We start from the raw sequence: 51,921 nt of genomic DNA on the forward strand, positions 1-51,921 counted from the left end.
ACGGGTGGCTCAGCCGGCGCTGGGCAGACTGGCGACTCTGATGGCGCTGGGCAGACGGACAGCTCAGGCGGCGCTGGACAGACTGCAGACTCCGGCTATGCCGGAGAGGAGGAAGGCTCTGGCAGCGCTGGACAGAGGAGCTCTGGCACCTCTGGACTGAGGGGCTCTGGACTGAGGGGCTCCGGCGCCTCTGGACTGAGGGGCGCCGGCGCCTCTGGACTGAGGGGCTCCGGCGCCTCTGGACTGAGGGGCTCCGGCGCCTCTGGACTGAGGGGCTCCGGCGCCTCTGGACTGAGGGGCTCCGGCGCCTCTGGACTGAGGGGCTCCGGCGCCTCTGGACTGAGGGGCTCCGGCGCCTCTGGACTGAGGGGCTCCGGCGCCTCTGGACTGAGGGGCGGAAACTCTGGTAGCGCCGGACAGGCGGGAGCACCTGTGTTGATGGGACGGAGAGACAGCCTGGTGCGGGGTGCCGGCACTGGTGGTACCGGGCTGGGGACACGCACCTCAGGGCGAATGCCTTGCATACTACGCCAAATCAACTGCTCTCTTTCTTCACACTCCCCCAATTCTATTAACACCTCGAGTGTCTCCTCATCTCCCATCCCATCTCTCCTTCATTCTGTCCAATAACTCCTCGACCCTCTCAGACTCAGCCCTCAGCTTCGCCGATAGCTCCGATAACATCCATGGCTCCTTACGGTAAACAGGGGGAGTTGGCTCAGGTCTGGCTCCTGACTCTGCCACACTCTCCCTGTGTCCCCCCCCCAATACATTTTTGGGGCTGCCTCTCGGGCTTCCAGCCGCTCTGCCGTGCTAGCTCCTCATAATGCCGCCTCTCTGCTTTCGCTGCCTCCAGCTCGGCTTTGGGGCGGCAATATTCCCCTGGCTCTGCCCAGGGTCCTTTCCCGTCAAGGATATCCTCCCAAGTCCATTTCTCCAAATAGTGCAGCCTCTCCCACTGCTGCTGCCTATGTTGCTTCTCCTGCTGCTGCTTTTGCTGCTTTTGCTGTTGCTCCTGCTGCACCTGTCGCTTCTCCTGCTGCTGCTGTTGCTGCTGCCTCTGTTTACCACGCCGCTTGGTCCTTGGTTGGTGGGTGATTCTGTAACGGTTTTCTTCTGGTGAAAGAGAGGCGGACCAAAATGCAGCATGGTTAGTTTTGTACATCTTTAATAAAGATAAAAAATACAACAATCTACAAAACAAGAAACGTGAAAAAACCAAAACAGTCCTATCTGGTGCCACAAACACAAAGACAGGAACAATCACCCACAAGAGACCTAAAGAATATGGCTGCCTAAATATGGTTCCCAATCAGAGACAACGATAAACACCTGCCTCTGATTGAGAACCACTCTAGGCAACCATAGACTTACCTAGAGTACTACTCTAACCACAATCCCATTACTACAAACAACCCCAGACAAAACAAACCACATAAATCTCCATGTCACACCCTGGCCTAACCAAAATAATACAGAAAACACAGAATACTAAGGCCAGGGCGTGACAAGAACAGAGTAGACAAGACCAAATCAGACTGGGGGAGACAGAACATCATCAATGATGATACCAATACCTTCAAAACATGCTTCATTCAGCTTGAAATACTGACAAAAGTACTGATTGATTTGTAATAGACTGTTATAGTCCCAATTAAAAAAGTAAACATTGGCCGTTGATTACATCACTTTTTTTTCTAACCCCACTTACATACTCCTTATTTGTATTTATTTCATTGTCCCATCCACCCTCCTCTTCGGAGGACAAAAGTAACTTTGTTTTACTTTTTTACAGATTTTGTTACATGTAGATTATTCATACATTTTACACACATGGTACTTTTATAAACAGTATTACATGATAGGAATACAGTTTGATATACACATGCAGTAAAAACAGGACGAATATACGGTCCCCCCCCACGGGATCTTTAGTGACCACAGAGTTGGGTCACCCGTTTAAAGTCCCATCTTCAATTTCATTGAGGAACATTCCATTCTTAGTTAGTACTTCAACATGATCAAAATGAAATAAATATTGTAAAAGTGTATGGTATGAATTACAAGGATCTGTCTTTTAACTTATGGCCTTGTTCATTTCAGCAGCATATTTCTCTTTGACTTTTGTTTGTCTTTCCCCTGGTGGCATTCATACGTCTTTGTGCCCACAACTTGAAACAGAACACCCCTGAATGGGAGACTTTTTACTCTCCCAACTGCGTTCTTTTTTTTTGAAGTTCAATAATATTCTATATTACTGAGGCTTGTAGAGAAACTAACAATGTTCGGAATCCTGCATGGAATCCCAAAAAAGAAAAGATAACTCATATTTTTGTCCTTTCTCAATGTCATGAATTCTAGTGACATTATTGATCCCGAATGTATTTAGTTATTTTACTTCAAATTTGCCATTTAGAAAATGAGGCGTTTCTCCAGAAACCAGAATACACATAATCACACTCCCTCATCTGATTAGTCAAGTAGACGGGCTTCTGACTTTGTGGCTCTGGTAACTAGTGATGACCGGAAAAACAGGAGAGAATAATGACTGACCTTTTTTAAGTTTTGGCTCCTTTCTGTGGAAAAAGAGCACATTTCAGGACACAGTGTGCTGGGTAATTCAAACAGTCTGAGGGAAAACATTTAGAACACCTATTGCAGCTTTCCCTGCAATTACTCTGTCATTATTTTGTAATGTAAGTGCTCATTAAGTATATGGGGTTTTATTTTACTCTGGCTGACTTTGTGCAAAGCATGACTGAGAACCTCTTAAAGTACCTAGAGGATTTTATTGGCGCCTGTTTTCACAGTCAGATGTACTTGCACACACCGACGCTTACAATTCCCTTGTTTCTCTGCCATAAACATGCATAATATGCAACAAATCATTGTTTCAGACATTGCACAGAAATAGGACTTTAAAGGTTGTCTACAATGAGTATGTTTACATGCACACTAATAATTCAATATTAATTTGATTATGGCAGAAGGCCAAGTATTGCTTTACTCATGTAAACACCTTAAGATGTGGATGTTGATTAAGGCAACCCTCCGCACCTCTCTGATTCCACATTGTGGAAGCTTGGCGAATTACAACAACAGTTAGGCTATTTTCAAACAACTTTCACCCGCCCCTCCTCCGCCCCCTTTCTCAACAAGCCAAAAGTCCCCCTTTGCACACTCTCTCTTTCGTTTTAAAACGTGTGGATTTGTTTACATAGGCATAACTAGCTAGCCATTTTGTGAGTGAGAACAGGTGCGTGGGCAGACTTGAAAAGTTATGTTGTTCAAAACTTCCTTCTCTAACCTATTGACTTAATAGAGTGGGGACTTGGTGCCATGTACATTCTGCCTGGCTGGTCTGTCCTTGTGGAAGTTGTAATCTAGTGCAGCCAGCAATGATTTGGCTTCATGGACTGGTGGGGAAAAGGAAAATGCTTGCTTGCCTACATCAGAATACGGTTCTGGTAAGACTCCATATGTGATTCGTTGCAGGAAACATGTTCCACAAGGCATTTCCAGGAGGGGCATTTGAATTTTTTGGGGCAGAAATGCCCTTTCCTGTAATAATGAATACAAATGAGCTAAAGACGTTGTCAGCTATATGATATGGTCATTATTTGAACTGGCTAACTTAAAAAGCTAGAAATGAACCAAAACATTGTTTAGAAAGTTGCTTTTAGTAGCCTGGTTTGCTAGATTGAGATACAGTGGGGCAAAAAAGTATTTAGTCAGCCACCAATTGTGCAAGTTCTCCCAATTAAAAAGATTAGAGAGGCCTGTGATGTTCATCATAGGTACACTTCAACTATGACAGACAAAATGAGAAAAAAAATCCAGAAAATCACATTGTAGGATTTTTAATGAATTTATTTGCAAATTATGGTGGAAAATAAGTATTTGGTCACCTACAAACAAGCAAGATTTCTGGCTCTCACAGACCTGTAACCTCTTCTTTAAGAGGCTCCTCTGTCCTCCATTCGTTACCTGTATTGGTACCTGTTTGAACTTGTATAAAAGACACCTGTCCACAACCTCAAACAGTCACACTCACAAAGGAGTGGCTTCGTAAGAAGCATTTCAAGGTCCTGGAGTGGCCTAGCCAGTCCCCAGATCTCAACCCCATAGAAAATCTTTGGAGGGAGATGAAAGTCCGTAATGCCCAGCAACAGCCCCAAAACATCACTGCTCTAGAGGAGATCTGCATGGAGGAATGGGCCAAAATACCAGCAACAGTGTGTGAAAACCTTGTGAAGACTTACAGAAAACGTTTGACCTCTGTCATTGCCAACAAAGGGTATATAACAAAGTATTGAGATAAACTTTTGTTATTGACCAAATACTTATTTTCCACCATAATTTGCAAATAAATTCATTAGAAATCCTACAATGTGATTTTCTGGATTTCTTTCCTAATTTTGTCTGTCATAGTTAAAGTGTACCTATGATGAAAATTACAGGCCTCTCTCATCTTTTTAAGTGGGAGAACTTGCACAATTGGTGGCTGACTAAATACTTTTTTGCCCCACTGTATACTAAATTCATTTTTTAACAGATGTGATTATTGGTGTTAAAATACACCAGTTATGCTATTTTGGATCACCAGGCTGCTGATGTCATGCATGTGAGTCCTTAAAGAGATGGGTGGGGATAAGGCTTAAGAGGGTGTGAATGATGCTGAAAGGGTGTAGACAAAGAATAGCTCACCAGTAGGTGTACCAAAACATTCAAGTGTCATTTTTTCAAAAGTGGGGTTACAAGTTTATCAACTTTCAAAGCAGAATCACTTTCCCATTGTTCCTCAACTGTAGTGTATGATATACCATTTTCTAGCTCTGAGTCTCTACTTTTATCTAATGTAAAAAACACAATTTCAAATGTTGCTACATAAGACCGAATCGAGCAGGTCGAATCAGCTGTTGATCTGTAAAAAAGTTTAAATAATAATTGAACACAGACAAGTCATAATGAATGCATCATGAAATCAACAAATGTGTAATCCTCCTTTGGATATGTACATGTCAAACATAACCCTAATACCAGGATTCCCAACCCTCTCCTCTGTGACCAATAAACCTGATGAGCCTAACCCTAACCCTTTTTTTATCCATTCCTTAGTGAAGTTGTCCCCTAGGCAGTCATTTTCGAAATGTCCCAGAGTCCATGTGCGTTCATTCACCACATGCTGAATAAAACCTCTCCACAGGTCCTGAAACATACAATTGCAATGCATGCATTCTTTTTAACAATAATCAGTGTTATTCCCCATTTAACGTATTGCAGATATGATTTCACAAACTCAGGGACAAGTACTTGCTCACAGCAAAGCACAATACAGTAAGTACAATATCACTCAACCATAATACATAAATGAGAGTAATAATTAAGACAAGAAAAATATGACTTACAATAAACTCCTCATATGTGTCTGCCCTTTTACAGAACAAACAAAAGTGATTGACAACCTCCTTCAACCACATGATGAGTTCTGCGTGGCCTTTAATCTGTGCTGTTTAGATATGATAACAATTCTAACACTGGAGCAACATCTTCACACCATGCCACATATCGAGAGAGTGCTTTATTCCGCTGTGTTTATATTTTCCTTTTGGCTGGGGCTGAAAAAATATGAGATGTATATATTTCTAAGCGATTCAATCTTGCAAAATAATGGTCATAACCAAACTTACTCCTTAAAGCAGAAATCTGAGAATGTTCATCTGTGCAGATCTATTTTAGCGGGATCTCTGTAATCAGTTGATCCATGGTCCTAATCCAGGGTGACAGTTTCTCTGGGTCTCCCTCTTGTCAATGTTTACTACGGAGAGGATTTCTCTGGAATCATTCTCCAATATAGTGTAGGTGCAATACTGTGCAGAGTATCCTGGCGAGTCCATGCGGCCAAATCCTCAAAAGGTTCTAAGTGTATACCATTGAGAGCATATTGACTGGCTGCATCACTGCTTGGTATGGCAACAGCGCCACCCTCGATCACATGGAGTTACAGAGGGTTGTGCGGACAGCCCAGTTTATCACTGACTTCAACCACCCAAGCCATAAACAATTTTATCTGCTGCTACACAGAAAGAGGAACCAGTGCATCAAGCCTGACCCCAACAGGCTCTTGAACAGCTTCTATCCCCAAGCAATGCAACTGATAAATAGCTAACAAAATAGTCACACAGACTATCTTTATTGAATTTTACTCCATAATTTGCTAACTCACACATGATATGCACATACATTTATACTGACTTTACACACCCGCTCACATACAGTACAAGCTGCTGCTACTCTATTTATCTAATATTATTTCCCCCTTAACCCTATACATATCTACCTCTATCACTCCAGTATCCCTGCACATAGTTATTGTCACGGTTGTTAGAATGGACGGACCAAGGCGCAGCGTGATTAGAGTTCCACATCTTTATTTACAGTGAAACTTCCAACAAAACAATAAACAATCAACAAAACGTGACCTACGTGGTGCTACATGCACATACACAAAACAATATCCCACAAATGCAGGTGGGTACAGGGGGCACCTTAAGTATGATCCCCAATTAGAGACAACGATAATCTGCTGCCTCTAATTGGGAACCATACTCAAACCCAAACATAGAAATAATCGACTAGAACACCCCCTAGTCACGCCCTGACCTACAACACCATAGAGAACCCAGCGGGCTCTATATGGTCAGAGCGTGACAGTAATATGGTATTGGAAACTACTTTATAAAAACATTTCCTGTTCCTGCTTACTTACTTACTTTATTGTGTCTTTCCTATTCTTATTTCTCGTGTTGCAGTAAAGAGCCAACCTCGATACTAAAGAGATCCTGAGGGAAATTGACGAGTACCAACAGCTTTACGCTATGGAGGAACAACATACTATATCATGGAAAGATCCCACTACCTCACAAAATAACTTTAACCCGACAAAAAATAGAAAAACAGATTCATCTACAGACACAGACAATTTACTTACTGTTGAAGTAGAGGCTAGTGCTCTGGCTGTAACACTGGAAAGGTTGTGTGAGGAGGTAGTAGGGCTGAGGGAGATTTTTGAGTTTAGCCAGAGAGAAATTCTCACACTCCAAGGAGAAAACAAGGCACTCACAGCCAAGCTAAAAATCCACAATTCCAACATGGATTGTCTACTCAGGGAAAACAGGGTGATGAAGGAGTCGCTAGGAGACTTATACACACACACCTGATATCGCTCTCTTCTCTCACTCTCACTCTTTTCTCTTCTCTTCTCTCCCTAATGTCGAGAACCATTTTATAATTTAATATGTTTGTTTGTCTATCTTTTTTATGTATTTGTCTACAAGTTTTTACAATAAGCAAGGGGACGATATCAGAATAGGGGCATTGGGGAATAATAACATATTGTACGGAATACATTTGTACTGTAGTGAAGCCGTCTCTAGAGTAATGCAAGGTCTCTTTCTTGATCTTTCTTGGTCAATTGCTGTGGAAATGCTGGGATGTGTTTTTCAATGATGTTAGGTAGCCTAGGTTTCAGTTTTGGGTTGTGGGTGTTTGTCTTCCGTGACAGTGTTTGTCGCCACCCGGGACTGTTTCGGTCATTTCACGTTTATTGTTTTGTATTTCCTAGTGTTCAGTTTATGTTTTAAAATAAACATTATGGACACTTACCACGCTGCGTTTTGGTCCTCCGATCCTTCTCGCTTCTCCTCCTCAGAAGAGGAGGGCGAGGTACGTTACAATAACACAGACAACCCACCTTGGACAATGTGACAAGTGGTCCCTCAACAAACAATCCTCATGCCTCATTGTTTGTTCTTGTTTCCTAATCAACAGTCTTGATCTTCCTCTTCTGCCATGGTGGATGAGCGACCTTTTCTTGTAAATACAGGGTAATTTCTCTTTCCAACCAGAAAATGGCAGCTGCAGACACATGTGTGGTCAGTGGGTTTCCAGTCCGCCCATTTTACTGGCTAGCTAAGTTGATTAGTAAAATGCTAACATCTATAATAAAATACTATAACCCACAGACCTGACTGTAGTAATGGTAAAATAGACTGGGCTTTGGTCTATCTGCACATCTAAAATCCTGCTAGCACAGATTGGAATATGTTCCGAGATTCATCCGATGGCATTGAAGAGTATACCAGATCAGTAACTGGCTTCATCAATAAGTGCATCGATGACATCGTCCCCACAGTGACCGTACGTACATGAATGACTACCGACCCGTAGCACTCGCATCTGTAACCATGAAGTGCTTTGAAAGGCTGGTCATGGCTCACATTAACATTATCATCTCAGAAACTCTAGATCCACTACATTTCGCAGACCGCCCCAACAGATCCACAGATGACGCAATCTCTATTGCACTCCACACTGCCTTTTCCAACCTGTACAAAAGGAACACCTACAGTGCATTCTGAAAGTATTCAGACCCTTTCACTTTTTCCACATTTTGTTACGTTACAGCCTTATTCTACAATGGATTTTTTTTTTTGATCGACACACAATACCCCATAATGACAAAGCTACATCAGGTTTTGACATTTTGGCAAATTTCACAAAAAAAAAAAAGAAATATAACATTTACATACAGTAAGTATTCAGACCCTTTACAGACCCTTTGGCAGAAATTACAGCATTGAGTCTTCTTGGGTATGACGCAACAAGCTTGGCACACATGTATTTGGGGAGTTTCCATTCTTCTCTGCAGATCCTCTCAAGCTCTGTCAGGTTGGATGGGGAGCGTCGCTGCACAGCTATTTTCAGGTCTCTCCAGAGATGTTCGATCGGGTTTAAGTCTGGGCTTTGGCTGGGCCTCTCAAGGACATTCTAAACTTGTCCCAAAGCCACTCCTGCGTTGTCTTTGCTGTGTGCTTAGGGTCATTGTCCTGTTGGAAGATTAACCTTAGCCCCAGTCTGAGGTCCTGAGCGCTCTGGAGCAGGTTTTCATTAAGGATCTCTCTGTACTTTGCTCCGTTCATCTTTCCCTCGATCCTGACTAGTCTCTGAGTCCCTGCCTCTGAAAAACATCCCCACAGCATGATGCTGGCACCACCATGCTTCACCGTCGGGATGATGCCAGGTTTCCTCCAGACTTCACACTTGGCATTCAGGCCAAAGAGTTCAATCTTGGTTTCATCAGACCAGAGAACCTTATTTGTAATGGTCTGAGATTCCTTTAGATGCGTTTTGGCAAACTCCAAGTGGGCTGTCGTGCATTTTACTGAGGAGTGTCTTCCATAAAGGCCTGATTGGTGGAGTGCTGCAGAGATGGTTGTCCTTCTGGAAAGTTCTCCCATCTCAGAGGAACTCTGGAGTTTTATCAGAGCTTTGTCACCTCCCCGACCAAGGCCCTTCTCCCCCAATTGCTCAGTTTGGCCGGGTGGCCAGCTCTAGGAAGAGTCTTGATGGTTCCAAACTTCTCCCATTTAAAAATGATGGAGGTCACTGTGTTCTTGGGGAACTTCAATGCTGCAGACATTTTTTGGTACACTTCCCCAGATCTGTGCCTCAACACAAACGTTTCTCGGATCTCTATGGAGAATTCCTCATGGCTTGGTTTTTGCTCTGACATGCACTGTCAAAAATAAGATTTGCAGACTTCTGAGGCTCAGAAATTCAATGTTGAGCTTGGTAATAGTTTGCAGTTGACGTGGACAGCACACCAATGGACATTCAAATGGAGCTGATAGAACTGCAATGTAACAGCACCCTGAAGGTTTAGTAGGATTCAGTCGGGGCAGACCACTTTCCCACTTTCATCCCAGAAACGATGCCACGGCTCCGCCTACAGGCCGCCCGTATGCTGTGCATGTTTGGTAGCACACCTTTGTGAGCAGCTGTTCTCCGTGATGAAGACAAACAAAAAAATCTCACAGATCACATCTCATTGATTAACACCGCTCCATTCTGAGAGTTGCAGCAGCCAACCTAAAGATTGATAAACTTGCATCAAAGAAAATAATCCAGGTGTCTTGCTCAAGCAGTAGTAAATAGGTAGCTTCAATAGGCCTACAAACCTCCTGGGGGACCCTTAAATAGGTTGGACAATTATTTGTATCTATAATTTATGATTGTTTTATGTTTGAATATTACAACCTACCTATGTGTTGTTATTTGAAGTTTTGATACACTTTAAAGAGGCATTTTTTAAAAATTAAATAATTTACATTTTAGGTCGTAGCAGAATACATGTTTTTTAAACAACCCCAAAATATATATATGCCATGTCTGGCCTGCAAATCCATTTTTTTTATACGACCCCTGCAGTGATTGAGTTTGACACCCTTGCATTACAATATCCGACCCCACACATGGAAATATACTGTAGCTCAAGGGTACAACATCTCAGCCCTCACTTCTCTAGAGTGAGAATCCATGTTTAATGCTTACCTCATGTTTTACTTTTTCAATCACACATCTTGACTGATTTTCCAGTTGAGGAGACATTAGGTAGGTTCCCTCAACAAACATTTGCACATTTTCTGTGCAGGTCATCATATTTTTACAATGAACAATCCTATAATCTGAGCAGACCTGCACGTAAAACGTGTATTTGGAACGCACCCTAAAGGCTAAATGAACTGTTCGCCACCACTAACATCATGTATGAATGACACCACCTTTCGGGAGACAATGTTCACAGGAAGATGCTTCCAATTTTTATAAAGACCTCAATTTTTCCAAAGGAGACAATTGTCTGTGAGGGGAGTAGTTGTATAAACAACTGCATAGACACGGCTACAGCCATGTAGGTTAGATTGAATCCAGTCCTTAGTTTAATATCCCATCTCGAATACCTTGGGCATGCATGCAACCAAAGAAGAACAATGTCAGCATCGGTTCAAACTCCAGAGGTCTCTAGGGGACTGTATAAAAACTTATCTGACCATCTATCATATGCCTTGTCGACAAAGTGACATTTCTTAATGGGACCAAACACTAATAAAACACAGTTATGCTTGCGCAACCTCCATACACCCTTTCCCAAGAGGATTGGGAAGAAAAACTCACACAACAAGCAAGCAAAACCAAGTATGAGTAAGTGGGGAAAGTAAGACCCCTCATTGAGAAAAGACGAGGAACGGAATGTCGATACTTTCAGGAGAATATCACCTTTGCCTCCTAACCTCTCAGACCTTTGTGAGAGTACTATTAATAACAGACTTTCAGTCTATTCTACTGAGGGGATTGTTATAGTGTGTGACCCCCTTTTGGCACCTGTTGTTAGAATGGAGTATGCATGTGTGTGTGTGCATTCCCAATGGTCAACTGAGAAATAGCCCTGTCGAAAGTCTGGTGCTATAAGGGCCAGGGGAGAGGACTAATATTCATGAACTTCATTCTGTGCGTCCATATGTGACCTGCATAGCCAAGAGAAAAATAAAGCTGTTCGTAATGCAGTTGGAAGAGACACACAAAGGAAGTGTTGTTGATGATGGCACTGCTACAAATTAACACAGCATCGAAAAGAAAAGCTCTCCCCTACTACATGGCTTTACCCTCCCCTGCACTAATAACAACCCGAAGAAGTCATACTCATGATTCCATATTTCCAGTTTAAAGGGATACAGAGACATAAACATGGTGTCCACGATTTCATCTGATTCCAGGGAAGTAGATACAGGGTCGCATTGCCAAAATCCTGACCTATTCCTTTAACATACTGTATGAAAAAAGAGGAAACAAGATTGTCAGTCATTGGACAACCTGCGCAACAGGGAAACAGTGAATGGAGCAGATTGTAGTTGAAACAAAATATTTGTTTTACCCTTATTAAAAAGGACATGCTGCATAGATTTTGTGACATTAGATTGCCTTGTTGCTTATTAACTTGAGGAACTGCACTTAAAGCTGCAAAATGTAACTTTTTGAGCGACCTGACCAAGTTCACATAAAAATGTGTGTTATAGATCTGTCACTCATTGAAAGCAAGTCTAAGAAGCGGTAGATCTGTTCTATGTGCACTATTTCTATGCTTCCTGCTCCTATGTTTCATTTTTGCCGTGTACTACTTTCAGTTGTGTACAACAGCTTAAACAGATGAAAATACAATATTTTTTGTTATAGAAATTATATTTCACACTGGTTTAAATGGTACAATGATTCTCTACACTATACTTGACAGCAGCATACCACCCACTGCTGGCTTGTTTCTGATGCTAAGCAGGGTTGTCCCAGGATGGGAGACCAACTGGTGTTGGAGGGCCAGTAGGATGCACCCTTTCCTCTGGGCTAAATTCCCCAAGGCAGTGGTTCTCAAACTTTTTATAGTCCCGTATCCCTTCAAACATTCAACCTCCAGCTATGTACCCCCTCTAGTACCAGGGTCAGCGCACTCTCAAATGTTGTTTTTTGCCATCATTGTAAGCCTGCCACACACACAGTATATAATACATTTATTAAACATAAGAATGAGTGTAAGTTTCCGTCACAGCCCAGCTCATGGGAAGTGACAAAGAGCTCTTATTAGGACCAGGACACAAACAATAATATAATAATAATCAATAATTTAGCTTTTTATTAAACCATCTTGCATTTAACACCTTATTTGTTAATTGAAAATTGTGAATAACTCACCACAGGTAATGAAAAGGGTGTGCTTGAAAGAATGGCATAACTCTGCAATGTTGGGTTGTATTGGAGAGAGTCTCAGTCATTAATTATTTTCCACACACGGTCTGTGCCTGTATTTAGTTTTCATGCTAGTGAGGATCCACTCTCACATAGGTACATGGTTGCAAAGGGCATCAGTGTCTTAACAGCACAATTTGCCAAGGCAGTATACTCTGAGCGCAGCCCAATCCATAAATCTGCCAGTGGCTTCTGATTAAATTACATTTTCACAGAACTTGTTGCAATTTCGATGAGGCTCTCTTGTTCAGATATCAGTAAGTGGACTGGAGGCAGGGCATGAAAGGGATAACGAATCCAGTTGTTTGTCTCATCCATTTCGGGAAAGTACCTGGGTAATTGCGCACCCAACTCACTCAGGTGCTTCACTATATCACATTTGACATTGTCCGTAAGCTTGACTTCATTTGCACACAAAAAAATCATACAACAATGTAAAGACCTGTGTGTTGTCCTTGTTAATTCAGACAGAGAAGAGCTCCAACTTCTTAATCATAGCCTCAATTTTGTCCTGCACATCCTCTCCCCTGTAACTATTCCCCAGGTTGTTGCTGTACATGAGAACGTGTTCTCAGTCAACTTACCCCATAAAATATGGGTTCATAAATAATAAATAAAACTCGCTTGTTTGGTCATAAACTGAAATTAGGCTAACTTTTAGAATTTTGGAAACCAGGAAATAGCTGAGCGATTTTTGCGTATTGCACCTTTAAATCACAGGGCAAAATTGGCAAGGAAATTGATAAGGTGTCTATCGCAGTTATCAACATACATCCTGTCCTCCAATGGCTTCCTGGAGTTTGGAATAGCTGATTTATTGATGGTAATTGCACTTACCATTGAGGAAGAGATTGTTGCCAAATCCTGTTCTCTGCTTCTAAAGCATTCCAACAGTCAAAGCCATAGGTCAAACCACATATCACCTCTAATTTATAGACTGTCATTACCACGTCAGTCATTACATCACAAAAACACTGCTGAACATATTCCGACATCATCTTGGAACAGCTGTCACATGGGGATTTCCTTTGCTATTGATCAAGACAACCTAGTCTCCTTCCAGGAAAGCCAGGGCAAAATATAATTCCAGTTCCAAGTCAACCCTAAATATTACTCAAGGTCCCTGACTGTGTCATTGCGGTGACTTCATGTGAATATCTTTGGCCCGTAGCATGCAGAATGAGGTTTACGACACCAACAGGGATTTCAACAGAGCCATGTGTTTTTTGTCCTCATGTGGAACTGAGAAGGCCCCAGGCTCTGCCTCAACTTTTGCTTTTCAAAAGCATTTTGAAAGAAGACCTACACCCGCTCAGCAGCCGATTGTCCTCGTTTTGCCCTTTTGTTACAGAATTTCCAAGAAATTGAGTTATGTTTTTAGAGGAACTATTTTGCCGGATTCTTTTATGGGAATTATCCCAACTGATTGTATCATCATTGAGGTTGTGTCAGTTCCAAAATGATAAAGGGTTATCCATGTTTGAAGGTACAGTGGTTTCTCCTTTAAAAGTTGCGGGCTTACACTGCAGGACTTAGAGGTATCCAGCGTCACGGCTTCATTGCTCCAGACCACTGCAAGGGGGAGTTAGAGCACTCATTATGCATTTGGGTCCCAAGGTTTTCATATGACCAATCATATTGAGTGATTCCAATGACGAATTTGACGCAAGCCATCTGCCGTTGGTGACTTTCTTCAGCAAAGATGGCTGACAAAACATTATGGTGGAAGAAAATGTAAGTTTTAATATAACAAGTCAAATGTTTTTACAATTGACCCGAACATGTTAATGCAGAGACTGTGCATATTGTCAAATCAAAATCAAATCAAATCAAATTTTATTTGTCACATACACATGGTTAGCAGATGTTAATGCGAGTGTAGCGAAATGCTTGTGCTTCTAGTTCCGACAATGCAGTAATAACGAACAAGTAATCTAACTAACAATTCCAAAAAAACTACTGTCTTATACACAGTGTAAGGGGATAAAGAATATGTACATAAGGATATATGAATGAGTGATGGTACAGAGCAGCATAGGCAAGATACAGTAGATGATATCGAGTACAGTATATACATATGAGATAAGTATGTAAACCAAGTGGCATAGTTAAAGTGGCTAGTGATACATGTATTACATAAGGATGCAGTCGATGATATAGAGTACAGTATCAACGTATGCATATGAGATGAACAATGTAGGGTAAGTAACATTATATAAGGTAGCATTGTTTAAAGTGGCTAGTGATATATTTACATCATTTCCCATCAATTCCCATGATTAAAGTGGCTGGAGTAGAGTCAGTGTCATTGACAGTGTGTTGGCAGTAGCCACTCCATGTTAGTGGTGGCTGTTTAACAGTCTGATGGCCTTGAGATAGAAGCTGTTTTTCAGTCTCTCGGTCCCAGCTTTGATGCACCTGTACTGACCTCGCCTTCTGGATGACAGCGGGGTGAACAGGCAGTGGCTCGGGTGGTTGATGTCCTTGATGATCTTTATGGCCTTCCTGTAGCATCGGGTGGTGTAGGTGTCCTGGAGGGCAGGTAGTTTGCCCCCGGTGATGCGTTGTGCAGACCTCACTACCCTCTGGAGAGCCTTACGGTTGAGGGCGGTGCAGTTGCCATACCAGGCGGTGATACAGCCCGCCAGGATGCTCTCGATTGTGCATCTGTAGAAGTTTGTGAGTGCTTTTGGTGACAAGCCGAATTTCTTCAGCCTCCTGAGGTTGAAGAGGCGCTGCTGCGCCTTCCTCACGATGCTGTCTGTGTGAGTGGACCAATTCAGTTTGTCTGTGATGTGTATGCCGAGGAACTTAAAACTTGCTACCCTCTCCACTACTGTTCCATCGATGTGGATGGGGGTTTCCCTCTGCTGTTTCCTGAAGTCCACAATCATCTCCTTAGTTTTGTTGACGTTGAGTGTGAGGTTATTTTCCTGACACCACACTCCGAGGGCCCTCACCTCCTCCCTGTAGGCCGTCTCGTCGTTGTTGGTAATCAAGCCTACCACTGTTGTGTCGTCCGCAAACTTGATGATTGAGTTGGAGGCGTGCGTGGCCACGCAGTCGTGGGTGAACAGGGAGTACAGGAGAGGGCTCAGAACGCACCCTTGTGGGGCCCCAGTGTTGAGGATCAGCGGGGAGGAGATGTTGTTGCCTACCCTCACCACCTGGGGGCGGCCCGTCAGGAAGTCCAGTACCCAGTTGCACAGGGCGGGGTCGAGACCCAGGGTCTCGAGCTTGATGACGAGCTTGGAGGGTACTATGGTGTTGAATGCCGAGCTGTAGTCGATGAACAGCATTCTCACATAGGTATTCCTCTTGTCCAGATGGGTTAGGGCAGTGTGCAGTGTGGTTGAGATTGCATCGTCTGTGGACCTATTTGGGCGGTAAGCAAATTGGAGTGGGTCAAGGGTGTCAGGTAGGGTGGAGGTGATATGGTCCTTGACTAGTCTCTCAAAGCACTTCATGATGACGGATGTGAGTGCTACGGGCGGTAGTCGTTTAGCTCAGTTACCTTAGCTTTCTTGGGAACAGGAACAATGGTGGCCCTCTTGAAGCATGTGGGAACAGCAGACTGGTATAGGGATTGATTGAATATGTCCGTAAACACACCGGCCAGCTGGTCTGCGCATGCTCTGAGGGCGCGGCTGGGGATGCCGTCTGGGCCTGCAGCCTTGCGAGGGTTAACACGTTTAAATGTCTTACTCACTTCGGCTGCAGTGAAGTTACTTTCCGAAAATAGCTATTTAGCAAGTTAGCGGACTAGCTAACATTAGCCAACATTATTACATGAGTATGAAATTGTAATTTGTGTTTGTTTTAGGGACTCCTGAGAAAACCAGCAAAGCTAGGCGGTCGTCTTGTGAAACAGTGGATGTAAATAATATAGCTAGCTAAATATAGCATTTACTGCAATGTACAATTGTGTTAGCTTGCCTTGCCTACATTTGCTATGCAGCTGAAGTAACATAGCTAGCAAACTATTTATTTGCTTATTGTATAATGGAGGATAAAAATAACTGTATGCCTATGGATATGTAGCTAGTTTCAGTATGTAGCCGATCTGTGCATGGACCCTAAAATGTTTGGTGTTACATACGCCTCTTGGAGGAGGGAACACAACACCCTGTGGAGTGAAAGAGGTATGTGATTCTAGGTGCAGGTAAGGATGACAGAGGCAGAGAATATTACCGTTAACTGGGAATTTATTTCCTTAACACGGTAATGTAACGTGCGTCAACACCTGCATTGCTTGCTGTTTGGGGTTTTAGGCTGGGTTTCTGTACAGCACTTTGAGATATCAGCTGATGTACGAAGGGCTACATAAATACATTTGATTTGATTATGATTAATGTGGGGAAAAGGGGCTGGATGGAACCAAAGCAAAGAAAGTAAAAGTTAGAGTCCCCTCTCCTACCTTACCCACGACTTACCTAAACTTAACGCCACCTGAAGCACTAACCAAAATACAGGGGGTGGGCCGCCCAGGTCTTACCTAGTGTGCATAGACAGAGTACATACTAAGGGTATATGTATGCCCACAGGCCTCTTGCCTAAGCACTCCCAAGGTGCCTTCCCCTTCCCCCCTGGGAAGAACTGAAACAGTATAATACAAACTTAAAGTGCACAATTTCAATAATCAAAAACACAATTCTATTGGCACACACATACCTCAGAAGTAGCGGCTACAAAATACTTTACAACACCACTGTCTCTGAGCAACAACCAACACAGGACATCCAAGAAGCTCTCTCTTCCTGACAAAGGAACACTGTCTTTTCAAGCTGCAGAAGGAGTCGGTAATTGCAGACAGCTGTATCTCCTGACGAGAGGGCGGGATCAGAGCTCCAATCTGCAATGGGGCCGACCAATCAGCTACTTGGGGGAATCCAGGAAGCCATTTCCTGAAATATACATATACACAAACCCGCGACACAGAAACTGGGGAACTTAACATTTGGTATAAATATTAGTTCAGAACCTATGAAGCTCACCTATCACAGTTGTTGTATCGACTTCAAGTCTAAATGGCATTAATCTCTTGAAGCTAGGGGGCACTATTTTTATGTTTGGAAAAATAACGTTCCCAAAGTAAACAGCCTATTTCTCAGGACCAGATGCTAGAATATGCATATAATTGACTGATTAGGATAGAAAACACTCTAAAGTTTTCAAAACTGTCAAAATATTGTCTGTGAGTATAACAGAACTGATATTGCAGGCAAAACCCTGAGAAAAATCAAACCAGGAAGTGGCTTCTATTTTTCAAACTCCATGTTCCATAGCCTCCCTTTGCTCCATTTAAAGGGATATCAACCAGATTCCTTTTCCTATCGATTCCTCAAGGTGTCAACAGTCTTCAGACATAGTTTCAGGCTTTTATTTTGAAAGATGAGCCAGAAAGATAACATCGCGTCAGGTGGTCATATGAGTTTTGCTCGCGCAACAGAGTTTGGAAGGCTATTGTTTTTCCCTCTCCTACTGATAAAGACATTTGCGGTTGATATATTATCGATTATATGTTTTAAAAACAACCTGAGGATTGATTATAAAAAACGTTTGACATGTTTCTGTGGACATTACGGATATTATTTGGAATTTTCGTCTGCGTTGTCGTGACCGCTCTTTCCTGTGGATTTCTGAACATAACGCGCCTATGGATTGAGTACAATATAATAACTTTATTGTGCCATGCATGCAAGTCCTATAAAAAAAAATGGTATATATTTTTTTAAATATAACCTTTATTTAACCAGGTAGGCCAGATGAGAATAAGTTCTCATTTACAACTGCGACCTGGCCAAGATAAAGCAAATCAGTGGGACACAAACAACAACACAGAGTTACACATGGAATAAACAAACATACAATCAATAACACAATAGAAAAGTCTATATACAGTGTGTGCAAATGAGATAAGATAAGGGAGGTAAGGCAATAAATAGGCCATAGTGGCAAAATAATGACAATTTAGCAATTAAAGACTGGAGTAATAGATGTGCAGAAGATGAATGTGCAAGTAGAGATACTAGGGTTCAAAGGAGAGAGAAAAAAATAACAGTATGGGGATGAGGTAGTCGGTTGGGCTATTTACAGATGGGCTATGTACAGGTGCAGTGATCTGTGAGATGCTCTGACAGCTGGTGCTTAAAGTTAGAGAGGGGGATATGAGTTTCCAGCTTCAGTGATTTTTGCAATTCCTTCCAGTCATTGGCAGCAGAGAACTGGAAGGAAAGGTGGCCAATGGAGGAATTGACTTTGGGGGTGACCAGTGAAATATACCTGCTGGAGCACGAGCTACGGATGGGTGCTGCTATGGTGACCAGTGAGCTGAGATAAGGCGGGTCTTTACCTAGCAAAGACTTATAGATGACCTGGAGCCAGTGGGTTTGGCGACGAATATGAAGTGAGAGCCAGCCAACGAGAGCATACAGGTCGCAGTGGTAGGTAGTTTATGGGGCTTTGGTGACAAAACAGATGGCACTGTGATAGACTGCATCCAATTTGCTGAGTAGAGTGTTGGAGGATATTTTGTAAATGACATCGCCCAAGTCAAGGATCAGCAGGATAGTCAGTTTTGCAAGGTTATGGTTGGCAGCATGAGTGAAGGATGCTTTGTTGCAAAATAGGAAGCCGATTCTAGATTTAATTTTGGATTGGAGATGCTTAATGTGAGTCTGGATGGAGAGTTTACAATCTAACGAGAGACCTAGGTATTTGTCAGAACCGTCCAGAGTAGTAATGCTGGATGGGCGGGCAGGTGCGGGTAGCGATCGGTTGAAAAGCATGCATTTAGTTTTACTTGCATTTAAGAGCAGTTGGTGGCCACAGAAGGAGAGTTGTACGGCATTGAAGCTCGTCTGGAGGTTAGTTAACACAGTGTCCAAAGAAGGGCCAGAAGTATACAGAATGGTGTCGTCTGCGTAGAGGTGGATCAGAGAATCATCAGCAGCAAGAGCGACATCATTGATGTATACAGAGAAGCGAGTCGGCCTGAGAATTGTTCCCTGTGGCACCCCCATAGAGACTGCCAGAGGTCCGGACAACAGGCCCTCCGATTTGACACACTGAATTCGATCAGAGAAGTATTTGGTGAACCAGGCGAGGCAATCATTTGAGAAAACAAGGCTGTTGAGTCTGCCAATAAGAATGTGGTGAGTCGAAAGCCTTGGCCAGGTCGATGAAGACAGCTGCACAGTATTGTCTCTTATCGATGGAGGTTATGATATTGTTTAGGACCTTGAGCGTGGCTGAGGTGCACCCATGACCAGCTCGGAAACCAGATTGCATAGTGGAAAAGGTACGGTGGGATTCGAAATGGTGGGTGATCTGTTTGTTAACTTGGCTTTCGAAGACCTTAGAAAGGCAGGGTAGGATAGATATAGGTCTGTAACAGTTTGGGTCTAGAGTGTCTCCCCATTTGAAGAGGGGGATGACTGTGGCAACTTCAATCTTTGGGGATCTCAAACGATACAAAAGAGAGGTTGAACAGGCTAGTAATAGGGATTGCAACAATTGCGGCAGATAATTTTAGAAAGAGAGGGTCCAGATTGTCTAGCCCGGCTGATTTATAGGGGTCCAGATTTTGCAGCACTTTCAGAACATCGTCTATCGGCTGATACATGTACTGTAGTTATTACCACGCAAGAGATCCCCCACATTGTAGCCTGTACATTGAATATATTCACTGATCATGTACTCTTCCTTGGCAAATAAAGGTGCGGTTCAGGTATGAATCACTGTGAGACATTTTTCAGTCATATCCAATACCAGGTGTATCAAACTCCATCCTTTGACTGATGCGGTGTCTGCATGTATGTATTACAATTATACACTTCAACAGTGTTTACCACTCCTGCTCCTGGGACATCAATGATTACACATTGTAACTATGCAATAGACTAGAAACAAGATTTAAGTCAAGGCTGATTTGTAATTCATATATACAGAAAAAACAGTACACTACACTTCCTATTTATATCTAACTCCCTTCATCTGCATTAATCTGGGGACACAGGATAGGTGTAGAATTTCAATGAGATACAGGAATTTCAACCAGTGGAGAATGTGAAACGCGTTATTGAAAGTTCATTATCCAGGTGTTATAAATACATAATACATGCATTATAAATCTTATAATTGTAATATTATATTATAAATGCAAGTTCAATATGTACTTCAATGCACATATGGTATGCATTATAAAAAAAGGTGGAACAAAGAGGAGGTGGGGAGAGAGGTGTAGAAGACAGAAAAGCAAAGAGTTAAAACAGAGGAGCAGGGAAGACAGCATATGATTCATGAATTATAATATTCTCTCAGTTCATTACAATTACATAGTGTCTCTAGCAGTGTCTCCTAACCAGCCTTGGGCTCCCAGTCGGCCCGAAGGTTATCTTAAGAGCGGGTGAGGTGGCGATGACGGGACTGGCTTCCTCTCTCACATCAAAACATACCTGCCGACGAGAGACAGATGGATAGAGAGAGCGCATGATTAAGCTTTGCTTTTTTTATTCTAACACAGTCAGTCATCATAATCATCAGGAGGTGAAATGCAAAACAGACCTTGGATTATTAACTCTGGGACTACTACATCTCTATCTGTATTTCAATGTCACGCATCTCTTAATAATACTTCCTGTTGACCCGAGAAAGTGACCTCTCACCTATGATCATGCTGTGCCCTCTGTGTCAGCCAGTTCAGATGCACGAGGGGTTCACCAACACAGCTGATATAACTGTGTTTGTGTGTAATCTCACCTGGTGTCGACACTAAGTGGCTACAGAGTACTTTATGCTGAAAAACAGAAACATGAGGACAAACAATAGAAGATAATGTCATTATTATACTTTTACATTACCACATCACAAATGAATACATAAATACCACTTGAAGCTGGTGGTGAGGTGTCAGGTTCGCCTCCGTACTTAAAGGGTGATTATTCCAACTCTCTGTGAAATGCTGCAGATCTGCCCGGTACGAGGTAGGATCATATATCCCACACAGAAGAGGTGGATAGAATTCGACAGGTCAAGGTAGCCTTCTTCCTCCAAACTGTGCAGCAAATTGAAAGTACTGACATGTCACAGCACTCCAAACATCTATCCATAAGCGTTCCACTCTAACAGAGAGAAAGAAAAGGTTTTGTGACGGACACACACACACACACACACACACCTAATCTCTGTGGTCCTGTGGTCGTCCTCCATGAATAGTGAACACTGAGGTTGGTCCGAGGTTATAGAAATGCAAGTTGTGTGTGCCTCTGTGAGTGGTTACTGACTACATGTGACACAGACACCTATCCGAGTGTACCTGAAACATTTAAATATAGAGGGCTGTGTGTCTCACCACTTGGTTATTGGTTATTGAAATCATGACTTGGCAGCAACAGGGGCTTGATAGTCCAGTGAAACTGGCTGAGTGTTTATGTGGTGTAAATCTGAAAATTAGCAGCTGACATCTTTTTTATTAATTAATGCATGTGAGACTGGTTCCATGTACAACAAGACAGGCAGAGAGGAAGAGAGAAAAAGAACACAGAACAGTTAAGTTACCTCTGGTTATGGACACTTTTGCCAGCAATAAAGCTTCCACGGCCTGTTCCTTGGACAGTGAAAGTAAATCTGGCAATACCTACATTTTCGACCCCTTGGAACAGCTCGCACTCTGAAAGTAAAGAAAATAGCTTATTTTTTTGTGATATGAATAAAATAACTGAGATATGACCGTTGAATCTAAAGCAATATATGTCATTTTCAGGATATGTCAGTACAGCACCAGACTGGTATTGTGGTTGTTCATTAGGTGATGTGAAATATGCTAAATGCATACAAAACAATATACTTACCTTCCTTGAAAATCCATCTATACCGCCAAAGATGACAATGTTGTAGCTTGAAAAAAAAACATTGGAATTAAAAGAGAAATGTTTAACCTATTAACCTGTTTCATTATATGTATTACCACATTTATGTATTTATGTAGTACCATACATCATTTAAAATTTGTCTACGAATAAGTAATGATACCTGCACCATCTACATGCTGCAATGACTCCCTAACTCTTTGCCATTGTACATTGCTCTGAGACTTCCTTTGACCATTCTAAAGCCTGCATGGGGCATCCTTGCCGTAATGGCCCTGACTTTCTGGTCAAACTCTTCATCTGACATATCAGAATAGCATTCCCTGACAGACATATTGTGTTCTTTCATCCTGTAAAAAAAAAGCTAACTGTTACACTGTCATGAAATATTATTATATATCGACTATGAAACAAATAGGACATGGTCTGCTTATGAGTTGCCATGAAAGAAAGTTAGATGAATTCAACTGAAAATGGCGAGAACAGGCGTTCGTAGCAAAATGTTTTTGGTTAGCCTGAGAATAATAATTGCATGATTTATCATTCTATGGTATGTATCGACATAATATGATATAATATTATGAACCGACACTGAATTGTATGAGCTAACTACTAGCTATGTAGAAGTTGGACAGAAGAATGCCCAGTGCTGCTTACCTGAGATGCCGTCATCACACAGTCCTTCGTAGGTGTCCGCTATGACTTCCATTGTGTCGGGAAAAAAGTCTGAACACTCATAAAATGGCCAAAATGGAGGGTGGTTGATAGCGAAAACAAAGTTTTGTTTTCAAATATATTTTTTGTTCTCAAAATATCTTTGGTGTAATAAAATGCATTAAGCTTTGCGCTCTAATACAAAAATATTTGATTGCAAATGACTTTGAAGCCTCGTTTTTGCTTTCAGAACAATTATTGTTGATTGAAAAAAGGTTTTACTCTTGACAAAAAGACACAAATGTACCTCCATAGCATATAGCAATTTGCCTGTGAATAAACAGACCTTAATACAAACTTGCTATGCAGAATTCGTGACGCACAACTGAAGATGCTGCCATATCCTGCATGCACGCCCACAAGCGAGCCACTTAGGCAGAGAATAACACGTGGAAGAGGGTGAGGAACGAGATGGGAGTAACAACAATTTGTTGCAAGTTGGGGAGGGGGGCTAATAGCTGAACATTAGACTATTCAACCTTTACTGAAGAATAGTCTAATAGCCGAGCTAGGTGTGAACCCCCCCCTCCCTATCACAGACCAGAGCATTGATTATGCTTTTGGGGCCCAATGCACTACTGTGTATCTAACTGACAATGAATGGGCAATATAAACCAAATAATAAACTGATAATTGTGCATGACTTCAAATGAAACAAGCAGGGAGAAGGTTTCGAACCCTCAACCTTCTGGCCCGAAGTCCAGCACTGCACCAAAAGCATGCTCAAGCCTCAGAGTCGATAGAGTGCGCCTCGCAGTAGCTTGCTACTCAATGTAATAAAGTAATGACTTTTCAAATAAGTTACCTTATACGTATGTTGGCTGACAATTTGTTAGCTACGCTGTCCTTACAAACCACATAGCATATCATTACAGCAGTATGTACCGGTATGTTAGCTACCTACCTAATGTTAGTAGTTATACATCAAACTTGCCACTATATTAACTATAGGCTAACTACCCAACGTTTATTGACTTGATTATTCTCGCCATTCTTAGCTTAGCTAAATGGTGTAGTCGTTGTTCGTTCTCAATGGACATTCGGATGCTTTTGCAAATTCACTCTGGCTATTTACTCCGATTCAGAGCACTCTCATCTGAGTGTACCGGAGCGCAGAATAATGAATTTATGAGCGCTCAACACCCATTGAATATGGCCGGTGTCAGTAAACATCGGCAAAAAGTGTAATTAAATTGTTTCCAACAGCATAGTTACAGTCACCAACGCTCTGGATAACACAAAAATGGCCTAACCAGCTCTGCTAGGGGGAGTAAAATGGTCAGAGTGGTCTCATTTGTGTCTAGAAGTAGCTAGCAAGCTAGCCAATGTTAGCATGGGTGCTTGACTGCCATTGTAAGGCCAGAACGCTCAAATCAACTCTACTCCTCGGCACGAATGTCCAGTGTGCGTTCCGAGAGCAAAACGGTTTGAATTTACAAACTGACAACTGAATTTATGAGCGCAGGCAATCCAAATTGATTTTAACTAGGCAAGTCAGTTAAGAACAAATTCTTATTTACAAGGACAGCCTACTCCTTCCTCCCCGTCGGGCAATTGAACCCCGGTCTCCCATGTGCCATGCCCGCACGACACAGGGATTCTTTAGCTAAATAGTTCAGTACTGTACTGCCGACCGTCACGTTGTACAGCGCCATATTTTCCATTCCATCCTAACAGAAACCCAGAGGGTTTTTTGTTTTTCTTGGAATAAAAACACCATAATATTAATCAAATTAATTAAGCAAGTACCAGTCAAAAGTTTGGACACACCTACTCATTTTATAAGGTTCTGTATTTATTTTCTTAGTCAACCTTGTGTTCTGTTTCATTGTGTTCCTGAACATAGCTCTGTCTTTCATTTTTGTTAATTGTTTTCACCTGTGTTAGTTACTGTGTTGTTTTGACTCTACTAAGCCTTTTCCTAGCTCATTTGTGAGACCCAGTTATAGTCTTCAGTCCTAGTTTTGATTCACCTGCCTGTTTGCCTACCTGTGTATGACCATTGCCTGCCTGTGACCAGAATTCCTGCCTTCTGCGAAGGCAAAATAAACACCTGCCACACTCTGCGTGTGAAACTACACCTTTTTCTCCCTCAGTATACATTCCAGGATTTTTTGTTATTTTTGAAATGTTCTACATTGTAGACTATGAAATAACACATATGGAATCAGTAAAGAACAAATTCTTATTTACAAGGGCAGCCTACTCCTTCCTCCCCGCCAGGGAATTGAACCCAGGTCTCCCTCCGTGCCCGAATTCTGTAGTACAGACATTGCCTAATTACCTACATAAGGGAGAGTAGGCTCTTTCCCATGTTTACTACAGTATGTATTGTAGACTATGTTTCATTGTCAGACTGCACAGTAGCCTAATAAACAAATGCAGGTGGCTTATATCTTCTAAATACTTTATTATCCAAATGTAAAAGCATATACAGTACCTTATATCCTCAGCATCTTTATGCTTTCTTTAATAAAATAATGATAAATACTCTTTCAAAATGCATGTGTTGATTTAGTTATGGATCCATAACGAATTATTATGGGCAAAAATATCACTGATTTACAGAAATATTGGAACAAAGTTGTCTAATGAAGGCAAACAATTTAGAATCCTTCAATCTTCCTATGCTGTAGCCTGCTCCCCACCGTCATGTACAGAGCCATATTTTCCATTCCATCCTAATGGAAACCCTGAGGGTTTCGTTTTTCTCAGAATAGAAACACCATAATATTAATCAAATTAAGCCACATTTTTAAAAATCAATCCCATATTCTATGTTATTACAAAAAAATGTTTTAAATTCTCTGGTAATGCCAATATGGAAGACTATCAAATACTTCTCAAAGATGCCCTCTGGTGGTCAAACTAGCACTAACTTGCATTAACAGAAAAAATGGCTGACAATTAGATAACGTGCCACAGAATGCTGCAGCAGCCCGCAAGCTGTGCTGGAGTATGACGCAACTTTTAAATGAGCAACCACTGTAGGGCATTGGGATTTATAAAGTTGATGCTAATATAGCTTCAAAATCACTGCAAAAAAACATGGAAAAGCATCTCAAGTGGAAAAGGCTTGTCTCTGTAGTTTAAGTGTTAGGCCACTACCGCCACCTTGTGCTGTAAAGTGTGATACACAGGTGCTTGACTACTTAGGGCAGGGTTTCCCAAACTCTGTCCTCGGGACTCCAAGGAGTTCACGTTTTTGTTTTTGCCCTAGCACTACACAGCTGATTCAAAAACCCAAACTTTTTGGGGTCCCGACGACCAAGTTTGGGAAACGTTGACTTAGTGGCATATGGAAAAGTAAACTGCCCTAAAAACAACACATGAAACCCATTTTAGACAGAATGGTAAGTATGCTGCAATATAGCTTCTTCTACTGCTCTTTGAACAACACCTCCACTGCTCTCACACTTAACTTTATTAAACTATACATCTTTCATCGGCATCAATACAAAAAGGGTTTCTGTGCATTTCAGTTTCTAGACTTACACAATAACAATACAAACAAGGGCAAAATACTGTAGATTAGACAATCATGTGTTAACAATTCAGAACATTCTGCAAAAATCTCTCGGAAGGTATGAAACTCATCATTATCTACCAACAAGTTGCGACATGGAAGCATGTGAGTAATAATCACATGGGGCTTGTGTTCCTTTTTTTTCTCCTCTCTCTTTTTTTAAGATGTCCTCCACACCATCTTGGTCCATTGCCATTTTGTGTGCAGCTGTGTCATGACAGCAGGAAACGAAAGGCCACCATTGGCTCATTCTGAATCTGATAGATCTCCCTGCTGGATACAGGTCTTCTCCCTCACCCCCGTCGCTATGCTTTCCTGCTGTAGTGGGTAAGGGTTAACAAAAAACACACAACCATGTTATTCACATTTTAGTAGAGATCAGGGCCCATATTCATAAAGTGTCTCAAATAGGTGTGCTGATCTAGGATCAGGTCCCCCCTCTCATTCATTATGATCTTAAAGGCAATAATTATCCTAGTTCAGCAATTCTACTCAGACGCTTTGTGAAAACAGACCCGGTTCTGCTATCCTGGTAAAAAGGGAACTCTAGAGAAACTCTCATAATTTACATGTATTTGGTGCACATTGACAAACACATTTGAAGTGACATGCATATGGGCAAACTGTTATCAACTTCGGTGTCACTGAAACTAGGGCAGTCTGATGCACAGTGCTAAGTTAAGACTGTGACCTTCAGTATTACTTACTTAGTGTTCCTATTTGGAACTTACACTACACCAAGGAGCAGTGTTGCGATTGGTTACTTGAAAAGGTAATATTAGTCGTTACATTTAACAAAATTAAAGCGTTACTTTCCACACAAAGTAATATTGTAAAGTATTGCCTTTTTACTAATAATATGTAACCTGTTGTTTCAGGAAGCGAGGCATATGTCGCACTTCACAGGAAAGGCATTTGAACGCAAAATGCGTTTTTGGGCAGAAATGCCTTCTGGAACATGTGAACATTCATGTGTCTTAATAACAAACTTGTACGTCATCTGTAAATACAAATAATATTATTACTTTGTGTTACTTTCATGAATACTTCTCAAAATCTCACTGTTTGTTTGACTGTCAGGGGGAGCAAGGCGAGCCTCGAACGCTCTACCAAAGATAGGCTACTTACTAACTCAGGTTTGACCACTAGTTTCTCTTTTCATCTGTGGAGCTGCTTTTACTGTGCTAGTCTACAAGTGCTACACTATACAGTGCCTTCAGAAAGTATTCATACCCCTTGACTTATTCCATATTGTTGTTACAGCCTGAATTCAACATTTATTTAATATATTCTCATTGACATATTCATACCCCTTTGCTATCACACTCCAAATTGAGCTCAGGTGCATCCAATTTCCTTTGATCATCTTTGAGATGTCACTACAACTTCATTGGAGTCCACCGGTCACCAACTGACCTAGATATTGTGTGTATGTACTGATATGTAGGCTGTGTGACGTATTACATTTATTTATTTCAGTCCTTGACTAATAATGTTCTGTACAATGTATTATGTCATGTTTCATCTGGACTCTAGGAAGAGTAGATGATGCTTTTGTAGTGGCTTATGGGGGATTCTAATAAATACCAAATACAATTGGTTAGATATGATTTAGAAAGAAACACACCTGTCTATATTAGGGTTGTCACGGTACCAGTATTGCGATACCACGAAGTCAGGAAGCAAAACATGAAGCAGACTCAATATCTTGAGAAAAACAGTCCTAATCGGAAAAAAGCTGATATTGTCACTTAGTCTTATTTGTTTCCTTTGCAAGCTATAGCACACTATTTCACAAAAGTAAGTTTTAAAGGACCCTAGAGTTAAGTCTGCTTTGTGTTTTCTTTTTTTTGCTAAATCTGGTGTCGTAGTATTGCAATACTGGTATCGCGACAACAGTAGTCTATATTAGGCCCCACAGTTGACAATGCATGTCAGAGCAGAAATTATACCATGAAGTCCAAGGAACTGTCCGTAGATCTCCGAAATATATACAAAGGTATATGGACACCCCTTTAAATTAGTGCATTCAGCTAATTCAGCCACACCTGTTTTTTTTTAACCTTTACTTAACTAGGCAAGTCAGTTAAGAACAAATTCTTATTTTCAATGACGGCCTAGGAACAGTGGGTTAACTGCCTTGTTCAGGGGCAGAACGACAGCTTTGTACCTTGTCAGCTCGGGGATTCGAACTTGCAACCTTTCGGTTACTATTCCAATGCTCTAACCACTAGGCTACGCTGCCTCCCCGTTGCTGACAGGTGTATAAAATCGAGTACACCGCCATGCAATCTCCATAGACAAACATTGGCAGTAGAATGGCCTTACTGAAGAGCTCAGTGACTTTCAACATAGCACCGTCATAGGATGCCACATTTCCAACAAGTCATTTCGTCAAATTTCTGCCCCGGTCAACTATAAGTGTTGTTATTGTGAAGTGGAAACGTCTACTCTGCTGCGAAGTGGTAGGCTACACAAGCTCACAGAACGGGACCGCCGAGTGCTGTAGTGTGTAAAAATCGACTGTCCTCGGTTGCAACACTCACTACCGAGTTCCACTGGAAGCAACGTATCCACAAGAACTGTTCATCGGGAGCTTCATGAAATGGGTTTCCATGGCCGAGCAGCCGCACACAAGCCTAAGATCACCATGCGCAATGCCAAGTGTCGACTGGAGTGGTGTAAAGCTCGCCACCATTGGACTCTGGAGCAGTGGAAACGCGTTCTCTGGAGTGATGAATCACACTTCACCATCTGGCAGTCCGATGGACGAATCTGAGTTTGGCAGATTCCAGGAGAACGCTACCTGCTCGAATGCATAGTGCCAACTGTAAAGTTTGGTGGAGGAGGAATAATGGTCTTGGGCTGTTTTTCATGGTTCAGGCTAGGCCCCTTAGTTCCAGTGAAGGGAAATCTTAATGCTACAGCATACAATTATATTCTAGATTATTCTGTGCTTCCAACTTTGTGGCAACAGTTTGTAGAACGCTCTTTCCCATTTGAGCATGAAAATGCCCCCGTGCACAAAGCGAGGTCCAAACAGAAATGGTTTGTCGAGATTGGTGTGTTAGAACTTGACTCTCCTGCACAGAGCCCTGACCTCAACCCCATCGAACACCTTTTATGAGAGAGAGTGGCCAGACAGAAGCCACTGAGAAAAAGGCATGATAGCATGCAAGTTTGCAAAAAGGCACGGGAAAGACAGGTCATAAAGCGAAAGATTCTGTGGTCTGATGGGACAAAAATGATACTCTTTGGCCTGAGTGAAGCGCTATGTCTGGAGAAAACCAGGCAAAGCTAATCACCCATCTAACACCTTCCCTAACGTGAAGCATGGTGGGGGCAGCATCATGCTATGGGGATGCTATTTCGCGACAGGGACTGGGAGTCTGGATACTGGGAACGATGAATGGAGCCAAATACAGGTTGATGAGAACCTGCTTCAGAGTGCAAATGACAGACGGGGGGGCGTATATATACACGTTCCATCAGGACAATGACCCCAAGCATACAACCAAAGCTACGCAGGAATGGCTTTAGAACAAGAATGTGAAAGTCCTTGAGTGGCCCAGCCAAAGCCCAGACTTGAATCCCACTGAAAATCTGTGAAAAGACTCGAAGATTGCTGTTCACCGCCACTCCCCATCTAACTTAACAGAGTTTGAGAAAATCTGCAAGGAAGAAAATCCCCAAATCCAGATGTGCAACGAAGACATACCCCAGATGACTCATAGCTGTAATCGCCGCCAAAGGTGCTTCTACAAAGTATTGACACAGTATTGACTCATGTCTAAAAACATGTTTACATTTTGTCATTATGGGGTATTGTGTGTAGATCGGTGAGATTTAAAAAAAAATATTTTGTCCATTTTGAATTCAGGCTGTAACAACAAAATGTGGAATGAGTCAAGGGGTATGAATACTTTCTGAACGCACTGTATATGGGCTGCTTTATTAACCATATATCTGTACAAATGTAAAAAAAAACAACATCTATTCATTCAAAATCTCGAGCCGCCAGTTCTGATTATAGACCGCATGTACACGGACGAATATAAATGAATAGAGGGCACACTTGCCACTAGATGGGAAAGCCCTCTATGGACTTTGCTATTACAGAAGCGATCCATGGCAAAGATCAGGTGCACCCTGTATACATTTAAGGATTACATTTCTTCACTATTCGAATAATATCATGACATTTTTATTCGGATATCCGGATAGTCGAAAGACATGTTTTAAAGAAAACATTTTTTTGGGGGGGGGGCAGTGTGTGACAGTCTATGTGTGTGGCACAGAGGGAGAGAGAGAAAGTAGCCAAATCGACTCACGCAGGTTAGACAAACTTTTTGCTGCCATAGGTTATCTATCATACCATCTGGTAGAGGCTAGCTAGCTACAGTAGCCAGCTAAGTTAGCCAGCTAGCGAGATAAAGTAGCGAGGCTCCATTCATATAAAACAACAGCCTACCTGTTGGTTGATCATTATAGCCTACTTTTTCATATTTAGCCAACTTAATTCCATAATTTTTTGTCCATCTTCCATTGATTAGAAATCTCCCAATTCACTTGCTACACATGAAGCCTGTGACTGTATCGCTGCTTTGATTGACCGACAGTAACAACAAGCTACACCTGTGAAGGCTACCGGTGTGTCTTTTTTAATGGGGAGCTGTCATGAAACTGTTGCTTTATAAAAATGTCAAATGTAATGGTATATCCTTTTAGGCTATGTATCAATGTCACAGTTTTATTTCATTTTAGACAAACCCTTTTCATTGTTAAAATAGGCTTATATTTTTTTAATTCTCAAATTAATACTATCCAAGTAATCTAATACCAATGTCCGTTGGGATATTCAAATAAACGTGCCCATCCCTAATACATTTCCATGGACAGCAGCTGTCATGACATTTCTCCAAACAGCCTTTCTCTGCTCGCTCGAGAACTAAATAAAAAAACAAGTTGAGATACATTTGACAAAGTAACTGTAATAATATTACCAAATGTGAAAAAGTAACCCGTTACTTTACTCTGTTACTCGTAAGAGTAATCTGATTACATAACGCATTACCCCCACCGCTGCCAAGGACACAGAGGCTGACATACATACAAATATACACACAAACATACCTTCTCCTCTGAGTCGGCGAACATGAGAATCACGTCTTCCACATCAAACTGCAGCGTCCCGTCTTCTGAAGTGTGACCCTCCAGCGCCACTCCCTGATATCAATCACAGCGCCACATAAACAACTTTGTTAGACACTCAGCAGAAATGCTAATAGTAACGTTAAATTAAAACTATAATATATTATAAAGAGAGTACCACTGTTACAATAGAGAATCACCTTGATAAGGAAACCAGGTGGATTCTGGGAGTTTGAGTAATTTCCAGTCCTCTTTGCATCACCTACCTGCAGGGCCTGGGAAGCCCCTTCTCCCTCCTCCACCTTCATCTCCACCTGGCTGGCCTCCGCAGGAGGGAAGGAGTGCCTCTCAGAGGGGGGGAAGGAGCAGCGTGGAGCAGGACGAGGTGGGGCTTCCCCATTCTCTGGAGATACAGGCGCACTCTCCTGCTCAGTGTCATGTGGGCCGTCGCTCTCTGTGGACATTGGAAGAGCCTCCTGACTGATTGTGACTTCACACCCAGTCACCTCTGACCTTTGAACTTGCCCTTTTCCGACGGATTGGCTAGGGCCCTGCTCCTCTGAAGCCCCACCCTCTGGGACATCATTCAGACCCTCTGACGCAACGTCGCTTCCGACCCCGTTGTCGCTGTCACACGCCGACCGTCTGTTGGGCGTAGCAGCACCGTTGGAGCTAAGCTCGTCTGAGAAGTCGGACGTTTCTGACGTGAGGACACTGTGAGTGCCCTCATCTGCCTCTCCTGCGAGGGAAACGTGCTCCTCAGAGATGCTCTGGGTGTGGGTCTCGTGGCTGGACAGGACAGTCTCTTTGCTGTTTTCGGGGGCTGCGGATGCTTGGAGGGATGTGTGGTCCGAGGGGAAGGCAGTGTTACAGGGGATGGGTGCTGAGATGAGCAGGGATTTCTTCTTCTTGGACTTGGTGCTAAGAGAGGAGATAGAGGGTGAGTTGATCTGGCTGGTGGCAGAACGTTTGGTCTGATATTCTCAGATAATTTCCCAAATTTCAGACTTATTGAGAGAAAGTCAAGAGTAAATATTTGTTTTCTCAATTGAAAATAAAATGACTGTTGACGTTTACTTGATTAGCAATATATACAGTATAGCACATATGGACTATGAGAGGTTAAACCAATGTGATACATTCTCATGGTCATCTAAAACAACTGACCTGTTGAGGCCCTTGATGATGAACGCTTTTCCTGAATGCTGAGTCTCCAGCTTCTTCATCACACTGTAAAGCTCATGGTTCAGCTGCAATCAATAGTGGTTATTCTATTAGTCAATTTCAGTTGACCTGCAGTACATTTCTTAATCTGAACAGTGAGATGCCATAAGACATCACACAGAGTAACATCTATTATTTACATCAGTGATACAGATGTGTCAAAAAATACTGTAATAGCTTTATTCCTTTTGGGAGAATAAAATCCATATTTAGAGTGTAGGAAAAAAAAAACCTCACCACGCTCATTTCCTTATAGAAGACATCCCTCAGGTTGGAAATGTTTTGAAAGACGGTCACGTAACAGCCAATCCGGCTTTAGACAAAAAGGGGAAATAGTCTGTTACACTGGAGCCACTTGGTGCAAATAAGTTCAGGCTGTTTGCGGATAGAAATATACTAGACACAAAGGATTCTTCATTCTACACTGAGTAGAAATATGAACTCAACATGCAACAATTTCAAAGATTTTACTGCGTTACAGTTCATAAGGAAATCAGTCCATTTAAAATGATTGTATTAGGCCCTAATCTATGGATTTCAAATGACTGGGAATGTGACGCATTTCTTTTGAATAGAGTTGATAGTGGCCTATGGAATGTTGTCCCACTCCTCTTCAATGGCTGTGCGAAGTTGCTGGATATTGGTGGCAACTGGAACAAGCTGCTGTACACGTTGATCCATAGCATCTCAAACTGCTCAATGGGTGTCATGTCTGGGGAGTATGCAGGCCAATGGAAGAAGATGGACATTTTCAGCATCCAGGAATTGTGTACAGATCCATGTGACATGGGGCTGTACATGATCATGTTGAAACAGGTGATGGTGGCGGATGAATGGCATGACAATGAGCCTCAGGATCTCGTAACGGTATCTCAGAGCAATCAAATTGCCATAGATAAAATGCAATTGTGTTCGTTGTCCGTAGCTTATGCCTGCCCATACCATAACCCCACCGCCACCATGGGAAACTCTGTTCACAACATTGACACTTCACACTTTGACACAGCACACTTCTCCAGCGTGAAAGTGGCCATCGAAGGTGAACATTTGCCCACTGAAGTCAATTTCGAAACCGAACTGCAATCAGGTCAAGATGATCTTCCCAGAGACTGTTTCTGAGAGTTTGTGCAGAAATTCTTCGGTTTGGCAAACCCAAAGTTTCATCAGCTGTCCAGGTGCAATTCTCAGATGATCACGGAGGTGAAGAAACTGGATGTGGAGGTCTTGGGCATGCATGATTACACATGGTCTGCAGTTGTGAGGCCGGTTAGACGTACTGCCAAATTCTCTAAAATGATGTTGGAGGCGGCTTATGGTAGAGAAATTGACATTCAATTCTCTGGTAACAGCTCTGGTGGACATTCCTGCAGTCCGCATGCCAATTCCACCCTCCCTTAACTTGAGACATTGTGTTGTGTGACAAAACAGCACATTTTAGAGTGTCCTTTTATTATCCCCAGCACAAGGTGAACCTGTGTAATAATCATGCTGTATAATCAGCTTCTTGATATGCCACACCTGTCAGGTGGATGGAATATCTTGGCAAAGGACAAATGCTCACTAACATTGATGTAAACAAATGTGTGCATAATTTGAGAGAAATAAGCTTTTTGTGCATATGGAACATTTATGGGATCTTTTATTTCAGCTCATGTAACATGGGACCAAGACTTTACATGTTGCGTTGATATTTTTGTTCAGTATACATGTTAGTTAAATTCTACCGTCTGCTCTACACATTCTGAACACTCCATCCCATGAAATAGGCCCCTGCATACGCAACCATTCTCAGGCCCAGTCTTTTGGAAACCCTACTAGTTTACAGTAAGCTGGTCGAGTTCATTACGGCATGCAACTGAAAAACACATTTTGTAACAGAAAATGAACATTCTGTATTTCATAAGTACAGTAGTTGACCCATTTCAGTAAAAACTTTTTTTTTTTAATGCATAATGAACATGACCCTGATGTGCTGTGGTCCATTGACTTTACCTTTGATAGAGAACAGGAAGCTCCTCCCTCATCTCTTTGTTGATTTCCTCAAACACACTCTGGGCTATGTTGAACTCCTCCTCTGCCTGGTTAGAGAGAAATGGCATTCAAATGCCTTCAGTACCTTTATCCAAATATGTTGACAAAATAAAATATAGAATTTCCGTTTAATTTTCAACACACCTTTGTGATTTTGGCATCGTCTTTCTTCTTGGCATTCTGCAGCGCCTCCAAGTGGTGACGTGAGGAATCGTAGTCTACTAGCTTCCGACCGCGTTTGGCCAATCGTTCCTAAGAGGCACGGGGAGAAGTGATATTTCTAAACCATAATCCACATGAGTCAAGTGACACTATAAGTCTCTTGATTGTAAGACAAAGCAGCAATGTAAACACACAGGGAGATAAAAGTTTCGATGTGAACCAGATATATTGCACCAAAAACAGTGCATATAAGTTCATCAGAAGCTACCTTGACTTCATGAAACTGGCCAGTGTAATTCTCCATGGTGCGGACTATTTGGTCTGTTAGTTTCTCTTCGTAATCATTCCACAGCAAGTCCTCACTCTGTAATAATGGGAAGAAAAGGTAAAAAAATAAAAAATAAATGAAAACCTTCAGCCTGCTTTCGACATTTCCAAAATATTCACAGAAAGATCTGCTTCTGCCTCACCTGAAACATTCTTTCATGGAAATAATATACTGCCCAACACTAAGAGAATGTACAGTATAAGACCATTTTAAAACATTTAAATCAACACTATTCTATATGAGCACCAATATGGTTTTCGTAAAAACTACAACACAGATATTGCTCTTTTGCAACTCCTGGATAAAATATTTACAGCCCTTAACAACAATACGCTCTTGGCATCTTTTCAGATTTATCCAAAGCGTTTGACATGGTGGATAATGAAATATTACTTTCTAAATTGTATTATTACATTTTTTTCACAATAATACATATAATTGGTTATATAGCTATGTTTATTATGAAGAAGCACAATTTGTTCATGCAAACGGCAGTGCATCTATCAGGGCCAATATATCCTGTGGTGTGCCACAGGGTTCGATAATTGTTATTCCTAATCTACAGTATATTCATGAACTTGCTGCTGTGTCTTCTACCATACTTCCCATTCTCTTTGCTGATGATTCCAATTTTGATTCACTAATTAATGAAGCCAACTCAGGTATGGCAATATTTCCTGAATGGTTCCAGATTCCAGACAAACAAATTATCTTTAAATGTAAAAAAAAAATCCAACTTTATTGTATTCACTAGTAAGAATAAGAAATACTGTAAAAAAAGAACCAGAATATCAATTAGGGGAAATGAAATGGAACAAGTCACATCCACTAGATTCCTTTTGAGTTCTAATTGATGAAAAGTTAAAGATCATATTCAATTTGTCCGCAGCAAAGTGAAGAAATCGGTTGGTATCATCAGAAAGATTAGTGGTTTGGTTCATCAGGCTTGCTTCCTAACTCTATACTATAGCTTAATTTACCCATATCTCATTTACTGTAATATTGTCTGGGCCAGTACATATGCCTCCTACCTACACAAATTATTCATAATACAAAATACATTTGCAAGTCTAGCCACATCCTCTAATTACCTGGCTCCATCTGCACCTTTCTGCACCTGGCTCCATCTGCACCTAAATATCTTGTCCATTTAGAACATTAATGTATGTCAGTTATGCACTACAAATACTCATACCTCCCATACAGTTTACCTAAACACTTCAATGGATTCTTCAGGGTTAATTCTGAAATCCATCTATATAACACGAGACACTGAGATTACCTTCACCCTCCCCACTGCCACACATCACATACTTAATTCTCTATCAGATACAGAGGTATCATACTGTGGAATTCTTATCTTCACATTGCCAAAACCTCATCATCCCTCAATAACTTCAAATGAAGACAGGGGGTCAGCTTGATGAACCAAACTAGCCAATAATCCCCTCCATGTAGCCTCAAACATGTTTCTTCTTGTTTACTGAGTATATCATGTACAATTATAATGAATGTGCTTTGTTTAACTTATATTTGTGGTGTGGTTTTCATATACAGTGCATTCAGAAAATATTCAGACCCCTTCACTTTTCCACATTTTGTTACTTTACAGCCTTATTCCAAAATGGATTAAAGAAAACATTTTCTTCATCAATCTACACACAATAACCGATAATGACAAATCGAAAACAGGTTTTTAGAAATATTTGCACATTTACATATAAACATTTTTTGAAAACATATTTACATAAGTATTCCGACCTTTTGCTATGAGTTTCGAAATTGAGCTCAGGTGCATCCTGTTTTCATTGATCCTCCTTGAGATGTTTCTACAACTTGATTGGAGTCCACCTGTGGTAAATTCAATAGATTGGACATGATTTGGAAAGGCACACACATCTAAATATGGTCCCACAGTTGACAGTGCATGTCAGAGCAAAAACCAAGCCATGAGGTAGAAGGAATTGTCCATTGAGCTCCAGGACAAGATTGTGATGAGGCACAGATCTGGGGAAGGGTACCAAAAAATGTCTTCAGCATTGAAGGTTCCCAAGAACACAGTGGCCTCCATCGTTCTTAAATGGAAGAAGTTTGGAACCACCAAGACTCTTCTTAGAGCTGGCCGCTCAACCCACCTGAGCAATCGGGGGAGAAGGGCCTTGGTCAGGAAGGTGACCAAGAACCCGATAGTCACTCAGACTTGAAATCATGTCTGATCGATCATCTCTGTAGAGACCTGAAAATAGCTCTGCAGTGACACACCCCATCAAACCTTACAGAGCTTGCGAGGATCTGCAGAGAAGAATGGGAGAAACTCCCCAAATAAGAGGGGGGGCCAAGCTTTTAGCATCATGCCCAAGAAGACTCGAGGCTGTAATCGCTTCCAAGGGTGCTTCAACAAAGTACTGCGTAAAGGGTCTGAATACGTACATGAATACTTACATGTGAAATTCATTTTTTTTCTTTTCTAAAAAAGTTTTTTTTGTGTAGATTGATGAGGGAAAACTATTTAATACATTTTAGAATAAGGCTGTAACGTAACAAAATGTGGGCTTACAACACCTGCACACCGTTTTTACCAGTTTGTTTATCTGTACTGTTTTTTCTTTCACTTCTTTTCTTTGGTATGAATAAATAAATAAAACAAATTAAAAAGCACTCGTCTTTCAAAATGAAATTCTGGTCAACACGCTGGTATTCTTGTAGGCTCCACTGTTATTTTAAATCTCAAACAAATGTTTCTGTCAATAGAATCATTGTTAATCAGGATTCTAACTATAGTCTAGAGTTGGGCATTTGAAATGATTTCACTATTCAAATATATCATGATATTTTTTAGGATATCCGGATAGTAGAAATGCATGTGGTTTAAAGAAAACATTTTGCGTGGGAAACGTCAATGGAGACTTGCTTGCGCTACTCAAGAGAGCAGGTGCTTGTTTCGGGTGGGGGAGAGGCGAGAGAGGACGAGGAGGTGCCAGTATGTGTGGTCGTTAGGGAGAGGTAGAAAGTAGACAAACCGACTCACTAGTTAGACAAACTTGTTGATGTCATAGGTTGTCTATCATACCATCTGGTAGAGCAAATCTTGACCCCATCAAATCGTTGTAAAGAATTTAGCTAGCTACAGTAGCGAGGTAAGTTAGCCAGCTAGCTAGCTAAAGTAGCAAGGCTAATTAAGGCCCCGTACATGTCTACAACAACTACATTCATATGAAACAACAGCAGACCTGTTGATTGATCATTGTAGCCTACTTCTGTAGGAGAGTTAAAATGGTTATTCCATCAAACTTCAAATTATTAGAACAGTACACAACACAGAACAGAACATCCAGGTTAAGGGTCAGTGGCCCAAGCCCGCTAACAGGAATGTTCCAAGTTCAGACAGATGAGGGAATCAGATCGCTATGACCGCCAGGAACTTTAGTTTTGGTTTATATTTTCATTTGTTGTGCTACTAGTACTGCCTGATGATGTTAAGTTGGCAGCTACAGTAGCTGGATGATATTAACATCTTCGGTTTTTATTTCATTAAACCTGGGTGCTTACGGAACCTTCTAACACCCTGGTACTACCCGTAGCTCCCGTTCTTCTCAGTCTGAGAAAACAGAGAGAAAGGTATGTTTCACAGATTACTCCTGTGTAGAAGTCCACAAAGTTAAATAAATAAAGCACCCCAAGGTTAATGATATAGGTATTGTTATAAGGGAGTGTGGGACTATTGAAACATGTAACTTTCAGGGTTGTATCATTGTTATTGATATAGTTTTACAGAGTGCTAAAAAGTATTGCTGTTGCTAGTTACAAAGTTTTTCTGTGATGCCGATGGTTATCTGAGCTGCCAACGTATGCTAGGGTTGCCTTATGGGAGATGTACTTTTAGCTCTTTAAGGTCTGAATGGGATAAATGCAATTTCACTTTGTAGCTTGTCTGTATTACAGTGTTGTTGTACATGAGTTGTATTTTAATACTGTCAACACTGAAAGCACCTAGCAATGTATTAAGAGATGAGACAGAATATTTGTTTCACTTTTCTTCATGCTCCAGTCATGACTGTCTCTCCTTTGTGAGGATCAAATGGAGCCGTCAGCTCTGCAAATATTTGAGGATAGCCAGACCCTCCCACAGGAGAGGAGAGGGGGGAGTTTGGCCTGTTTTATGACATAAATACCTTGCAGAAACTCTCCCCCACTCTGCAGAAATGGAAGACTGAAAATCCTTTGTTACACAGAGACTTTGCCGCCAAAACTCCAACATCCAAAAGTGGATAATGAAACAATATTTCTAACAAAGAATGTTGGGAATGATGATAGATGGAATATGGAAAATTCATGTATATTTTGTGATGTCATTAACATGATCAGAAAGACGTTATAAAGGAAACATCGTAACTTTAAGAGCTTTCACAATGTGCATATCAGATTTAGATTATATGATTAACTATTTTTGAAAAGATAGAAATGTGATTTAAGCCTTTAAATGAGATGATGGCTTTTCATATAAACCTGAGCCCAGTCATAACCACGCCCACGTGAGCACAGACATTGTGTCAACAGGATGGAACACCCTCCAAGGCCAGAGTGCTTAAAAGGACTCGCTGAGAATTTCCATACAGTCCAGAGAACGTGAGAATGTGGTCCACACGTTGAAATGGTTAAAACTACAAGACCAGAAAATGGTAAGGCCCTCTGAAACTCTCGACGAGTGAAGAAGGTGAAGACTAGACCAAAACATGCACCGTCTGCAGCTCTGCATGTAAAGTAGTCCAGGAAAATTGACCAAAGACGGGAAGACAGATCCCTCTCACCACTGTGTGGTAAACCTGAAGGATCCATCCTAAGAACACTCCAGAACAAAAGAAGGACATTGTGACCTCTGGTGGACAACTAGAGACTTACATCCAACTACTCCCCATTGATGGACCGAGTGATTTCAACAGAGAGACAACAGAGAAAGACATCTACGAGTAAATATATGTTGCATTTCTAATCCGAATGAGTGGTTGTTAGGGTGCTAAATATTCATATTTAGAGTGAAAGCAGTTTCCAAATGTATGTACGATAAGTTCACCATCTTTGTCTTCCCCGCGCTTTATCTTTCCCCATCCTCTTTCCATTGTGTAACAAGCCATCATATCAGGTTAGTCCACTAGGGACTGTTTTCATTGCATTGTGTTAGTAACCATAACCTATACCGTGTGTGTGTGTTTATGTATTTCTGTGTGATTATTTAGTTAATTAGTAAATACATAATTAAGTCAATATGTGTATCGCTAATTCATCACTTAGGTTAGGGTTCGTGCAGATTTACGAAGTCAACAGCATTCAGAATGAGACTGATGAGGAAGTAATTAATAATTGACTGTTATTGATGTAAGAAATATTTAGATCATCTTTAGAGTTTAAGTTGGGAGATAGTAACTCTGTAAACAACTTAACCCGTGGTGCCCCAAACTCCTAATGAGTTCATTGTTATATGATTAATTGAATTGAGTAATAATTAAACATAGTAGGTATTTATTCGATAAATAGCAGTCATCACATTAATGAGTCAACAACAATGACATAACAACTTGTCAGATGGTGCATTGAAGACTGAAGTATTCATGTCCTGTCTTGTCATAATACCATTGCAGATCTATATAAAAGCCCAAAAAGACAGCTGAGGAGTCACTCTTTATTTCTTGGTTCTTCTGTGGTACATATAAAGACCGCTACACGTTTTCTCATTTAGCCAACTTAATTCTGTCATTTTAATTCCATTTTGCATTGATTCTAAATATGCCCACTTCCCTTGCTACACATGAAGCCTGTGACTGTAATGGCAATTTGATTGTCCGAGTGTCACGAACCTCGCTGAAGAGTGTGCCTCTTCCTGTTCGGGCGGGGCTCGGCGGTCGTCGTCACCGGCCTATTAGCTGCCATCGATTCCTTTTCCGTTTGTGTTGGTTATTGGTTAATTGGGTACACCTGTTTTGTACTAGGGTTTGTTTGTAGGGTACTAGGCCCGCTGGGTATTAATTGTTACTCTGTGTTTGATGGTGTGATTTGTTTTCGTATCTTTATTCTCCGGTCTATTTTGTCCTGTTGTTTTGGACTGGCAACTTATATACGCCCTGTGTGTTGGCGTGATCGTTTTGGTTGCACCGGTAAAATAAATTTGATAAACGACAGAACCCTGCTCTCTGCGCCTGATTCCACCCACCACGCATAGTTATTCGTAACACCGAGAGTAACAAGCTACACGTGTGAATGCTACAGGTATTATAAAACAATATATATAATGGTCTATCCTTGTAGGTTATGTAGCAATGTCAGTTTTATAAACATTTTGACATATCCTTGTCATTGTTAAAAATATACCTATATTGTTTCTCTCAAATGAATACTCTCCCAAGTGATCTAATACTAACATCTGTTTGGATATTCGAATAACCGCGCCCATCCCTACTATAGATCACAACAAAATACCCAGCTGTGGCCCACCTCCATGATGACAGACAGGTCCTCTCCTCCCTGCCAGTCAGGTTCGTAGACGTCTCTTAACGTCTGGGACAGTCGCTTGGATGTCTCATGCATCACTGTAGAGAAGGACAGAAGGAAAATTGACTGCATTTGCCATAAAAAAAAAAGTTTGTGTGTAGATAACAAGTGATCTGATGGGCAAGTGGTGTTAACTAGGCTAGGGGACAGTGTCTGGGGATGTAGTGCCTAGACACTGTCAAGGGTAGTATTCACTACCGAACAAGGTGGGACTACATGAAGTTGTCTAAAAAGAAACTCTTATTTTCTGCAGCAAAACATTTTGCTACGGTGTACACTAATAAGGCTGTTTCTAGACTTCACAGTTCATGCAGCTTTAGTATTCTGATCATAGTTCCGAAGGCGTCATGAGTCTACATTTTAATGTGTCTAACGTGTCCAGTGTTTCCGGATTCCCTTTTCCCGCGCTATATTCAAATGCCACCAACGGTGGAATAGGTTAAATATGATAACAACACAATTGGCAGTAGCTAACTAGGCAGCTAACTTCTGTAGCTAGCTAGCCAGCAAGCAATACTAAAGTGATTGCAAACGGATTAGCATAACTCTAGCCAGACAAACATTATTTTCTAAATATTAGTTAGCTGGCTAGCATTTGAGTCCAGCAAACACTTTCCTCACAGACTTGGAATCTATTTCCTCCGACGTTATAACGAAAAGTTGCCTCGGTCCCAAAATACACATTTTTTGGAGACTTGTGGGATGGGTTCCGATGACATCGCCCACTGTATACACTTTCGGTAGCCTGATTACATCAAGACAGGAGAAATCCGCACACAATCCATCCCTGACCACCTCCACAATCAGACCCGTCTTTTCAATGGGATCTTCGTATTCTGATAGCAGAAATCACAGGTAAGTGTCAAGTGTAGACCTAATAAATACAACCTGGCATGACAGAAATCATAATGGAAAGAACATTAAGATAACGTTTTGGATTTGAGGCACAATTCTGATTCGGCTACACCTACGCAAGGTCAAAACAACATGGGCTTCATTTGAAGTGGTATGGAAACGGTTGCACTAAAAACAAACAATACTAACACAATTTCTCCTTTAAATCAATAATACATTCATTTGCCGAGTCTACCCTTTTTAATGGTCCTCAGTTCTTTGCTTTTCTAAATTGACAGCATTGCAAAAAAATAATCTAATAATAGATGGAATTCGCTTCCCTCTTTACTTTCTCCCTCATGCCACCAGAGAGGATTTGAAAGTATGGTCAGTTTACAAAAAGAGACGTGGGCCAATATGTCAAATTTAACACATGACTGTACATAATAGGCATACAACTACATCAAAGCCAAAAGAGAAAAAAATAATAGGGTAAAGATTTCTGATCTTGTGGCCATGACTACACAAAGATGATAGATATTTGGTTTTGACCTGAATATGAATATGGCAGCCTGAACTGCCTAAATGCACAGGACAACACTAAAGATAAGTATTGAATCTATAGATGGGTTAGCAGACAACACCATGAAAACAGTATGGAAGCCGTAATGGGGCAGAGGTCTGTGAGTTGTAATTCTGGATCGCCAGATAGCTAGCAACAATGACAAGAAACTACCTTGTGGGGGATCACAAGTGGCTCGTTTCAGCTAGTTTCATCTTGTTCTTGATACCATGTCTCATTTTACGGTGTTTTGACTGATTTCATTTCAATGGTATATGGCAAAAAAATGTGCTAGCTAGCTAACCAACCAACAACTTAACAATGTATTTGAGATACAAGTGCTCATTGTGCAAATGTATTTATGTTTTCAATAAAAATGGGATAACATTTGTCAACATTCTAAGCCAACCCTGCCTGTTTTGTTGTTTAACAACTTAAATTAAGCCACCGGTTATGTAATTGATTTGATTAGACTAATCAGAACCGTAGGTGCTCCTGTGCCCATGAGAAACCTCTGCTATGGAGTGAGATGAAATAGCTCCTACCTTTCACTGCACGGAAGTACGCTTGGACTTCTTTGAATAGTCTTCCCCCATCATTCTGTTGGTTGAAAAGACAGAAGATTCAATGAGGGAGTTGTTATAGTACATTTCTTACAGTGAGAGCATCCATCAATCAAAGACCCATTCCAGTAGTTGACGTCACCTTTACAGAGGATACATCTCCAAAAACACTGAAAGACAAAGACACCAGGATCTTCACAATTCAAGATGTACAATCATACCACAAACAATAACAGTAAAGAATGTACAGTATGTGTTTTAAAAGTGACACTGTCCTTTTCGAACAAGGATGACCTTTATTTATATTTTGATGCTTCAAGGAGCCAGAGAAACGAATGATAAAAAATAAAAATCTGAATAAGGAGTATATTGTTTTACGCAAGGCATGGTGGCCCAACCTGGTCTCAGAGCATTTCATATTATTCTCTACGGAAATCCAAGACACTCCATTTTTTACAATCCGTATTATGTTACCAATTTGCAAAATGTATGATATGTTATGAATTCTGTCTAGGTGGCTAACATTAGCTAGTTCGCTAATGTTAGGTAGGGTTAGGGTTAAGTTTAGGAGTTAGGTTAAAGGGTTACGGTAAGGTTAAAGGTTAGGGGAAGGGTTAGCTAACATGCTAAGTAGTTTCAAAGTAGCTAAAAAGTAGTTAAGTTGCTAATTAGCTCACATGTGATGAGATGGATACACATCCACCCCCACCATTTTAGCCTTAAGTAACCATCTGTCTTATGTAACCATACCTAACATATACTATATGGAATAACAAAAACTAAATTGAGTGTCTCAATTTACAGAATAACAGAAATGCTCTGAAACCAGGTTGGGTGGCCATTGTTTGGTTAATTAAATGCTAGCAGCCATGACTGAATTCAAACTTGAGTTGGTTTTGGGGTAAGGTTTGATGTGGGTGTCTCGTGTGTGCTCGTAGGTGGGAAGAGAGGCTATCCAAAGTCAAAACAAATTTGCCAATCTCTGGGGATAGTCAGGGACCGTCAATAAATTACAATGTAAATGGGACAATATTTTCATGTGTTATTAAATGCTGTCAATATTTATATATGAACTTCTACAATTTATAGTTGGTTTAAGATTTCTAAGTCATTAACATTTGGAGATATTGACCTATAAAATATTGTCCCATGTACATTGTGTAATTTCCTGATGATCCCTAAGCCCAATAGGGATATCAAATGTCAAACAAAATTGACCACAGGCATTATGATCAGGTTACTTGGGTGCTGACAGCTGTGGGCAGGATTAAAATAAGCCCAACCCACAGAAAACTGTTATGGTACCCTTAATTTTTTCCTATCTTCTCCCAAATCAAATTTTTGGACAAGACTACTTCATGACCAAAATTAACCCATTCACACTTTATAGTCAATTTTGACACTAGAATAAATATTTCTGACTTATATCAATGGCAAATCGGCCATTTTCCACACAAGAAGTATCTTTTTAGCGTCAGTCGCTCTTTAAAAAAAATATTATAAATTGTATATATATTTAACCTTTAAGTCAGTTAAGAAAAAAAAATCTTATTTACAATGACAGCCTACCCCGGCAAAGCCCTAACACGGACGATGCTGGGCCAATTGTGTACCGCCCTATGGGACTCCAATCACGGCCTAGAATCAAACCAGGTCTGTAGTGGCTCCTCTAGCACAGATGCAGTGCCTTAGACCGCTAAGCCACTCAAAAACCTTTTCTTAATATGTGTTGATTTGGTGAAATGACCCAAAATACAGATATTTAAAAATGCACACAGATCTGAGGGCATATAAACAGTTAACCGAATGTCAGAGATAGCTCCCTTGCAACATACAGTGCATTCAGAAAGTATTTAAACCCCTTGATTTTTTCCCACATTTTGTTACGTTACAGCCTTATTCTAAAATTGATACAATTATTCATTTCTCATCAATCTACACACAATACCCCAAAATGACAAAGTGAAAACAGGTTTTTATTCATGCATAAAATTAAAAATAAATACCTTATTTACACAAGTGTTCAGATGCTTTGCTATGAGACTCCAAATTGAGCTCAGATGCATCCTTTTTCCATTGATAATCCTTGAAATGTTTCTACAACTTGATTGGAGTCCACCTGTGGTAAATTCAATTGATTGGACATGATTTGATAAGGTCCCATAGTTGACAGTGCATGTCAGATCGAAAACCAAGCCATGAGGTCAAAGGAATTGTCTGTAGAGCCCCAAGACCGGATTGTGGTAGAAGCACAGATCTGTGGAAGGGTACCAAAACACTTCTGCAGCATTGAACGTCCCCAAGAACACAGTGGCCTCCATCATTCTTAAATGGAAGAAGTTTGGAACCACCAAGACTCTTCCTAGAGCTGGCAGCCTGAGCAGTCAGGGAGAAGGGCCTTGGTGAGGGAGGTGACCAAGAATCCGGTGGTCACTCTGACAGAGCTCCAGAGTTCCTCTGTGGACATGGGAGAACCTTCCAGAAGGACAACCATCTCTGTAGCACTCCACCAATCATGACGTTATTGTTGAGTGGCGAGACAGAAGCCACTCCTCAGTAAAAGATACGACAGCCCGCTTGGAGTTTGCCAAAAGGCACGTAAAGGACTCTCAGACCATGAGAAACAAGACTCTGGTCTGATGAAACCAAGATTGAACTCTTTGGCCTGAATGCCAAGTGTCACTTCTGTAGGAAACCTGGCACCATCCCTTAGGTGAAACATGGTGGTGGCAGCATCATGTTGTGGGGATGTTTTTCAGCGACAGGGACTGGGAGACTATTCAGGACCGAGGTATATATAAATGGAGCAAAGTAAAGAGAGCTCCTTGATGAAAACCTGCTCCAGAGCACTCAGGACCTCAGACTGGGGTGAAGGTTCACCTTCCAACAGGACAACGACCCTAAGCACACAGCCAAGACGACGCAGGATTCTCTGAACGTCCTTGAGTGGCCCAGCCAGAATCTGGAATTGAACATCTCTGGAGAGACCTGAAAATCGCTGTGCAGCGATGCTCCCCATTCAACCTGACAGAGCTTGAGAGGATCTGCAGAGAAGAATGGAAGAAACTCCCCAAATACAGGTGTGCATCATACCTCAGATGACTCAAGGCTGTAATCGCTGCCAAAGGTGCTATAACAAAGTACTGAGTAAAGGGTCTGAACACTTATGTAAAATGTGATCTTTGTTATTTATTTTATTCCTAAAAAAAAAACGGTTTTTGCTTTGTCATTATAGGGTATTGTATGTAGATTGACGAGGAGAACAATTTAATACATTTTAGAATAAGGCTATAACGTAACAATGTGGAAAAAGTGATGGTCTGAATGCTTTCCAAATGCACTTTACAAGCTGAATCTATCGGAGGACATTTCTATGTGAACACAAAAACAGTAATTTAGCACAGGGGTTCCCAAACCTTTTAACTCTGGGGGGCCCCCCTTCCAACATAGGGGAACACCCCCCCCCAGCGCACACGCCACGTCTATATTTATGGGAACAAGCACTGTTCATGACAAACTGTTCACACTCCTCTTGTTGGTGGAGAGATTTCTTTGGGGTACTTTTATCCCTTTTTCTCCCCCAATTTCGTGATATCCAATTGGTAGTTACAGTCTTGTCCCATCGCTGCAAATCCAGTACGGACTCAGGAGAGGCGAAGGTCGAGAGCCATGCGTCCTCCGAAACACGACCCTCCCAAGCCGCACTGCTTCTTGACACACTGCTCGCTTAACCTGGAAGTCAGCCGCACCAATGTGTTGGTGGAAACACCGTACAACTGGAAACCGAAGTCAGCTTGCAGGCGTCCGGCCCTCCACAAGGAGTCGCTAGAGCGCGATGAGACAAGGAAATCCCGACCAGCCAAACCCACTCCTAACCCGGACAATACTGTGCCAATTGTGAGCCGCCTCATGGGTCTCCTGGTCACGGTCGGCTGTCGCACAGCCTGGGATCAAACCCGGGGTTATAGTGACGCCTCCAGCAATGTGTACAGTGCCATAGACTGCTGCACCACATTGGAGGCCCTAGTGGAGAGATTTTTACAAAAATGTTGCAGTTTTAAAGCTAGTTGATCTGGACATTTCTGACAAATTATAAATAGCTCTTAAGGTATGCAATAACTAACATGACAAGAAGAAGTGATGTGTCTTGTGCATTCTACTATTACAACTTTCAAGACTAAATTTAATGCCGGACCCTCGCGCCCCTCAGTTTGGGAACCACTGATTTAGCAGACAAAACAACCTCTGGTTTTCCAGTACTTTTTCAAATGAGCGACCAACCAGTGGCTAGTCAGTTGGCCATTTGACAGCATATAAGTCAATGAAATTACATTTAAAAAAAGAATAATGTAAACAAAACATTTTAAGATTTTTCCATCTTATGCCACGCTTTGCTTTCCCAGACAAAATGTCCACGTCGTGGGCAAGTTCTTTGGTCATAAACGATTGTCTGATGTCTTCTCTCATTCAGTATGACAGGGTATATATAGATCTGATGATTATGTACCACTATGTGTGTTGTAAGCTCTGACAACATTCTGAAAGTGTCAGAAATGTTGAGCTTTTATCGTGGAGTTTGGCTAGTGTTACGAGCTCATATGAGTCACCAGGGATTGGGGTGACTGACCAATAGGAGGAACACTGCCAACAATGACACCTTTCTGGTGTGTTGTCGTTCTTTCGATGCCATGCTTGATACGCCCAGTTGACGCAGTTGATGTAGCCTACTTCGCTGAAGTATCCTTGCAATGCATGACAATCACAGAATGTGACGAGAGAACTGAAACAAATCGTACAATCTGGCCAGGTTGATAATCAAGATTTGAATTTGAATACGTCGCACAGTGTGACATGTAACATGTAATAAAGACTGCATCCAACGTACAGTGTGGGAAGGCCTTTAGGGGATGGAGAGGCTTGAGCAACCAACAGTAACAGTCAGTATGACTCAGAGGCCTAGTACAGCATGTTACAAAAAGTGGGCTTATCAATACAAACACCTATTGCATCAGTGTTGCAGTTCACCATGGGAGACAGAAACAGCATGACATTGAAGTAGAGCTTTTCTTCATCGGTACCTGTTGTTTGAGAAGGTTCTGGGAGTACTGCTCAAACTGTTCATCTTTAGTCTCCATGTTCTTCCCCAGCTTCTGCATGACCTATGACAGGACAAAAACAAAAGTGGTTGATATATCCACAGCTTTCATTCAATCAACATTAATGGGCATGACTCTATAATAGGTATTGTACCGTTGTTCAGGTTGACCTGCATGAGGTACTGACAATCACCCTTCAATTCAAAATGTATTGGTCACATACACATATTTAGAGGATGATATTGCGGGAGTAGCAAAATGCTTGTGTTCCTAGCTACAACAGTGCTGTAGTATCTAACATTTCACAACAATACACAAATCTAAAATTAAAAGAATGGAATTAAGAAATATATAACTATTAGGATGAGCAATATTGGAGTGGCATTGACTAAAATACAGTAGAATACAGTATATACATATGAGATGAGTAAAGCAGGATGTAAACATTATTAAAGTGACTAGTGTTCCAGTATTAAAGTGACTAGTGTTCCATTATTAAAGTGGCCAGTCATTCCAAGTCTATGTATAAAGGGCAGCAGCCTTAAAAGTGCAGAGTTGAGTAACTGGTTGGTAGCCGGCTAGTGATGGCTATTTAACAGTCTGATGGCCTTGAGATAGAAGCTGTTTTTCAGTCTCTTGGTCCCAGCTTTGATGCACCTGTACTGACCTCGCCTTCGGAATGATAGCGGGGTGAACAGGCCGTGGCTCGGGTGGTTCATGTCCTTCATGATACTTACAGTATCTAGGCCCTACACTGTATTCCATAATGATTCTAAACAACTATTGTAACTTACTGGTGTAACGTTCACTATTTTCCAAACCCAGGCCAACAAAATGTATATTATTCCCCTTTCCCAAAAAGGACATATGTTGTTGACCCCAAATGATAGGATGGAACATGGGCACAATTGAACCGATTTCATCTGACAGACATTTCAAACCATGCTCCCTGTCCTTTTTTGTTGTTGGTTTCAGCAGCAAAGTGAAACTAGCAGAGCAGTATGCCAGCAAGGCCAAGTGAACCACAAAGCCACCGAGTAAGAGCAATGAGGGAGAGGAAGTGTATGCAGAGGCAGGAAGTGAAAGATTTTGTGTCCACATGCAGCTGCACAAGCAACATCAACAAAATGGCATTAACAGATGAGCACAACATTAATGTGGATGCTTTCTGTTGGGATAGACAACTAACTTGATATAGGCTAGTTCACAATAAAAGGTCAATGGAATATTATTTAAACTGTTTTTTTTTTGTCTTTTGAGGAATTAACCTGAGGTCATTGAGATATCAACATCAACTACATTCAGTAGATTATGATTCTTCAAACCTGTCTAAAGCCCTTAAACAAGTCATCAATTGTTTGGGTCTGTCAGTGTCGGTGGTAAAGAACACGCCAACAGTCAGCTTCAATATAGAGACTTGTCTGAAGAAATTGTATTACTGTAGTGGACAACGTAGGCCTACTGTTACCAATATCATGTAGTTCAACTAATAATTTAACTACATTTTGCAGTAGCTTGGTGGTAATTCAACTAAAGGTAGTGTTTTCAGTAGTTAATAACTTTTTTCCTAATGGAACTACACACAACTTTTTTTGCAAAAAGAAAAGAAAATATGAGTGTGAAGTTGGCAATAATTTCCTTTATTTTTCGGCATAAAACCTGCCTAATTCTCACTTGAAACATAATTATTGTGTTTAATAGGATAAATCACACATTCTGTTAACATATGACCCCAAATTGATCTGTTCTTGCAATTTATAGTCTGACAGTTCTGATCATTTTTCACAAAGTAGTTTGGATGTAGTGAACTACTTTTTCACAGTAACTTTAGTTAAGTAAACTATATTTTTTTGTCGTGGTAGCTTTAGTGTAACTTAACTGCTTTTGGTGTGAACTAATTGGTAGCTTGGTAAACTCTTTTCAGAGTAGGTTCCTCCACACTGACCAAAATACATAAACAGGGCCTGGTTTCCCAAAGCATCTTAAAACTAAGTTCATCTTATGGTTCTAACAATGAACTTAGCCTGAAGATGCTTTTTGGGAAACCGGGCCCTGGCCAACAACAGTTAAGCGTCATTAAGTTACAAGTAGCCCGAATGACTAAGCTTATAGTTGTCGAGTAGCCTAATGAATTGTGGCAATCTTGATTTCAGGATAACACAGAGATATCACGGTTCACTAACTTGTTGCTTACCTTTTCCTGAGCACGATTCAATGACTTTTGTACTCGTTTGGCAAGAATTCCAGCCCCAGCCCCTATGTTTTGCCCCATCTTGTTCTCTGCCATAGTTTCTTCTCTCACTCTGGTCTGCTACTGCTTCCTCTTGTGAAATCACTGCTCTGGTGCTTATATCTTTGTTGAAGTACTTAGGGGTGGAGAGCAGAAGAGTCGGTACCAATGTCAGACAGGACTCTCTCTCTCACACACATGACTTTGCTATACCCATGTAACATTTGTGTCGGCCATGTTAAAAAAGGTTGTCTTGCAGTTAAACGGACATTAGCTTTCCTCAAAATCAGTCGATAGACATCATGAAACACATGTTCCACCCTCTTGTTAAAACTTGTAAACGAGTCAGTAAATTACCCTGCGGCCGGGGCGCGGTCTTTGTAATGAGTGTTTAAATTAGTATTTTATTTTGCACAATATTCAAGAAATCGCTTCCACAGGTTAAAGCCTACACT

The 51,921-nt window shown here is 41.3% G+C and overlaps 1 protein-coding gene across 4 annotated transcripts; it reads right to left on the bottom strand.

The window, feature by feature from the left end:
- Positions 1-26,622: 26,622 nt before the first annotated feature.
- Positions 26,623-51,690, bottom strand: LOC112267658 (bridging integrator 2). Of its 4 annotated transcripts, none has more exons than XM_024445853.2 (12): positions 51,431-51,690; positions 49,219-49,299; positions 44,123-44,177; positions 42,125-42,219; positions 35,579-35,674; positions 35,293-35,400; positions 35,110-35,195; positions 33,355-33,430; positions 33,061-33,143; positions 32,094-32,814; positions 31,876-31,968; positions 26,623-27,060 (listed from the first exon to the last, which is right to left on the bottom strand). In XM_024445853.2, the coding sequence occupies exons 1-12, from the start codon at positions 51,521-51,523 to the stop codon at positions 26,989-26,991; spliced, it is 1,659 nt and encodes a 552-aa protein (XP_024301621.1). In that variant the 5' UTR covers positions 51,524-51,690; the 3' UTR covers positions 26,623-26,988. The 4 variants fall into 4 exon arrangements, with proteins under 4 accessions (XP_024301621.1, XP_024301626.1, XP_024301632.1 ...); XM_024445858.2 differs by having other exon boundaries at positions 32,160-32,814; positions 51,431-51,686; XM_024445864.2 differs by lacking the exons at positions 42,125-42,219; positions 44,123-44,177; positions 49,219-49,299; positions 51,431-51,690 and adding an exon at positions 37,400-37,432.
- Between the last annotated feature and the right edge of the window lie 231 nt (positions 51,691-51,921).

This window comes from Oncorhynchus tshawytscha, linkage group LG02 (genome assembly GCF_018296145.1).
Source record: "Oncorhynchus tshawytscha isolate Ot180627B linkage group LG02, Otsh_v2.0, whole genome shotgun sequence".
Lineage (NCBI taxonomy): Eukaryota > Metazoa > Chordata > Actinopteri > Salmoniformes > Salmonidae > Oncorhynchus > Oncorhynchus tshawytscha.

Coding starts and splice junctions, on each gene's coding strand:
- LOC112267658 (XM_024445853.2), bottom strand. CDS start 51,523: ATGGCAGAGAACAAGATGGGGCAAAACATAGGGGCTGGGGCTGGAATT. Junction 42,220..44,122: donor GTACTTCCGTGCAGTGAAAG/GTAGGAGCTATT, acceptor CCTTCTCTACAG/TGATGCATGAGACATCCAAG. Junction 31,969..32,093: donor CACCTGGTTTCCTTATCAAG/GTGATTCTCTAT, acceptor GATTGATATCAG/GGAGTGGCGCTGGAGGGTCA.